At 34.2% G+C, this 72,089-nt stretch overlaps 1 protein-coding gene, 2 long non-coding RNA genes, 1 other non-coding gene and 6 pseudogenes across 6 annotated transcripts; 7 read left to right on the forward strand and 3 right to left on the reverse strand.

The window, feature by feature from the left end:
* Positions 1-3,919: 3,919 nt before the first annotated feature.
* LOC145624040 (uncharacterized) lies at positions 3,920-23,089 on the reverse strand. 2 transcript variants are annotated; one of them, XR_014110366.1, is made up of 12 exons: positions 22,880-23,089; positions 19,718-19,802; positions 18,699-18,779; positions 18,378-18,578; positions 14,486-14,616; positions 13,667-13,812; positions 11,057-11,137; positions 9,830-10,072; positions 7,537-7,684; positions 5,411-5,458; positions 5,276-5,302; positions 3,920-5,195 (listed from the first exon to the last, which is right to left on the reverse strand). It is a non-coding gene; the product is annotated as an uncharacterized LOC145624040 (long non-coding RNA). The 2 variants fall into 2 exon arrangements; XR_014110365.1 differs by having other exon boundaries at positions 3,920-5,302; positions 18,378-18,582.
* LOC145614728 (monothiol glutaredoxin-S1 pseudogene) lies at positions 11,870-12,234 on the forward strand (annotated as a pseudogene).
* LOC145614737 (monothiol glutaredoxin-S1 pseudogene) lies at positions 15,747-16,432 on the forward strand (annotated as a pseudogene).
* Positions 20,561-21,219, forward strand: LOC145614747 (monothiol glutaredoxin-S1 pseudogene; annotated as a pseudogene).
* Positions 23,090-24,591: 1,502 nt separating the features above from the next.
* LOC145624042 (uncharacterized) lies at positions 24,592-31,535 on the reverse strand. The gene is made up of 5 exons (XR_014110368.1): positions 31,057-31,535; positions 30,363-30,523; positions 29,283-29,341; positions 27,435-27,511; positions 24,592-24,855 (listed from the first exon to the last, which is right to left on the reverse strand). It is a non-coding gene; the product is annotated as an uncharacterized LOC145624042 (long non-coding RNA).
* On the forward strand, positions 26,550-27,138 carry LOC145614759 (monothiol glutaredoxin-S1 pseudogene; annotated as a pseudogene).
* A 168-nt stretch (positions 31,536-31,703) lies between the features above and the next one.
* Positions 31,704-32,027, forward strand: LOC145625214 (monothiol glutaredoxin-S1 pseudogene; annotated as a pseudogene).
* Positions 32,028-32,264: 237 nt separating this feature from the next.
* Positions 32,265-37,537, reverse strand: LOC145624041 (pentatricopeptide repeat-containing protein At3g57430, chloroplastic pseudogene; annotated as a pseudogene). Its single transcript, XR_014110367.1, has 3 exons — positions 34,663-37,537; positions 34,268-34,406; positions 32,265-32,358 (listed from the first exon to the last, which is right to left on the reverse strand). The product of XR_014110367.1 is annotated as a pentatricopeptide repeat-containing protein At3g57430, chloroplastic pseudogene (transcript).
* A 7,521-nt stretch (positions 37,538-45,058) lies between these two features.
* Positions 45,059-46,889, forward strand: LOC145625215 (uncharacterized). Its single transcript, XM_081678288.1, has 2 exons — positions 45,059-46,667; positions 46,750-46,889. Exons 1-2 carry the CDS (start codon positions 45,059-45,061, stop codon positions 46,887-46,889), a joined length of 1,749 nt encoding a protein of 582 aa, XP_081534414.1.
* Positions 46,890-57,226: 10,337 nt separating this feature from the next.
* LOC145625766 (small nucleolar RNA R71) lies at positions 57,227-57,333 on the forward strand. Its single transcript, XR_014110670.1, has one exon. It is a non-coding gene; the product is annotated as a small nucleolar RNA R71 (small nucleolar RNA).
* Positions 57,334-72,089: the final 14,756 nt, after the last annotated feature.

Raw genomic sequence — 72,089 nt, forward strand, 5'->3', positions numbered from 1 at the left:
ACCAAGAGGGGGTCCTTATTAGAATAACATAATAGTTTGTCAAAAAAAAAAAAAAATGCAAGAGATAGAGTACATTTATAGGTAATTTATATTTTTTTTCTTTTAAGTAAAAATGCAAGAGATAGAGTACATTTATAGGTAATTATTAATATTATAATAGCTTAAAATTGTACTTGGATGCAATATTTACTTTTGAATTTAATGTGTTTTTTTCCTTTTCTTAACAAAAAAAAAAAAAAAAAAAATACAAAAAATATTACTATACATTAACATTTGATAAGTCAACCCATAGTTAAAGGTGAGTTAAGTGACCAAAAACCTTAAGTCGGGTCCTTAAAGGTGAAAAAAAGACATAAGGTTCTTAAAGGTGAAAAATGCAAAAGTTTAGGTCTTTTTTATTAGCTTAACTCTAAAATATTAATACCTTATGATAAAAATCCTACATCCGCCATTATTCTTGTGCTTAAGAGTTTCTACTTGCTAGTAGTGTAGAAAAGTATAAGAAGTGAAAATGGATCACATGTAGTCAAACTTTTTTTTGTTAAATTTAGAATGGCATACACAGTCAATTATGACATGAACTTTGAATACTCATATTATGAGGTATCAAAACCGAACCAAACTGAAAGAAACCATCCATTTTGAACAGTAACCGATCCGATTTAATCCGAGAACCTCAATACCCAAATCTAATTTGTAACAAAACTGATTTCAACCCGAATCCGAATTTGACTCGATTAGAAATTAACTTGGCATCGATTTGACCCAACTTGAACTCTACTCGAAACCGATTTGACCCGAATTGAACCCAAACAAAACCAATTTGACCCAACTTGAATTCAATCCGAACCGAAATTGTAATCCCCCGTATTTTTAAAAATGTTATAAAAGAAATTTAATTTTATTTATAATATTGTTTTGTATTTTTTCGTATTTTAATTTCAAAATATTCAAATTATTAATTTGGGTCAAAAATTATTTTGGTACAAGTTATTTTATGAACCTTCATTCTATAATTTATTTCAATACAACTAAAGCTTAGTCCATATCATTCATTTGACCCATTAATTTTATGAGTCCCAATCTTTCTATTTATCCTACAACGTTCTCTCCTATAAATACCTCATGAATCCCCAAAAATTTCCCACACAAAAAGGTTAGTCTTATTTTCTTCCTCCTTTGTTTCATTATTTTGCTTAATGTTAATTTAATTGTTTTGGGTTTTAATTTTAATTTAGTATAAAGATTATATTTTTACTATCAAATTATATTTTGATGGTATAAAGATTATAAATTTAAGATTATATTTATGTTATAAATTTTCATATTTTATGAATTATAAACCTAGGGTTTCAATTTATTGAAATTGGGATTTTAGGTTTTATGAACAATTGATTTAGGGCTTTTATAGTAATGATGTTTTGAAATTTTGGTGATTATAACTAATGATTAGTTTAACTTAATTCCAGATTATTTTGAACATGTAAATTCGTGTTTTAATTTTTAGATTTTTGTTTGTTAATATTAATCCCGGTCAAATTCTGAACTCATCAGATTTTGATAAAAAAGTAGTGTTTTCCATGTGGAAACAACGTTTTAAGAAGTTTTCGTGGCTAAATTCAGCCTCTAAATATGATTTTTGACAGTTTTTGATTTTTAACGAAGTTTTTTATACTTAAAATATTATCCTTGAGTTTGATTAATAAAATTAATTATGTTTAAAGTTAATTAAGCATAAATATATGTTTTTATTGAAGTTTTAAGTGCTGGAAATAGTTTCTAAGTACTACTTTTGATGTTTTATTAAGAGGGTTTAATCACCCATTAAAAAGGGAGATTATTAGGGGTTTTTAAATAATTTTCAGATTTTTATTAAACTTTAAACTTGCTGTAATTTCATGTATAAAAGTGTATTTTAAGGTTTTTATGAAGAAAATTTAAAGAACTATATATAAGCCTTTAATTTTAACTAAAGGGAAGATTTTAAAGAGTTGTTTGATTTGGATTTTGAAGGTTTAAAAGTAAGTTAGTATTGCTGTAAATTTGATTGATTGAGTATTGATTGAGATGTTATTGTTTGGTTTAGGAGAGGAGTTTATTGAAGGTGATTTCTAGATAGTAAAGTGGCATACCAATTCGTTTATTCAAGGTACGTATAAGTTACGAAACCTTGCTTGTAGGTGCATGTTTAAAAACGGATCGAGAACTTAGTATCATGTATAGGGATAACTGGGTTAAATTGTTTGGCTATACATTGTGAATTTTTGTATGACGTGCACTATTCTATATTGCAAGTATTGTTTGTGCTCTAATTATGCAAGGTGCTTAGAGGCAAAGGTATGTGATTGGTGTAATGATTAATTTATTACTCATTCATGATTATGTAAACAGAATGAGTAAAGGAAGAATTTAAGTCTTATAAGACGAGGTTAAGGTTTTGGGGTGCCTTATGCACTCAAGGTGTTTATACACCGAGGTAGTTAAAGGAATAAATAATGAATGTTGCTTGTCACTAATAAATTAAGAATTGAAATTGGAAAGTTGTTTTACTTGATTGAATTGATATTGGATTGATTGTATTGTTTGTATATGAGTCATCACCAAGTCTAAACCTGTAAATCACGTAAAGTGCAAGATGGATGAGCAATAAAACTTTGGATTGGTGCACATCTGGAGTAATGATAATCAGGGGTTGGGGTACACGGGGTATTAGCCGTGCACTTTTCTCGAGGCCATCTGATCTACGAGTCTCCTATTTCAAATATTTTTTCTAAAACTAGGAGTTAGGTGAGATCTCATACTAACTACGGTCACGGAATCGCGCCCGTAGTCGTTGGATGTTTATTGATGTTTCCGAAAGGATGCATGGGGTTTTTCTTTTATTGATGTTCCAAATGGAGCATGGGTTGGACAACCTTGTCTATTGCATAATCCAATGAATAAAAATAATGATTTACCTATTAATTAATGGAGTCTTAGTAATATAAATAGTTGAGTCATGTGTCGAGTCTATAAACTAATGATGCGTGATGATTGATTATTAGTAGCATGTTAGGGATTTCTTTTATGTTTCGCAGCTTGTATGTACTCAGCTTTGCTGATTGCGTGCTTTGTGTGTCTTTCTCTGGTCATGGCCTTCGCCTTCCAATGACCCTGTTATGATCCAATCTTTACACTTGTAATATTGGGGAGCAGACTCATCACAGGTGTTTACATATTTTGGACTTGCATCAAGGTGGTGGAATTTTGAGTGGAGAATTGGTTATTGTTCGCAGTTTATTTCTTTTCATAAGTTTGAATTTATTTACACTCTGGTTTTATTTATTTACTACTTTTGTTGGGTTTTGAATAAGACCTTAATGGTTCCACCTTGAATCATTTAATTTGGTTTTGGTTATTGGTTTTGAAACTTATTTATAACTGAGTTAGTTTTTCCGCTGCTATTTTCTGATAAAGCCTTAACGTTTGAACACGTGGCGGTAGCACGCCAGTAATTCTCTTGAATTTTGTTCAGGGTATTTACAGGTTTTAAGAGAGAATTATTGGGGTGTTACAGAAATTGACCCGACAAACACCTGATCATCTGATCCGTTTTTTTATCCGAACTGATATTAATCTGACCTGATTTTAACCAGACCTGATTTTGATTTTACACAATTTCAAACTAACCATAATTTTAAACCTAATTTATTATTTACCTTATTTTACACTTAAACATATATTAATGACACGATATGAAAAAATGATACATGAATAACTTGATATCAACTCAATAAAAAGATTAAAAAAACTCAATAATTACTCTAATTAAAAAAATGTACTTATTTAGTTATTTGAATATTAAATTTGGTAAACCAAATCAAAATTCAGTCAAACACGAAAAGTACCTAAATTTGAATTAACCGAATATTTAGGGCATGTTTTGATTTACTGAAATGGGCTAATTGGAGCTGAACTGAACTGAACTGAATTTAACTGAACATAATATTTTATGAGAGAAGGAAATTAAGAACTAAAATGAACTGAACTAATTAGAGCCGAGCTGAACTGAACTGAAAATAAGTCGAAGAGAACAAACCCTTAATCAACTTTAGTAATCAAACCAAACTTAACAGAACCGAAATCAATCGAATCAAAACCAACCCGATCCAAAGTCATCCGACCCGAGATTAACCCAGTCAAACCCGTTTTGAACCCGATCCGATTGTATCCGAACAAGTTGACCCGACCTAAACCCAATCTGGACTTGACATATCTTGACCCAAATTTAACTCGACCCAAAAGTGATCCGATCCGACCCGAAGCGGGTTAAAAGGGTAATTTTGAACCAAATATATCCGACGCGAAACAACCCCGACCCGAATAGACCCGAGTCAAACTCCATCCGATTATCCGAATTGACACCTCTACTCATAATATGATTAATAACATATTCTTGCGTTACAATGGTTTTTCCCTACAAGAGACTTACAAATCTCCGACTCTCCGAGACTTGTGTATCACCGGGAATGAAATAGAATCATGGCCAAGATTCCGAATTCGATAGAGTTTTGTGAAGCTACAGCAAGGGCAACATCCTGCATGATTTTAGGAGCCAAGCTTGCTCAATTTTCCAGCCCCAATTGCTAAAGTAGTTGCCATTCCATTTTGTACAATGTACAACTATCTCAAGAGTCAAGTCACCGTTTTGTTGATTTCGTTTGTGGTGTATGTCTATCATCCTACTTCGTAATAAGTTATAGTAATCCCGTCTCATATAGTCTTAATAAGACATTGCAGGAACATGGACTATGTAGTAACAGAAGAGTCAAGATATCGAATTTTCGCAGTGTGTGGAAAAAGCTACAGGCTGAATGATTCCAACAGGCCAGCTTGAAAGCCTTCAGAATCTAGACTAATCTTGAATTTGGTATAGTTGACATTCCATTCCGTACTGACAATGTACAACTATATTATCAAGTCAGCATTTATTCCTCGGTATGTTAGGTCATCTTCTTGTCAATTCCCATTTTCGACAAAAGCAGTAAGAAAAAAGGGTTCATAATATGTATCACCATCTCTGATCAGCAGTCGAGTTACCCTTCGAATTAAGTGGCCCTTCAATAAACATAGAGCTACTTGCATTGTATTTATTCTGCCTCAAATTCCTTCATGTGCTTGCAGCATGGCCTTGATTCCTCTTTTGCTTTATTCACCTGTTATACTTTTAGATGTGATCACTGGTCAACCTCAAACGTATTCAGCTTTATCTTTAGATGAATGCACCTTATGTTACCTGGGTTTTCCATTTCACTTCAAGTGCCTACGTCGGATTTCATTTCAGATTAAGTTTACCTTAATCACATTAGAAGGGTGCATTGTACCAAACCCAAATCTTGTAGATTTGTAGATAATGAAAAGTTATAAGTACCTTAGCATCGCCCTAGTATTCAGTCTCAGTACATCCTGCTGCTGATTTCTGAAAAAACATAATAGGCCTTATCAGTACACATAATACTCATTAAAGGGCAAAAACTAGAATCTGATTCTAAAGTTCACTTCTAACAGACTACTAAATATGTTCATCTTCTTTAGCTGATTTTATTTATAAAAAGATTTACTAGAGCTCCCATCCTGAAGTATGACATATGTTTCGGTATTTTCAGGAAGATAAAGATAGCATTGACATTCGCATAAATGAGCATTACCTTTTTTCCGAATGAAGGTAAAGATGTATGCTAAACATTGTACAAAAAGCGCGCTATTCTGTGCTACTAGATATATATGCTAAAATTCTTTGCATTAGTAGCAAAACCTTGGCCACTTTTGTAGATTTTTTTCTAGATTGGGTGAAATATGGAATATTACTGACTTTGTAGTTTGTATAGTCTCGGTCCAACTTCCAACATTACTACCAAAATCTCAGGGTAACTGCTTAACTTGCCAACAGAATTCATCAGCTAATTTTTGAACTTGAACCGTAAAACTTCTTATTAACATCCTAGCTATATTAGGTAGAAAATTTCTCATTAAATCTCATTTCATCCTGTAGAAAATTTTGTTAAACTAACTTTATAGTTTAACTTTTGCAAATAATCACCTTACTTTAAACTTTGTAAAGGACTATCGTACTTTGATTCTCCTTATAAAAAAAAAAAAAAAAAAAAAAAAAAAAAAACTTACTTTGATTTGTTTTAATATCACTACCTTTTAACGGATTCCAACATTGGGGTCCACATCCAACAATTTTAAAGCTATTTAACCCTAATTACGCCCATTTTTACCCCATTAAAACTCATTTTAAATACTTCAATCCAAACTTTTGTTAATCAAAACCCCAATTAAAGAGATTTTTTTTAATTTACTACGTACCTAAAATTTAAACTTGTATGCTTTATCCCCAATCCAAAACCTTAACGTTGATTTCTAATATGTCAATAGTGATACATGCATATATGAAACAATATATCTTTAGTTTTAACGATTCATACTATGTAGGAAAATATGTCACAAATCACCTTATAAAACACAAATTTTGTCACAAACCACCTCATAATTTTTATTTTTTGTTAAAAGATCCTGATTTTCTTAAAAAAATTGTCAACAACCATCTTTATCCGTTTGACAACCTCACCACCACTACCCTCCCAAAGTCTTGTTTTGATGGGATTAGGGTAGGTTCTATTCACCTTATATGAACTTATCTTATCTGTAACTATAACTTATCAAAACTTGTTACTTTATCAGAGCTTATTTTAATTGTATATTGAACATGCAGAACTTATTTATCTCGACTTTAAACTTGTTTTTCCTAAGATAAGTGAAAATAAGGTGAATTTGAGTTGTGGAAATTTTTCTTTGAAGATTTCCTAGCTAGTGGTTTCTCGGAGCCGAAGGAAAGGCATTAAACAGAAGTACATGGTAAAACAACAGATGTACCATTACTACAAATAAAAGTAATCTATTCTTGTATGGCTCAGAGACACACACAAATCTGTGTTTCAGTCACCACTCACCAGTCATCCTACACTGTCTGTAGGCTATTCGGTGAAAACAGAAGTACGGAAGTCGACCCAAATATTTCTATAGTGAAAGATTAAGTGACGATCAATTTTTTTTGTATACTTGACAGTTGCTCCCAGTTTCAAAGGCACTGATGCAATGTACAAGTAAACAAACTGTGTCATAGGAAGTTCTTCTAGACATGTAACGCGTTTACTGATGAATTCACAGATTCATCAAAGTTTCTAGTCATGAGCTCTAGTTTGTCCATGAAGAAAAATTTTTCCATCAACAAATCGTATATTTTTTCTCCTTGATATGACCAAACTTGCAATGCTCATACATCTCCCATAGTCCACATAGTGACATACGAAATAAAATTACTAAGACAGGTTGACCTCCACAAATTACTTTCACATACATATAAGGGAAATCTTTTATAGAATGGAAAATCTTGTATAGAATTAGATTCACTTTAAATCAAGTTTTTTTGACATGGTACATTCTTAAAAAAGGTAGCAGGATAAAGCAATCTGGAATATAAATCCGACTAACCTGTATAAATAGGCTGTTGCTGCAGCTCAAATTTGTCATTGCAAACATAGCAAGTCTTTTTAACAAGTCTTAACAGTTTTATACGAACTTCTCTTTTCATAATCTTCTTCACTTTACATCCATAAAGATAGCAAACCGCAGCAAAAACCTACAGTAAAGAAATTATTATCCTAACTCTTTAAAAAATGGAAACAGTGAAGCTTTTAGTAGATGGAAAGCCAGTGGTAATATTCAGCAAGAGTACCTGTTGCATGAGCCACTCAGTGAAGCAGCTAATAAGCAGCTATGGAGCAAATGCAACAGTTTATGAGCTTGATGAATTACCAAATAGAAATGAAATTGATAAAGCACTGCAAAAACTCGGGCTTAAGCCTAGCGTGCCAGCTGTTTTCATAAACCAAAGGTTCATTGGGGGAGCTAAGGAAATCATCAGCCTGCAAGTCCAAGGCAGGTTGGTTCCAATGCTTATGGAGGCCGGGGCTATTTGGGTTTGGAACAAAACTCGCTAGTTCTTTTACCTCCCTTTTAATGTTGATGTATAAAGCTTTCTTTTTTCCTTAACCAAAAAAGAAGAGGACAGTAGTATACAGGAATAGGAGGCTCCTTCCGTGTTGATTCTGCAATGTTTGCAGAATTCAAGGATTTTGAAAAGACAATGCATCATATGTCAATGTATAAATGGTCCTTATGTATCCTGTAATTATATTTAGTTAATATATGAATAAATTCCACAAAAGTTAATTTTTGAGACTCAGCATTATCCTTTGACGGGATTGTCAATCATCAATTCAACATTAACTTGTCAAAACTGAGTTTTTTTTTTTTTTTTTTTTGAATAGTATTCAAAACTGAGCTTAATTATCATAAATAGAGAAAAAAAATTTTTTTTGATAAGCTGCAAGATGGGAAGGATGGAAAAGGATTAATCAAAGGGAAATGCAAATGTTAAATTAGTAGAAATACTAGACAAGGAAAGTGAGAAATTGTGTATTCTGAGTACAATTATTCTAACTCTAGTCTGTTCCTTCTGAATCTCATAATTGATGTATGTATGACATTGGAAAAAGTAAATTGGCTAGCTTATTCTGAATAATGAAAGAGAGAGGAAGAGAGATCTTTAATTCCTTCTAATTTCCCAGTAATTGTGTTCGGTTACTAGTGAGGAACAAATTTTATGATACAAGATCCTTTGAAAGAATGATGAAAAATGGTTGCAATGCAATTTGAAAAATTGAGTTAGAATGGGACATTTTCCATACAAAATCCAGTAGACAAAATGAAATGGGGGATCTTTGGTAAGAATTTTGGATACTTTTGTGGAAATAGCCCTTCATAAATTTCATTGACTTCAAATTACTCGATGATGGATGATGGATTATACTTCTACAGTAAATTTTAAATTGTTGTGATGAGCACCAAATTTTACAATTCGGAGTGCTTTAAGGTCACATATAGAGAGCAAGGAAAGAAAAACAACACTTGCTATATATTTATCATAAGAAAATGAATTTATAACTAGATAAAATTAAATGAAGCATATCTGAAATACATACTTTGTATTATCAGTTAAATACTGCTCTGGTTGTGTAAGTAGTATTCCTAAAGTCTTTTTGAATGAAATTGAAAACAACTTACACTCCAGCAGCTTGCATTGTCCACGGTATCAGGTCAAGGAGGATTAGGACAACTTGTGATTAAAAAAAAAGTTGTAGCCAATGTAATATAAATATTCTTCTAGTAGTAGCATGAGGACATCAAAGAAAATATTTTGAGCAATGGTGCTGCACCTACATTTTTCCGTTCTTTGTTTGCTAAAATTCAGTGCGCAATTGTGCATTAGTACTAGTAAGTAGTAACCACTCACAAAAATTAGCTAATTTCTACAGAGCATGCAAGTATATCAGTGTTTTCAGCATCCTATCAATCAAAAAGATCCTATGTTTTATGAAGAGAAGAACTGAATAGTAAAAAATTAAAGCCTTTTCTCATTACCAAAGATTAATTACAGTAATTTTTACAGGGTATATTTTTAAATATCTAAATGTAGTTCATGCTTCACTTTTACTGTACTAAAGAATCAGGCTATCCTCTAAAAAGGCACTAAATACGGTAAGTGATGACAAACCAGGAATATTGACAATTGAGGGATGTCAAGGGGACAATAGTAGTTTTTTCAAGTTGCCTCATTCACTGTACGAAACTGATCTAGATAATATAGAAATCATCAAAAATTTCTCGATATGAAAACACAGAAAGAAAAGAAGAATAAAGGTGGAATCTCAAGGTACGTAACTGATTTTAGATGTCAGAGCCAGGATCTTCTTTCCCACGTAATTTACCACAAAGGGTGCCTCAAAGATGATATTCCGGCTGTACTTTAATTACAGTTGAGTTTATTCCTCTGACACAGGCATGTCCTTATCTCCTCAATCCTGTAGATTGCCTTAGATCCGTATAGGAAGGTTGCCAATAGAGTTGGCCATTGGCTTCTCGTAGGGCTGCCTTTGAAATCAGCGGCTATCTTGTTTCTGGAGTTCTGCTTATCAAAAGACAAAGTGTTAGAAAACCAAAATGGAACCTTTCTATTAAGATAAAGTTTACAAGAATCAATAAAGATGCTAATATTCATATCACAATGCTAAGGTCACAAAAAGCAAAAGAAGAGCCTTACAAAATACATATGTACATGCTGTCGTAACAAAATAGACATATAAGCAAGAGCAAATGTTTCACTATACTTTGAAATGAGTTTATCATTTTAGATAAGCTTTATTTTGAATTTCTGATTATAACAAAAATAGTCATGCTATCCCTTAACCCTTTGTATACAGGCTCACCATTATGGATGCTGATAGATACTGAAGCATGTTGATTGCTAGTTTTACAAATACGATCATGGAACTGATTAATCAAGATGTAATCAGGACTTCAAATAAAAAAATGGTTGCAGCCCATTCATCTGTTGACAATTTTAATTCAGTTATTTTTAATCACAGTAATATCAGGAGGTTTTAATTTTGTAAGGCTAATTCAATCACTCAATTATGCTACATACCAAAGTACATTTTAAACTTGTACCACCTATACTGCAATTTCTGCGCATAAGCAGCGCCATATCATATACTCTGTATTAAATATAAGAGGAAGAAGAAAAATAATGTCATATCAAGAGAACCTAATCTGAAGCATATTTGTGCTAGGAAGAATCATCCTTGCATCTCCTTTTTCATTCCCCACCCCACCTCATGCACTATTGTGCACTCTCCAAAATGACCCAAGTTGAGATTCTATTCCCACTGCATACTCAATTAATCCGTGTACTAAAAATGTTCTTAATTTGCATATGATGATCTATTGACATGTTTTCAACATTTAACAAAAAAAAAGATAATGTCATTTACCTGACCTATATATGACAGCAACCCTTATGTGACATCTAATTAGCATATGTAACAAAAATGTAAGCACTTCACATTTAAAACATAAGAGACGAAACAAAATATTTGGATGAAGAACTTACGCAGTGCTTTCATTATGCATTGTTAACACTTCCTTTCCAAGAAAATTTACTGCCATGAATTACTGTTACAAGTTTGTTATCCTGAAAATACACGAACAGAAGATTAAAAATTAACTCATGAAAGATGGATTAATTCATTAGTTCCTACTTCAAATACATGCAGGAATTACTTGATTCCCATTAGAATTTATCATTCATCCTTTACCAAGCATCATATGAACCCAACATAGTTCAATTCGACAAGTATCCCAATATCACTATGCTATGTTTCTATACTTTTGGCAGATAGGTGAAAAATGGTACAATTATATCCCATCAGGTCATTCTGCAGCCAACCAGCTTTCTGATCAGGAAATCATACCAAAGATTTAGACACATAACCTCATTTATTCTAAGGACATCAAGATGTTTCAATAATCAGCATCTCCTTTTTTCAGTAGAAAAATATAAACACTGATAGTCCGATAACAAAATAAAGATTCCTACTTTAAAATGTCAATGTATCTATTTGCTTCTGTAGAACTCTAGAAAAATAGGTGTTTAGTAAAACCATGGTCATTGTCAACACTGAGAACAGAGATTTCTAGAATAAAAGGATTCCCATAGTCTCATTTCTTCCATGACTTATGAGAATATTATCAGGAAAAAGTTCTCATGCACTGACCATGTTGGACTATAAATAGATGGCATGATAATTCTAATTTACTCACAGCATAAGCGAGAAATCCATTCTTTGAATCTGAACACAATACCACATTCATTCCTCACCTGCCTCAGTCTTTTTTGTGTTTTGTATTCTGAATACAGCTTTTCCATCCTCTCAAAATCTAGAACTGAAAAAATTCTCTAATTTACGAGCAATGGATGTTGTAAACCGATTGGTGGGACAGAAGCCTTTGGTAATCTTTACCAAAAGCTCTTGTTGCATAAGCCACTCAGTGATGCAGCTCATTAGTAGTTATGGAGCAAATGCAGAAGTCTATGAACTGGATAACATGTCCAATGGACAAGAAGTAGATAAAGCACTTCAAAGACTAGGGCTTCGGCCAAGTGTTCCTGCTGTTTTCATAGGCCAAAAGTTAGTTGGTGGAGCTAATGAGATTATTAGCCTGCAGGTTCAAGGAAGACTTGTGCCAATGCTCAAGGAGGCAGGAGCTTTATGGGTTTAGAATAACATTGCTTACAATATTTCACAATATTCTTAATTTGTCTTTTAGATACTACAATATTATCAAACTTGTAATTAAGAAGGAACTAGCTTCTTTTTAATTCCTTCATCCATGTTTTTCATTATTGGATGAAAAGGTGTTTACATGTAGCATATATATTGTACAATGTTTTTGAAGCTCAACTAATGAAGTATGTATTCCACTAAATTACTATAAAGCCTTCAATTTTGATTTATTATTAGTGTTCTCTTAGTTCATTATAAACTTCAGCATCATACACATTCAGCTAGCTGAGTTGCCATGATATATTAGCAGTTGTAGAGTAGTGAAAAGTAGACCATAGTTGGGAGCCAAAAATTACTAGAAGATGGGACCAAAACATGGTCTAGATAACATTATGCAAACAGACATTAAAACTTGAGGCACCCGCAGTACAAGAGATAAAGAAAAGGAAACAAGCCTGCAACATTAGAAATATTTCTAATAAAATTACATAGGTTCTAAAGCACCAACATTTACTATACATAAGCCAAAACATGTCATTCTGTATCAAAGCCAGTGAAGTAAGATGGCCTCTAAAAGGATAAATCTGGAACCAATTGAACTATGATAAGTTTTCTAATACATTTGATATTTCACAAACCACATTGATCAAGAGAATTAAGTAAAAATACAATCAATAAATTTGATGCTTATGACTTGATAGTACTTGATACCTTGCCCTTGAAGAATCAAACACGAAAGGAGAGCAACAAATCATAAGCTTCAATTATCTTAGAATATAGGATAACCCATTTTGATAATTGTGATAAACAATACTACCAAGTCATTTATGAATATGTGCATGGTAATTTCCACCCTTTATATTGTGAATATAAATGGGGAACCTAGGAAGAGCAACGTATTGTGACCCTTTATATATGGATTCATATGAGTTATTTTATATGTTATGAGAGCAGGATGTCAGTAGTTCAATGCAATCCATGTTTCACTTGTATTATACTCGATAATATTTATTAGAAATTGTACAATCAAGCAAGTTTACTTAGAGGGCGGTATGTAATCTGCAAGTCCAGTAGAAACACCTTGATCATATTTTAAAAACTTAGGTTTCAAAAAACGAAAAAAAAAATAATTAAAAACTTACAAAAATATTCCTATAATATGGACTTTATAATCCTGCAAACTAGGCACAAGTACTATCATATAACTAAATGATGAAAAACTAGGAATATTAACTATTAAGGCATGTCAACAAAACACGAGTAGTTATGTCAAGTGACCTAAGTCAATACATAAATCTGATAATAATAACACAAACAGCACCACACTTTTTTTTCTTCTGAAAAACTGAAAAGAAAAGAAAAGGTAGATGCTCAGTGTACGTAACTGATTTTAGACATCAGACTCAAATTAGATATTCCAGCTGTACTTGAGGTACCTCTGATTATTCCTCTGACATAGGCATGTCCTTTCCCCCCCAGTTCCTTGATCAGGGAAGATTTCCCTAGATCCTTCAAGAAAGGTTGTCCGTTGGCTTCTCGTAGGGCTACCTTTTGAAATCAGAGGTCATCTTCTTCCAGAATTCTGCTTAACAATAGAATATGGTATTGTGAAACCAGAATGGAACCTTTCTATTAAGATAAAGCTGAGGAAATCAAATAAGAAGCCAGTATGCACACCCTAATGCTAAGGCTATGAATTTTCCACATCTCAACCACCAAAAGAATAGTTGCATGAATATCACATGTATGTGGCTCACAAAAGAGAACATAAATATACTATGTCATGAGCCAATCAATTTGAATTTAACATTTAAACAGTCATGCAAACCCTTTAATCCTCAAGACATATTTCAAAAAAAAAAAAAAAAAAAAAAAAAAAAAAAAACCTAAAAAATTTACATTGGTTTTTTACTATGATGATCTGACACCATTATGGATGGCATAAATATGATAATGGAAAATCAGAAAAAGTGAAGATATTATCAGATCTTCAGATAAATTAAAGATTGCAGTCCCATAATCCTATGACAGAATAGATAAATTCCAAAGTGTGAGCAATTGATAGTTTATAATCCCACTTACACTCACATCAAAAGAGATGTCAAGATATACGAAGCTATGTCAATCACTCGTTAATAATAAGTACCCAAGTACAATTCAACTTGTCCTGCTGATACCATTTCTGCCAAAAGCAGCACTGCATTATTTATTGTACAAACGATAAGAGGATGCCAAGAGAACCTAACCTTGCATACCTTTTTTTCTTTCTGCACCGTGCCTCATACTCTTTTGTGAACTGTCCAGCATGATCTAGAATAACCCATGGTGACATTCCTTTCACACTACATCCTCAATTTATCCATATTTTAATAAAACTGTTTCTACCCTGCATATGACAAAAGCTAACATTTTCTTTAACATTACAAAAAAAAAAAAAAAAAAAAAAAAAAAAAAAACAAAAACAAAACAAAAGGAAGAATGTTGTTTAGCATTACCACACATAAAGAATGTCATTCATGTTAAGAAGATTGGTTGAGCTTTCTTGCATTCTCAAAAGAATCAAGTTCACACTTCCTTGACAAGACCTATCGACTGTTGCACTTAAGACTGTTTTGAATTTTATTGTTTTAACATGAAAATAGAATAACATTTACAACTAGTTTAAATACTCAATTTGACACTAAATTATAGGAGTTTTAGTTGTTTTTGTTTTAAATTATCATTTCTCCTTCACTAACCACCCTACGAATCCAAAAGAGATGCAATCAGGAAAGTATGCAACTTTATTTCATGCTAACTGCACTTTTGGCAATCGATTGAAATTTGTGCAGACTATCACAAGAGGTCACTGATCTGCAGCCAGGAAGCATGCAGGTAAGAAACTTCATGTAAAAGACACGGATAAATTTTTGAGCCATTCCCTCTACATTTCCATTTTGCAAGTTAAATACGGTTTTCCATCCCATTTCATTAAAACTGTTCGACTCACTAGAAGGCTGATACATTTATTTATTTATTTTATGAGAGAATGCATATTAACAAATCAGCAAGGCCTATAATTGCAATTGAATAGGCCCTCTAATAATAAAGAGAAAAAGGCAAATATTCAATTCATTGAGTTCAAAATCCCTGATTCAAAGCTCGTAGGTGTAGTGCAGATAGTAAAAGTCCATAAAAATTTTGCAGTGTACAGTTAATTACCATAGTGATTTATGAAAGGAAATTAAAACCCTCATTATATTATATGTGATCCCTTTAGCATCAAGTAGTTTCTACCATCATCAGATCAAGTTCTTCAATAGAAAAAAGTAAGCACTGTTAGTTCGGTAACAAAAAGAAGATTCCTTCTCAAAGAAATAGAAGACCATGGTCATTGTCAACATTGAGAAAGGAGATATTTAAGAATAAAAAGACTACTACTGAGTACGATTTCATCCACAACTTTTGAGTATGTAATCAGAGAAAAAGTAACATCCACTATAACCAAATTAGCCTATAAATAGATGGTCTGGTAGCTCATTTTTAATCACAGCAGAAGCAAGAATTCTAGTCCTAAAACTTGAGCACAACATCACATTTAATCTTTAGAGCCTGCTTCTTTTTTTTATCAAGAAGCTTCACAAAGAAAGAAAAAAAGTCCTTCACACTTCCCAAAAGCTAAAATTACAAGTACTCTACCTAACAAGCAATGGATGCTGTGAACAAATTAGTAGAACAGAAGCCTTTGGTAATCTTCACAAAGAGTTCTTGCTGCATAAGCCACTCAGTAATGCAGCTCATAAGCGGTTATGGAGCAAACGCAACAATCTATGAGATAGATAACATGTCCAATGGGCAAGAAGTTGATAAAGCCCTGCAAAGACTAGGGCTAAGGCCAAGTGTTCCAGCTATTTTCATAGGCCAGAAGTTAGTTGGTGGAGCTAATGAGATTATAAGCCTGCAAATTCAAGGAAGACTTGTGCCAATGCTGAAGGAGGCAGGAGCTTTATGGGTTTAGAATAAACTAGTTTATATGTAGCAAGAAAACTATAATTACAAAATTTTCAGATTTTTAACTTAGAAGGATCTAGATTCTTCATTTTGATTCCCTTACATCTACATTTTTCTGAATAGGAGGGAAGGGTGATTTACTTTTCATACATAACTACTAGTATAAGCAGCAGCCTACATTTTGTTGCGTAAATTAACTTCGAGTAAATTGAAGTATCGATTCCAATAAACACTTGTATAACCCCCAGACTTATCTGTTATCTAGTGTGTTTTTAGTTAATTATAAATTCATCATCAAATATGATCAAATTTCAGTTGTCATACAAAATTACAGACCAGTAGAGAAGTAATTCACTGATCACAGTTTGGAGCAAAAGTCTACACAAGGACATAACTGTATAAACGTAAAGTACCAAGAACTCGAATAGCCTATATAGAAATAAAAGCAAAAAATAAAAACTAAAGCAAAGCTTCACTCTAATATAAATCAAATATCAAAGCTACGGATATGAGAAGGTTAGTTTACGGAGATATTGAGAAATTTAAGATCAAAGATGTTAACATCAAAACTTTCACAATCTGCGTTAAGGCGTATTCTCAGCACCTTATTTAAATAATATTCGCTAAAACTAATTTAAAAATCAATAAATATAATTTCATATCTTTTTCAAAAAAAAAAAAAAATACAATTTCATTTCATTTCAAAAAAAAAAAGTTAGTTTAGTTTAGTTTAAATACATTAATTAGTAAATATTAGTAACTTGTAAGGATAAATATAATAGATAATCAGTTAAAATATGTTTTAAGCAGTAAAGTAAAAATAAAAAGTTAGCAAAATAATTCAATTTCAATAAAAATAATTTCTAAAATAATTAAGTTCAACAAAAATAAGGTGAAGAGAACATAATTTAAACACAAACTACCTCAATTTCACAATAGATGCACGTTTTGACTTTTCTACTTTGTCAAACCACAAATTTGACGAATAATTTTTGTATATATCCATGCTAAAAAATTATAGAAAAATTATATTTTGAAAAAATACATTGAAATCAATCTGACAAAATTTTACATGTTGGTATTTAATTTTTAAATTTTAGTGAAAAATGTGGTCAAAGTCAATAACTAAATAGTGTAGAAAGTCAAACATTGCATGCATTGTGAAACGAAGGTAGTATAATATAAACAATATGCTTGGGACATGAGACTTGAGACAATGCAGTGATGAAATTAAATAAGGAAAGACTTGAGAGTGACTGAGTGAAATACTGTAAATTTCCATGGTTTATTCATTGTGCTCATTATATTGAGAAAAAAACTAATACAGAACACTACAGTATGAATTATACAGAGAAAATATTACTCTGTTATATAAGTCTTATGTCCACCAGAAAATAGGTTTTGGGAGGTTATGAGAATTAGTATACTGTGGCACGAGCACACATTCCTCATTTGCACCCAAAGAGAAAATGTGCGTATGTAAAAGAATGTGTCATTGTGATAAAAGAACAGCATATATATATATATATATATATATATATATATATATATATATATAAATCCTATTTTGTGTTCATATATCATGTGTCAATATGTCATGTTCTTTTATGTAAGTTTTTGTGTCCTTTGGGTGCATAGTGCTCACTGTGCATCTTGGTCCACCATCTAAATTGCGGAGGTAAGTTAAAACAAAATATGTAAGTGTAATCCACGATTCACTTGTAATGTACTCAAGAATCAATTTATCTTGTACATTCAAGCATATTTAATTATATAGAGGTACGTAATCAGTACAGTCCAGTAGCAATACCTTCTAAATTTATAAATCAACCAAATCAAAATAATATTCCAAGGAAGTGGAACTATATAATCCTCCAAACCAGACACCAAGAAAGGTCAGAAGATCAAGTTGTGAAAAACCAGGAATATTGACTATTGGAATTTGAGGCATGTCAAGGAAACACGACTATTGGAATTTGAGGCATGTCAAGGAAACACGACTAGCTATATCAAGTTGCCTCATGCACTGTATAAAGTTATCTAGATAACATAAAAAAAATAACATTTTTCTCATTCAGAAAATAAAGTGAAAGAAAGGAAAAGGTGGAATCTCAGGGTACGTAACTGATTTTAGATAGCAGAGCAGCAATCTCTTACCTGCATTGTAGTTTACAACAAATAAGGGAGGGAAGTGACCCAAAGCTGATATTCCAGATGTACTTGAAGTACAGCTGATTTTATTCCGCTGACACAAGCATGTATTTATCCCTTCAGGCCTCAGTTCGTTGATAAGGGTAGATTGCCCTAGATCCTTATAGAAAGGTTGCCAACTGAATTGGCCATTGGCTTCTCGTAGGGCTGTCTTTTGAAACTAGAGGTTATATTGTTTCTGAAATTCTGCTTATCAAAAGAATATGAATGGAACCTTTTTTTTAATGAAAAGCTGTCAGGAATCAATTAAGATGCTAGAATTCATACCTCAATGCTAATGTTATGAATTTTCCACCCCGTTTCCACCTAAAGCAAAAGAATAGCTGCTTGAATCCTTCATACTCTTGGCTGTCGTGGCATAATAGACAATCAATGAACAGAAAACTTTTCACTATACTACGTAATGAGCCAATATATTTAGATAAGTTTAAATTCTCTTTCCATTTTCACATTTGTTTTTAGTTTCTCATAACCATCAACAATCCTATCCTTTAACCCTTAGCATAGTAACATAGATCCTTTTATATAATGACACCATTATGAATGCAAATTGATATTGAAGAATATTAATTGCTAAGTATATAGAATATTATCATGGAAAATCAGGATAATTATGACTGATCAGAATTTCAGATAAACCAAAGGTTGCAGCCCCTTCTTCCTGTGAAAATTTCACTCAATAATGAGTGACTGCAAAGAATTTTTCTTTTTGTGTTAGAAAGTGATAGTATCCAATCCCAATTACATAAACAGAGGGTTCTAGGTTAACAAGGTTATCACAATCACTCCTTTATGCTATGTACCCTAGTACAATTCCACTTGTACAGCTGCAATTTATGTGCATATAGAGCTCCACGTTATCTATTGCAAAGAAGAGCAGAAATCGACAAATATAAAGGCAAGAGAACCTTATTCAACACATTTATGTACTGTGAATAATTAACATTTAGCTTGATCCCTTATTACTTCCCCCAGTGCACCTCATACACTTTCGCACCCTGTCCTACATGATCCAGAATAAACTATGTTGACAGTCAGTTCACACTATAGACTCGTAATATCATTGTGTAATAAAAGTTTCTGCGTTGCATTACATGTTTTTCAGCATTAAGAGACTGTTTTATAATGACAATAGGTTTTTTTTTTTAATGCAAAATGTAATAATCTTCAATAATAAATTTTAAATGCAGTGTGTCATGGAAGTAAAATAAACAAACACTTCAAGTTGAAAACAGACTGTACAGTAATTAGATTTCTGAAGGACTAGTGAAGTTCTTTCAGCTCACATTTTTTATTAACCACAGTTTCTCTTCCAACAGACATTGACCGCTGCCCTTGAGTGTTCAAAGAAAATAAAATCCTGTGGATACACTGAATTTTATAACTACATTAGTCCCGAATTATGTCAACTAATGAACACAAAGTAATGATATTCTGTATCCAAATGATACTATGGATTATATTTCAGCAGGAGAAAGTGCTTTTTAACAAACCATGACAATGTTTGCAATTCAACATGCCCACTTATATCTAAGAAAACAATCCACAGTTAAAACTCATTACTAGTCCTTGACGCCTAATCCAATAATAGCAGCTCTTGCTATTGGAGAATCTTTTGTAGAAGCTCTTAAGTGTCTTGCGATGTAAAAAAGTTCATAATACTTTGAATCCGGACATAGTTCTACATCATGTATGGTCAATCAACATATTGAATATTTCCAAAGATATCTTTACTGAAAAAAAAAAAAAAACAAATAAATAAATAAAAATAGAACCCTCTTATATTCTATTTGACACCTTTGAGCATCACTTTGTTTCTACTATCAGCAGCTCCAAACTGAAGATTCCCTCTTAGGAACGTCGGCATATCTCATTTTCTACAGAAGTCCAGAAATAACTAGGTACTCAGCAGAAATGAGATTAGATTTTGGAATAAAAGGAATCTCATCGAGCACCATTTCTTCCACAACTTTTAAGCACTTTATCAAATAAATTTTAAAAAGGGTATAATGCAGTGACCTAGTTGGACTATAAATAGATAGCATGATAGCTCTTACTTACAACAAAAGCAAGACATCCAACTGTGAATCCTTCTCACAATACTACATTCAGTCTTCATCTACCAGCTTCTTTTTAAATTCCAGACACAAAGAAAAATAAAAAAACACAACAACAAAAGAGCCATTTTCACCTCCCAAAACCTGAGTTTACAAAATTCTTGGTAATTTACAAGCAATGGATGTTGTGAATAGATTGGTTGAAGAGAAGCCTTTGGTAATCTTTACAAAGAGTTCTTGTTGCATAAGCCACTCAGTGATGCAACTCATAAGCAGCTATGGAGCAAATGCAACAATCTATGAACTGGATAACATGTCCAATGGACAAGAAATAGATAAAGCTCTCCAAAGACTAGGGGTTAAGCCAAGTGTGCCTGCTGTCTTTATAGGACAAAAACTAGTTGGAGGAGCTAAAGAAATTATTAGTCTGCAGGTTCAAGGAAGACTTGTGCCAATGCTCAAGGAGGCAGGAGCTTTATGGGTTTAGAAAAAAAAAAAAAAAAAAAAAAAGAACTTACAACTAGCAAGAAAACTATAAATCCATAATTTTAAGTTTTTTTTATTTGGTTGTTGCTTTAATTTTATATTGTAACTAGAAGGATGTATATTCTTCGTTTTGATCCCCTTCTATCTATCTTTTTAATGATTAGATGGAAGGGTATATACATTAGCCTCTAGTGTAAGAAGCTGGCTACGTTCCGTGGTGTAATCATATATTTAAGTAATGAGTATCTATTTCACAAAAACTTCTTTAAGCCTTCCACATTAATTAAATATTTCACATTGCCTCAGTTGATCATAAAAATCCAGCATCATGTGTCAAACTTTTGAGTTGTACAAAATATTATAGTGGAGCAATCCCAGTTTGGAGACAAATATACATAAAAATGACACTAGAGAATAGTCTTGCAAATATACTAAACATGGATGAAGCAATAACTAACTTGGAGCACCAAGAGTCGAAAAATCAATATTTGAAGTTATGTTTTAAGTGTAAATGATGATTATTCATACTCTAAGCGCTTGTACGAAATATTTGAAGTTATATCTTTCTTTTTTACTAGGATTGTTACTCTTCTATGACAGCATTTTGGTTCTGCCTCTTTATCTAATAATATATTAACTGTAGAAATACAAATGTTATGCTATCCTGACTCGACTGCTTAGAGATAACTTAGTATGTATTTAGTCAATCAAATAGGAACCTCATCTTTGGAACAGAATATTTTCAGGTGAAGTGATGTAGAAAGTATGATGGAGTTGCGTTAATTTAAAATTAGACTAATGTTCAGCCGAAACCAGGCTTTTTTGTACATTACTAAGACACTAGTATTCCATGTTAATCAAAAATGGTTTTCAGAGGGTTAATCTTGGGGAGGGGAAGAGGGGGGGGGGGGGGGGGTGGATATTGTTTTATTTAATGCATTTCTATGTTTGTCTTTCAGTGGTTTTGATGAAAGGACCTACCTACAACATTAAAAACGAAAACTTCTCTACAATTCAAATGTAACATTGTTTTTCTTGTTATTTCTGACTTTTCTGAGTATCAAAATTCTAGTCATAAATCTTTTTGAAGAGCTAGTCACTCCAGAGCAGTTAAAAGTTTTCGTATATGTTAAAAATAAAAAATAAAAAAAAATAAAAAAGCTTCTACTTTTTGGTAATTGATTTTCTAAAATTCCTGTTTATTAATAAAACTTTAATTATAAATTCTATTGATACACTGTGTAAACAAACATATACTTTGCATAAGACAATGACATTACAATTAATGACGCAACATTCCAGTTGCAACCTAAAACATGTGTATTCTCAAGAGCACCTACGTAAGTCTTAGACATGTATCCTGAATTCCTGATCCTAATTAATGTAGGCAGAATGTAAATAATCTGTAGATGAGTATGAAAAGCCATAGTGAGGTTATGACCATAAAAGACAAGCTAGCTAAAATCCAAAGCGTTCGACAAAATCTAATAAACTTTGGTAAAGATTGAGGATCAAATGAATGACGAACCTCAGATTGAAAAAAGGAAAAGAAACCACCAACAAAGATGCAAAACGGAATGATTTCCTTCACAATACATCAAGTTGCCACATCAGACTTAAGAATATAATTTGCAGAAAGTCACAGTTTTGTGGCATGCAGTTGCACACTTGCACATAGAATATTTAAGAGGAAAATATCAATATGCCATCATGTTAACATTGAGATAATATTATTTTCTCAGGTTTTTATTAATCTACAGGAACTTTCTCCTTTGGGCATCAGGAAAGTTAGCTAAAGCACACTGCACACATAATCCAACATCATCAATTATAGCAAGTTGCAAACATTAATAGATATCTTATAAGAGAGCATAAAATAAAATCTATGTGATGCCAAGAACTGACCTTGCATCCTCGCTTCATGGATGAGAAAAGATTAGAATCTGTTGCATGATGGACTGTTACTTTCCGTCCGTATAAATGTACCATCAAATAAATCAATCTGAAGAAGCATATTCCCTTCCTGCAAAATATTTACTTCTTAAGAGGGTAGTTGTCCCTAGACTAATATGGCCCTTAGCATCCTGGAAAGCTGATTGTGTTAATACAATCATGAATCAACAAGGTATTCAAAATCTAATTTTTATTTTTAGATTTGCAATCAACTCAGGGATTTTTTTTTTCCCCCTCCTTTTCTTGCTCTTTTTTCCCTTGTCTTTTTTTTTAGTTCCAACCCTTGTAAAAGGTGCATTATAGTCAATATTCATAGTCAATATTTGCATAATGAGGAGACTATACTACCAAACATTTTAATTGTATAGTGTTGAAAATTATAGCTCTTCAAAATGTTGAGAGTCCCAAATTCCATAGCCTCAAGCATGGAGAAACACAAATAGCATTAAACTGAATTATTTACATCATGTAACGTACATCCGTACATGACAAGGGACATTGAGAAAAATCTTCCAAAATCAGATTCCTGAAGTGACTAAGCATGATTATTCTATGGATTATGTTCCTATTCCAACCTTTTCCTAATGTCAACAATTATTGAATCTCTCTTAAAGAATAATACAACTTAAGGTCGGTAGGTTAAATGCAGTAGTCATTTCAGGTTTTATTAAGCCATATGCATTTTCGATAAAGATTTCTTTTGGTGCCATGACAAGGGAATAAACCATTCCACTTGTTGGGATTGTCCTCATCTTACTTCCTAGGACTATTCAATTTACTTGTCCTTATCCTTAAGAAACGCAAGCTTAAGCTTCAACATTGCAGATGGACCCATCCAATAACGTTTTACAAATCTCTAGTTTTTTTTAACAAGATTTGCAGTAAGGTTATAAGGTGGGGTCTACATTCAAATCAACAAGAAACTATAGAATCAACAAAAATCAAATCACCACTAAGGAAAACCTACCAAACATAAGGTCAAAATAAAAAACAAGGAAGCTAAACTGAATAACAAAAGAAAATACATATTGAAATTTTGTGGACCTTACTTTATTTCATTTTAATATTCACTTGTTTTCCATGCACTTTCAGACCATGCATTTCAAAGCATCTACAACATAAAATGTGAAGGAACTTTAAAGTAGCATATGAAGTGGAGTAAACTCCCTTCACTTTCTAGATAAAGTATACTTGGGTAACTGGGTAAGGGTTTGTAATTCACTATATTTTCCATGACCACAAGCAAGAATTATATTCATTAACATGACATATGTTTTTTTTAATTAAATATTTAAAAGGATAGCATCTAAATGTGTGAAAAGTTATCAGCTTAGAGATGCCATAATTGGAAAGAAATTTTTTATTAAAGCAGTACTTATGACTTTTATGACAGAAAAGTTATTTTTTCATGCTATGGGAATAATGTATAGTATTTTGGCGCTTCTATCTTATCAAAAGTATCAATTTTTAAGTATAGGGTGGAGATGGGAATAACATAACGTATACCAACTTACCAAGTATATGAACTTAAAATGTGTATATATAAGTTTGCGAAAGGTTAACACAAAATTCCTTTATTATTAGAATATGTTTCAAGGACATTATACCTCGCACCCTAGTCCAATATGTACATAATAGACACTTGTATATGCTTAATATAACATAATAGACACTTGTATATGCTTAATACATTACATAATAGACACTTGTATATGTACTCATACAGTCATACTCGACACTTGTATCCACATCAAGGTATCATAGGGGACTGGAAAAAATTTATCATCAAATAAATGGCTTTTATAAAGGCATAAATAAACACCCTGTAGAACCTCATACTCATACCGTTTATAAACATACCTGGCTCCTCCATAGCCAAAGGTGGTGGAAAAGTTGCAGACAAAAAGAGAAAAAAACATATTGTAATCCTGCCATACATGAGAGAATAACAAATAAGGCAATTACTCCCGAATTTGTACAATGCTAATTACATACCAAATGCCTTTTGGACCACATGAATTTCCACTTTTAGTACGGCCACCTTTAGATCTTTTGGTCTCTTGTGAAGCAATAAAAATAGTCCTTTAGATTCTTGGTCACTTTTTGAAGCAAACATTGCAACAATTTGAACTATTTTGAGGATGAATAGAAATGAAGTATTGGTTCATATTTTATCCCCTGATTATATACTAACTTATTATGCAAATATAAAAATTCACAGATAAAATACAGATTAGCCATACAGAACCAATAACCAGAAAGGAACAGTAAATGTCTACATATATCAGATTGCATTATAATATGTGAGGAGCAATCAGCTACTTGACTAAACATTGGTTTAGTGGCAGAAAGAAAAATACTGATGTAATAATATGAAGTTGATCAAATGTTAATTTTTGAAAGACTAGGGTGGCAAACGCGCGCCATAATTAGCCGAATTTAGAGAGCTCTTTTAATTGTTGCAAACATAATAGAGAATATATGTAAACAAATATATTTTTAGTGATATAAATATCCGCACACAATTATAAAGTGTCTTTTTGTTTTTTGTTTTTTTTTTTTTTTTTTACTTTAATGAAGGCAAATAAGTATATAAACATTTTAGAGGGTATAATTGTCCAAACACTATACATACGTAGTAAGAATTAAATCATTCAATCACTAAAGGAAAAGCTTAAACACAATTAACATCATAACAATAGATGCATAGGTAACAAACATTTTAAAGATATAATTGTCCTCACACTATTTATAATTGTGTTCTCATGCTTTTTAAAAGGTAGGGAAACATATGACTTAAATATCATTAACTCCGTTTTAATTATACAGCGTGGCAGCAAAGAACAGCATACATGTAAGATTTGTGGCTGTTAAATAAGCCCAGATATAATCAAACAATGAAAACAGCAAAACTTCAAAAATAAATGAATTAATCTAAAAACTCTTGATTATAGCCTGTAACTGAATATGTAAAAACTATAACTCCCTCAAGTGTAGATTTCATAGTTACATATGAAATTTGAGACGATAAAAAACAATTGTTACATTTGCTCAATAAAGATTGATTACTCACAGATTTTCAAACATAACCCCACTTAAATGGAATGCCAGATATGTGATGAAAAAAAAGCAGCTATCAAAAAAGGCATTTTAGTGTACTTGCAGTGAAAGGTGAAACCTTATATATGAGAAATTAGGACAGTAAGACTGTTAATTCTAGATAAAGAGAGTACATAGTTTTAAATGAAATTAAACTATTATCTAAAAAATGAAATCCATTCATTTTTCTATATGTTCTATCAACTTGACCAAATCATTAAAAAATGATGAGTTTAATAATTCTTAAGCTGTCTTGTAGTTAGTCACTTTCTCAATGAATAAAATCACCCATATCTTTATTTCTTCCTCTCATTTTCATAGGATTGTACTTAGATTATATGTAGCTTGTTATAAAGAGATATGGAAGAGATTTGAGAAGGTACTTGAGTCCGAAGCAAAACTTTTGGGTTTCTACAGTAAGATACTTCTGAGATATATGACTTTGCCAAAAAAAAAAAAAAAAAACGTGCTTAAAAAATGTTGAGCATAGTCTCCCATTGTGATCTTGAGGCATCAACATTGAGAAATAGTCAAATAGGAAAGATTATTTCAGGATAATTCCTTATTATCCTTTTAGTCAAAGGTAGCTACGTAAGGAATTTTACTAGTCACCTGAGCAGTATAAATACAAGGGTGTAGCAACTCAGAAATCTCAGCACAAAACCAATAGCCTTTTCACAAGTTTCAAAAGATATAACATCATCTCAGGCTTCTCATCATAACTCTTCCACCAAATCAAAACAAGAAACCCAATATTGTTTAAGTCTCTAAATATGGAAGTAGTTCAGCACTTAGTAGAGGGAAAGCCAGTGGTGATATTCAGCAGGACTTCCTGTTGTATGTCCCACTCAATGAAACAGCTTATCAGCAGCTATGGAGCAAATGCAACAGTTTATGAACTTGATGAAACTCCACAGGGACATGAAATTGATACTGCATTGCAAAAACTTGGGCAAGCACCTAGTGTGCCTGCGGTCTTTATCGGGCAGAAGTATGTTGGTGGAGCTAAAGAAGTCATCAGCCTTCAAGTTCAAGGAAGACTGGTGCCAATGCTAATGGAAGCCAAGGCCATTTGGGTTTGATGATGCATCAGATTTGAAACCTGTTCTTTCTTCCCCTCCCCCCCCCCCCCCCCCCCCACACACTCTCTACATTATAAAGAGACTCTTAATCCTGTATCTAAATCAGCCCTCAAATCAGGTCTGAACTAGTTTTGTACATCATGATTATAATTTATTATGTAATATATGATATCAACACTTCCAAAGCTTTAGAAGTCATTTGTACATGTACAATTCCTTTGTTTTGAATCCTCCTTTTTCATAATGCTCAATGAGCCAACTTTTATAACATTTTAAACTAATTTCCAGCTATAAGTCTAATATAAACCATTAACCAACATATTTACCTTCATCCCTCTTATGTAATATGGTACCGCAAAGATGGATGTTCACTTCCTTAAAGGATCTTGATATGATGTTTTACCTGGACAAGGAAAAAAAAAAAAATCCATTTATTACACAATTACATGTTTTTGCTGAAAGCTACTTGCCTACTTGTAAAGGATCATAATTTGGAGAAAAAGAATTTCCCAGGCCACCAAAACAGGACTTGTTTTGAGCAATTCATAATGGCAAAGCCAGTAGACGAAAGAAACAGCAAAAAAGGCTGCAATGATATATAGAACTTACAATCATCACTCAAAATAAAAGGCGAAAAAAATTACACAGAATATACTTACACAATCAATATTAAGTATCCATTATCCAGGTCTGTTCCAAATATTCTATTTTAATTAGTTAAGTCCTTATTATCCAGTGATTGCTACTCCATGGCTGTGAAGTGTGAACTGTGATGGTCATCCAAAATATTCATTTCATGATTCATAGCCTCACAATTTGATCATATATCAATGAGCAAAGGCTTGAGTCCGATGTATAGAATAATGGATAGTAGAAGCATATGCTAAAAATTAAGTGTTCAGTAAGTAGTTCATATCTTGTGTCATATCGTTTTGAAACATGTTGGAAGCACTTAGATAACTATGATTTTAGTGAAATATTTCCAATTTGTTAATCCAAGCTAAAATGGCATGCATTGTAATAACAACAAGATACAGGATTTGCAGCTCTTTCTATTTGTTGCACCTTATATGCTTATAATTGCAGTATTTGACTAAATATAGACTAGTTATTACTAAATAGGGCAGCAACAATATTGATAATTGCATAGAGTAGAGTTCTAGGGGAGAGAGATGCAAACATGGAAGCTACTAGCTAAGTTATTCTTTCTCTTGTTCTGTTAAGGTAGAAATCTTAGAAGAGAATGGACAAGGAAAAGAATGATGCATTGTGATCTATTCAAGTGAAGGTACAGGGTCAGGACTGTTATATTATTGACTTGTAACGAATCAATTAGACTAATACAAATCAAAAAAAGATCTGTACAGCCAATATGTTGGAAAATTGTGTACATCAAGAGGAATCCTTTACACCATCAAGTATGCTTTAGTGATGCATAGACATTACCACAATGGGTGGAATCACAACCTCCATGATCGCAATCTAACCTACATTATTACCAAGATTATTACTTTGATACATATAATAAGTAGTTCAACATTGTTACACACTTGATAATTTCTAAGTGCAACTAGCATATGGTGTAGTAAATGACATTTGATACAAAGCTAGTTCGGCAATGAAATGCTATGAATACAAGGTTGGATAAAAAATACAGCCAACGGCTACCACATTTTAAGGACATTACGGTGATGACGAGAAGTTTGTGTATTCATGAAAATAAAGATCTGTTCTAATGTCTACGCCTCTACAGTAATGCAACTCGACCCCCAAATGTTTTTCATCATGATTTTGATTATTACTCATTTTCATGTAGAGGTGGTATTGACTTATTGAGTAATTATGAAGTCCTAGGAAAAATACATAATTAGGGTAGTGTTATGTATTAGGATTATCCAACGCAAAATTACAAGTGATCCCATTAACAATTACACAATTTTTTGCCGCCTACCAAAAGGGCAGTTAAGTTACTTTCCTACAATGCAAATTCAAGTTTGTTTACAACTCTGAATTGTAAAGTTTCGTATAAACAATAGAAACTAAGATAAAGGTGAAGTGAAATCAAGATAAAATCTGCATGCTACAGATTTTGAGAAAATTTAATTATTCCATCCAGAAAGCAACCAAAAAAAATCTTTAAAATATGGACTAATAAAAAGAAGGGCAAACCTCACCAATGTGAAGAAGCCACGTCGAGCAGGGATCTTCAGCTAAGAGTACAAAAGGTTTTGTCCTGCATACATTGATCTGATGTCAAAAGTGAAGATGATTTTTGAAGCAGAATTGATAAGAATACTTTGAGAAAAAAGTAAACTTTTTCAATTATGATATTACGTATGCCACATTAAGAATGAGTATTTATCTTCAGGATCAAGAATAAGAATCCCTTTTGTTGTAGCATCCTATTCATTAGAGCATCAATAAAGTTATTACATTTCACCAATAAGCTCTCTAGAAAGCTAGAAAGAGATGTTTGGATTGCAAAATTTGGCAACTTGCATATCGTCATGTTTATGTGATGCGAGGAGTCGCTCTTGTATCCCTCTGTCTCTCTTTATTTTTTAATAAATTAAATATATAATCAGATAAGATGACTTTAACTACAATAACAGAAACCCTTCCGTACTTGGCCATTATCTGTAACCAGATTCTTTTTATAAGTCAAAATAAAAATAACTTTGCAGTCATCATTTTTTATGTACAAATATAAATTGAACTGTTAAAAAGTCAAGTTTATTCACAATATATGCATTATATTGACTTTTTACACTATTCTCAAATTAACTTTGACCATGTTTATCATTATTTTATTACTCTACTTTTTAATGATTTTGTTGAAATGTAATTAAAGATATTTAAGGTCAAAGTAATGCATTGGCAAAAGTGGACAGTTAAAATGATGCAATTATTGTAAATCAAAGAAAGTACTAATTAATAAGATAAGGCAACTTTAAAGCCATGACGATAAAAGTGATAAACAACAAATTAATAATTGTGATCAAGATTAAAGTTTTTCAGCCTGTAAATTGCAAATGAACAAACGACAGTAGACATGACAAATTTGTTTCTCTAATAATCTCTACTTTACAGTCCAGATGCAAGAGACTTTTTTGTTGAGCAAAAATTGAATGCAGATAAATGTTATAGCCAAATTGTTTTCTTATTCATTTATCCAAAAAGTGAAAGAAAAAATGAATAAATAAATAAATAAAAGTTTAAAGGAAGCGCAGGGAATCTCAGAAATAGAAGGATACCTATCTCTTATAAATGGAGAGGTCAGTTGCCCCTAGCTTGCCACAGAAAGTGGGGAAATTTTTTTGACCCTTGGGCATACATTGAGCTGATTACACAGGTATTAGACAGCAGAATGTTGAGCAAGGGATTTTTTTCACGAACTCTCTAGTATGAGGCACATCTGTAACAAAAAAAAAAAAAAAGTGATGGAATCTCGGTAATATCTGCATTAATTTGAAGCTATCAACACAGATCATGAATTCTAAATCTAAAACCATAAAAACCAATTTAGTAAATTATTACATGCAAGTATCTGCCACATCTAGTTCAGTTTTAGTTTTATCAGCAAAATCTGGTGTGCATAATCTATTTTGTCTTCTACGCAGATGTATTGCTTAAACTGACTGCTAATAAGTTCAAAAAATAAAAAAATAAAAAATAAACAAAAACTTCACTACCCTCAAAGTGTGCAAATTTTATTTCGACAACAACATAGCTTTCTTTATGATTTACTTGAAGCTCTTAATTATTGGCTTAATAGTAAAATTTTAGACGCAACATGGAGTCTATAAAGACCTTAACAGGCATAAGGCAGACTAGTTGAACAATAAAAATGCTTAAAAGGGTACTCAGAAGAATATTTACAAGATTTTAAGACAAACTAATTTAAATTATCACAAGATTTATTAATCCAAAGCATTAAGGGAAGATTACTGTGGTAAGACTGGTAACACCTAATCCTTGACCTGCATTACATTCCTAGTTTGTCCCATTCCTTGACTAATTATTTCCTTTCTGCTGCAGAGGGAAAAAAGAACAATGACATACAAATGAACAATGATAAGCTTTCCAAGTAGAAAATTAGTGATAAATAAAAGAAATGATAAAATAGTTCTGAAGTTAAATTTAATGGAGGTTAGGTGTTTGTCATTGCCTATAAACTGTCACTCCAATTAGTGGTTGCTGCTGATGATAAGAAAATGGCATTTAGTAGACTAACCAAGACCGTCATGTGTCCTTGTGCGACAGGGCATACTACTTAAATAAAATGCCCTAATATACAAGTTGCTATACAATGCAAGGTAGGGTTAAAACACTTAAAAAGGAGAAAAATGTCATCATCCACCAGTGATGTATTAACCAAGAATAGAAAGGAACTACTTTGCTCCGCACCATATTCTTACTCAGACAACTCTTAGGAATGCTAGACTAGCACTCTATAAATAGAGGCCTTTACTTCAATAGTTTGATATACATGCAAAGAACCATTCGTCTTTCAAACAGAGAAAACAAAAGACCAATATTTTGAATCACTATTCTTGCCAAAACCTCTCCTTCTAATCAAATCATAGCACTGCATCATGGATACAGTTAACCGTTTAGTGGAAGACAAACCAGTGGTCATCTTCAGCAAGAGCTCATGCTGCATGAGTCATTCCATGAAACAACTGATAAGCAGCTACGGAGCAAACCCAACAGTATATGAGCTGGATGAACATCCAAATGGAAGGGAAATAGATCGAGCATTACAAAAGCTAGGGTGTAAGCCAGGAGTACCAGCTGTGTTCATAGGCCAAAAGCTCATAGGAGGGGCTAATGACGTCATAAGCCTCCAAGTCCAAGGCAAACTCGTACCAATGTTGATGGATGCTGGTGCTATATGGATTTGGAACAGAACCAATTAATAATTATAGAAATTGATTAGGATTAAGAGAGGATAAGTTATTTTTTGATTTCCTTTCTTAAACCTGTTTTTTTGACTTTTTTTTAAATCTTACCAAGCATATAGATTTAAAAAAAGGATAAGGAAAAGGAAAGCGAGTAATAGTAACAATTAGCATGATGAGCTAAGGTGACCATTGAACCACCAGACAACAGCTTATTCATAGACAGTTATAATGAAGTTTAGATTATTTTGTCCTGTTTGAAATGGCAAATGCTGAATTGCTGAAATACTGTGCTTAATTTTACTATTGGCTCCCACCCCTGCCCTTTCTTCTGCCAGGTTGCCACATCCTAAAAATGAACAAAGATATCACTTTTATCACACTATAGAATATTAACAAACAAATCTGAACAACAAAAACAGGGCAAGGAGAAGAATCCCCCAGCCAGAGCAGTAAAAGAACAGAAAGGCCCATAAAACAATGATTAAAGGTACAAGAAATTAGTCTTGTTTTTCCAAAATATGTTCAAAGGCAAAATATAGAATAAGAGACTGACTGGCACAGAGGAATTTTAGCTCCAATCAATGAAAGAAACAAAATTTTCCATTATCTCTTTCATGTAAAACTCTATTGTTACTTTGGAATTTCCCTTCTCTTTATTTGTATTTCCTACCCTTCTTTGTTCTCTAATTTGTCCAGGTGCAGTTTTGTTTGGGTTCTTTGAAATAATTAAAGCTACCACTAAGAACTAGATAGAGTAGTGATCTTCTTTCTCTTACAGAAGTTTATGAAACATAGACCACTCAAAGCTGATGTTCCATCTGTACTTGCAGTACACTAATTTTATTCAACTTATACAGGCATGTCCGATCAAAATTGTCAACGCTTTTGATAAGGAGTTGATTCCCTAGATCCTCAGATAAATGTCAAAAAATTGTAGCAACCCCAACAGTTTATGAGCTTAAAAAGTCACAAAACGGAAGGAGATAGTAGAGTAATGAACATCCTAGGGAGCAAACCAAGCATAAGACATGCACAAACATTTAATGTAGAAGAAGAAAGTAATAGTTAATAATGTACCACCTCTGTTTCATATTAATTGCAACGATTAGACATTTTTTCTCTCTACTTTATGTCAAATCGTTGCAAATAATATGAAACGGAGGTAGTATATTATAATTGGAATATTTGTGACATAGAATGCATGACATATAATATGATTTTTACAATGACCTGAAGCTCAGTGAAGATTTGCTGTGATGCTAGAACACTACAGATCTCAAAACAAGCTAGCAAGATAATGTTGCTTCTTTCACATCATAACACGATATACTTCACACAGAATAATTACATTATATTTGATGCAATTCCATCTTAAGAAACTCAGCATTTAGGCAGACATTTAAACAGCACTAAAATTAAGTTTGAGAATTCTACAAATCACTCTGTATACAGTAAGGGGAGAAGGAAGTAAAGAGGAGCCCTACTTCATAGAAGTTGGCAAAACAGTTTATCACAAAAAAAAAAAAAAAAATTAAACTTATTTACCCTCCAACTGGACGGATAAACAAACTGACTGATAATAGCGCTTCATAATAAACAGACATAAAGATTAACAAGTTTTCCTCTAATCGGAGGTAGCCAGATGTTTATACCACCGAGAATTGATAAATCTCGTCTGCTAGGTCGAGGAAAGTTTGCACTAAAACATAAAATTTATTGCATTATGAAATTTAGCGAAGATTTAGGCCCTATTTTCTTCACCTTAAGAAATATAATAGTATTCAGTAAAAATAAGTTTGAATAAATTAGTACAAAAATCAAATTCGTTAAATAAAGTTCAATTTGAACGCAATAACTTTTATATACAATATACACTAGAATCATCAAATTCAAAAATCAGTATTAATCAATAAAATTCAAAAACCAGTATTAAACAATAAAATTCAGTTTTCATCACTAAAAACCAGCTGCAATCAGTAATAATCAGTTGCAATCAATAATAAAATCAGATTAATCGGTAAAAATCATGTCAGATCAATACTCATAAATCAGGTGAAGAGAACAGAGCTATACACTGCTTCATTGTCCATTCATAAGCATACCATAAGTGATTATCTGGGCCATTAAACAAATCAAAGAGGAAGAGGGCTGCAATCCGAAGTTCATATGAACTATAGATAAAGCCACAACTATTAGACATACAATTCCTTTAGCAATAGTGCAAGGAATTAAATAATAGTAATTATTATTTATACCTGCTCTTGGATCAAGACACTGAGTTTCGATGCTTTAAAGTATTACTGTAGCAGACCCTCGGGGCAGCAACACTGTTGCATTGTACCTTTAAAGGAGACCTTTAAACATGCATTAGTTTCAATATCTTGTCCAAGACATCTACACAACAAGAAATGATGAAATCCATTATTACCATACAAGTCTTGTGAGCTAACACAATCATATATAACTTCACAGTCATATGTACAGAGAATAAAGTCCATCTTTCAAACTTTCTTTTCATATATTTTGCAGTTCTATTCGAACAAGAGGTTACAAAATTTTGATCCTGAATACATTAACAGAACACAATTTCATTTTAGAAGCATGGTCATGACAAAAGATACCATAAATGAGAAAATTGTATTGCACCAACATTTTTGACAGCATTCTGTACGTCCAGTTTTCCAAACCAGTCTTCAGTCTTCACAACTGGAAATTGTACATTTATACAGCTTGTACAGCAAAGTATAATGTGAAAGATACATTTTGTGTAGGATGAGGATCTCGTATACTGAGGATATGGAAGGGAAAGAGATGAAGTACTGTTCACCAGTAATCCCCACAAGAACAGACTCCATCCTTAAAATGATGGAACCTCCTCACATCACGAAGAATAATCTCTCTCTTTTCAATCTTAGAAATAAACTTCGTAGCTGTATGGCAATCATTGCAAACTCTTAGGTTCTTAGAAACACGAATTGTACATCCAGGAGGTGTATTTAGGATGCCAAATGCTATTGCCAATCTCTCACTATGCCCACATAATAGACTCTCCTTTTCCTCTTCGTCAAGATTGTGAAGAACACAGGAAGTGTCAGGAACATAACCCTCCTTTTTCATCCTTTCTGACAAGTCCTCTATGAAACCATGCAGCTGATCACTTTGTGGGTGCAATGCATCACCTGCAAGGAACTTATGAACCTTATCACCGAACTCAATCCAACTGCATCCAGGTTCTTTTTTCACTCCCATCTCCTTCATATTTTTCCTGACTTCTGTTGCCTTCTCCCAAAGCCCAGCTGACGAATAAATATTGGAAAGTAAAACATAATGGCTATCTACGTGTGGTTGCAATTGAATAAGATTCCTTGCTGCAACCTCTCCCAGTTTTACATTCTTGTGCACCTGACAAGCACCCAACAAACTGCTCCAAGCACCTGTTTTATCATATTGAGTAGGCATGCTACAGATGAGCTCATATGCCGCATCCAGTTTCCCTGCTCGGCCAAGCAAGTCCACTACGCAAGCATAGTGATTAGCTGTAGGATTTATCCCATATTTATCGCTCATGCTGTAAAAAAGATCTAGTCCTTCATTAACCAAGCCAGAATGGCTACAAGCTGCAAACACAGCGATAATTGTAACTTCATTGGGCTTCGTGTCACTGCCCAGCAAAGCCTCAGCAGCCATTTCCCGAAACAGACTAAGTGCTTCCTCTCCTAGCCCATGCATACCATAAGCCATGATAAGCACATTCCATGTTATCACATTCTTCTTCGGCATAAAATCAAACACTCTTTTTGATACATTCAAACATCCACATTTTGCATACATGTCAACTAATGCACTTCCAACAGTGACATCCGATGCCATATTATTTTTAATGGCATAGGCGTGTATCTCTTTCCCTTTAGCCAGTGCTGATAAGGAAGCACAACCGGGAAGAACAGCCATCAGAGTAATTGAATTTGCCCTATGAAAAGTTCTTATATCATACTCATGTTCATCCTCACTACCATTAAGTCGTTGCATCTCATGAAGCAATAGAAGAGCCTTGCTGTGCTGTCCACAGACAACACAGCCAGTTATCATTGTGTTCCAGGAGACAATATCCTTATGTTCCATGCTATCAAATATGTTTTTGGAAATTTCAATCTTTCCCATCCTAGAGTACATATCCATTAGAGCATTTTGTACGTAATTGTTCCTCCCGAAGCCCAATTTGATAACAAAACCATGAATACCTTCTTTATCTAAGAATTCTTGACTGTGAACACAGGATGGTAAAACACTTGCCATAGTTGTGGGATTAGGGGAAACCCCTGCAACTTCAAGCATTTCAATGAAAAGCTTCAACGCATCCTCAAATCGTCCATTAAGTGCATAACCAGCTAGCATAGCATTCCAAATAGCTATATTTCTCACTTGGGTGCTATCGAAAACTAAGCGACCACTAGTTACCTTTTTGCAATTGCTATACATGTCAACCAAAGCACTAGTCACAAAAGTATTATCAGTCAAAACTTCATTTCTAATCACATAAGCATGAATTTCTTCTCCTAAATCCAACAACTCCAAATGAGAGCAAGCAGGCAAAACACTTGCAACTGTTACTCCGTCCGGCCTAACCCCTTTCTGAACCATAAACTTTAAAAACTCTAATGCTTCTATGAAACGATCATTCTGTGAGAATGAGCTTATCATAGTATTCCAAGTGACCAAATCTCGATCCTCAAACGTGTAAAGCAACGATTTTGCATAATCAACATTTCCCAATTTCGCATACATAGCCATCAATGAATTAATTATAAAAGTTCTCACATCTCCCTTCCTTAAACTATAACCATGAACTTGCTTCCCAAGCCTCAACCCATCAACAGCCCCTAAATTCCCACAAACCGACACGATACTCACCAACGTAAACGAACTAGGCTCAACATTCTCCTCTTGCATCACCCAAAACGCCTCCAGAGCATCCGCCCACTCCTCATGCCTACACAAAGCCGAAATAATCGAGTTCCACGAAACCTGATCTCTGTCAGACATTTTATCAAACACCTTACGTGCATCCCTAATATCTCCACATTTCCCATACATATTGACAAGGGTATTATCCACAGTAGTTGAATTCGACCCATACCCAAGTTTAAACACCTGGGTATGAATCTGTTTCCCAAAATTCAAATCATAAAGGTCCGCTGCAACCTTCAATATGGCCGGAAATACAAAATTGTCCGCAACAACACCCGCCATTAACATGGAAATGTAGGTGGAAATGGCTTCCATGAGAAGCCCAGAACGTGCTTGGGAACGAAGGGTTTCGACCCATGAATGCTTAGAAAGGATTTCTGGAGTGGGGTTTTGAAATGAAGCAGAGGAAAGTAGAGTTGCAGAAGGTTTTTGCAGCAATGGTGAACAGTTTTGATAGGTTGGAAGAGAAGAAAGAGTAGAGGAAGAAGATGAAAGAGGGAGTAAAGTAGGAGAGAGAAAATGAGTGAAAGAGGAAGACATTGGTGAGGATTATTTTAAACGTAAGGGCTCAAATTTTGGGAATATTTTGGTAGTTATGGTAGTTGATGAAAGTTTATCCTTTCCTGGTAATAGAGGTGTATTTGGTAATTCGGGTTTTTGGGTTGGGTTGGGTTTGGTAAGATTTGGATTGGATCAGTTTTAATTTCAAACTTAGTCATGCTGAATTATTTAATTCATACGAGTCAAAGTTTGAATCAAAAATATTTTGGGCCGGGTCGATCAAAAGTTGACACCTCAAATGGAAACTATGGAACGTTACAATAAAAAATAAAGAGATGAAATATATGTTAGAATAAGTCTTGTGTACAAGTACAACGGCTATTCATTAATTTTATTGTAAAACGGTCGGTTTGAGCGTGACGACTTTAACTATTTTAATAGTAACTTTAACCACTTAAATGGTAACTATAACACCCCGTATTTTCGAATAACTTTTTTATGTGCATTTTAACCTATTAAACCTAATTTCTAATTTTAATCTCAATTTCTAAATTGAAATGTTAATAATTATTAAAATCGTTATTTTGATTTAAGGGTTATCATAAGCTTTTGAACCTTAATTATAATAATTTGACAAAACGATTGAAAGTTATTATTTAAAAGGTTTTATATTTGAGTTTTAATCATTTCAATTATATCGAATTGATGTTGGCCTTAAAGGATGATTCCTTAAGTTTAAGCATCAATTCAGTAAGTGTTTCTAAATTATATGTAATTTTTGTTGGGGTTTGGTAAGTCCAACTTACCGCGGAAACAACCCCGACCCAAAGAACCACTCGCAATTAATAAAACCATAAAGCATAACAAATAAACATAAAAGGATAAAATCGGAATTTACCTTTGACGCGTGCTTCGCCCTCAAAGTCGGGCTCTTACTTGAAAGCTTTAGCTTCGAAAATACCGAGCCTCCAACGGTATCCACCCACAAAGGACGAACACCGACTTTTTAGGTCCGCTACCTTGGAGTTAGCAAGGTCCGACCAAAACCCAAGTGTAATCCCCCGTATTTTTAAATATTTTATAAATGAAATTTTATTTTATTTATAATATTTATTTGTACTTTTCCAGAATTTAATTACAAAAGTTTCAAATTATTAATATTGGTCAAAAATTATTTTAGCACAAACTATTTTATGAACCTATGTTCTACAATTCATGATCATACAAACAAAGCCTAGTCCATTTCATTTACCTAATTGGCCCAATAATTTTATGAGGCCCAATCTTCTTACTTACCCTACAACATTCTCTCCTATAAATACCCCATTAATCCCAAAAATTTCCCACACCAAAAGGTTAGTCTTATTTTCTCTCTCCTTTGTTTTATTAATTTGTATAATTATAATTATTGATTTATGGATTTTGATTTTATTGTTTGAAAGTAATTTAATTAGTATCAAGTTGTATTTTGATGACTAAACTTTATAATTTCAGATTTTATAAGTATCATAATTTTCAGATTTTGTAAATTTTATAACCTAGGGTTTTTAATTATTGAAAATCATGATTTTAGGGTTTTTATGAACAATTGATTTAGGGCTTTTATAGTAATGATGTTTTGAAATTTTGGTGATTATAACTAATGATTAGTTTAACTTAATTCCAGATTATTTTGAACATGTAAATTCGTGTTTTAGTTTTTAGATTTTCGTTCGTTAATATTAATCCCGATCAGATTCTGAACTCATCCGATTTTGATGAAAAAATAGTGTTTTCCATGTGGAAACAACGTTTTAAGAAAGTTTCTAAGTGTTGGAAATAGTTTCTAAGTACTACTTTTAATGTTTTATAAAGAGGGTTTAATCACCCATTAAAAAGGGAGATTTTTAGGGGTTTTTATATAATTTTCAGATTTTTATTAGACTTTGAACTTGCTGTAATTTCACGTATAAGAGTGTATTTTAAGGTTTTTATGAAGAAAATTTAAAGAACTATATATAAGCCTTTAATTTTAACTAAAGGGAAGGTTTTAAAGTGTTGTTTGATTTGGATTTTGAAGGTTTTAAAGTAAGTTAGTATTGCTGTAAATTTGATTGATTGGGTATTGATTGAGATGTTATTATTTGGCTTAGGAGAGGAGTTTATTGAAGGTGATTTCTAGTTAGTAAAGTGGCATACCAATTCGTTTGCTCAAGGTACGTACAAGTTACGAAACCTTTCTTTTAGGTGCATGTTTAAGGACGACGGATCGAGAACTTAGTATCATGTATAGGGATGACTGAGTTAAATTGTTTGGTTATACATTGTGAATTTCGTATAACGTGCACTATTTTATATTGCAAGTATTATTTGTGCTCTAATTATGCAAGGTGCGCTTAATTAGAGGCAAAGGTATATTATTGGTGTAATGATTAAATTATTACTCATTCATGATTATGCAAGCAGGATGAGTAAAGGAAGAATTTAAGTCTTCTAAGACGAGGTTAAGGTTTTGGGGTGCCTTATGCACTCAAGGTGTTTATACACCGAGGTAGTAAAGGAATAAATAATAAATGTTGCTTGCCACTAATAAATCAAGAATTGAAATTGAAAAGTTGTTTTACTTGATTGAATTGATATTGGATTGATTGTATTGTTATGCATATGAGTCATCACCAAGTCTAAACCTGTAAATCACGTAAAGTGCAAGATGGATGAGCAATAAAACTCTGGATTGGTGCACTTCTGGAGTAATGACAATCAGGGGTTGGGGTACATGGGGTATTAGCCGTGTACTTTTCTCGAGGCCGTCTGATCTACGAGTCTCTTATTTCAAATATTTTTCAAAACTAGGAGTTAGGTGAGATCTCATACTAACTACGGTCACGGAGTCGCGCCCGTGGTCGTTGGATGTTTATTGATGTTTCCGAAAGGAGGCATGGGGTTTTTCTTTTATTGATGTTCCAAATGGAGCATGGGTTGGACAACCTTGTCTATTGCGTAATCCAATGAATAAAAATAATGATTTACCTATTATTAATTAATGGAGTCTTAGTAATATAAATAGTTGAGTCGTGTGTTGAGTCTATAATTTAATGATGCATGATGATTGATTATTAGTAGCATGTTATGGATTTCTTAATTTAATTTGCAGCTTGTATGTACTCAGCTTTGCTGATTGCGTGCTTTGTGTGTCTTTCTTTGGTCATGGCCTTCGCCTTTCAATGACCCTGTGACGATCCAATTTTTACACTTGTAATATTGGGGAGCAGAATTACCACAGGTTCTTACACATGCAGCATTCATCAGGGTTGTGGGATCTTGAGTAGAGAGTTGATTGTTTGCATTTTATTTCTTTTGCAAGTTTGAATTTATTTTAATTTGATTTTATTTGACACTAATTCTTTTGGGTTTGAATTTATTCGAACACTGGAATTAATCACTTACTACTTTTATTGGGTTTTGAATAAGGGCCTTAATGGTTCCAAGTTGTATGACTTAATTTGGTTTCATTCGTTGGTTTTGAAACTTATTTATAACTGATTTAGTTTTTCCGCTGCTATTTTCTGATAAAGCCTTAACGTTTGAACACGTGGCGGTAGCACGCCAGTAATTCTCTTGAATGTTGTTCAGGGTCCTCACAAGTTTAAAGAGAGAATTATTGGGGTGTTACACCAAGTGTTAATGGAGTTTAAGAGTTTTTGCCAAAATGCAATGCTCTTTCTAACTCCCACTCAAACACTTTTCTCCAAATCCCAACATGGGTATTTCTCCAACCCTTAAAAGTGGGAAGTTGAGAGAGATTAAGAGTTTTGGCAAAAAATTAAGAGTTTTGGCAAAACTTTGAAAGTGAATAGTAACTTGAAAAGGAATAGTGGTGTACCGAAATTGCCCCCCCCCCTTTTTTTTTTACAGATTTTCGAAAATGCCCTTGCAACAAGTCTTTCTTTTAGTCTTTTTCTTGCTCCAACGTTCACTTTATCAGCTTTTCTTTCTCTTTCATCTGAATATTATTTCTCACTTCCTCTTTTCTTGCTCCAGCTTTCATTCTTATAATTTTTCACTTCCTTTTTTCTTGTTCCAGCTTTCATTTTTGGTCCAGCTTTCATTCTTGTTTTTTTTTTTCATCTGAATTTAATTCTGCGGTTCGTGAATTTGCTGTTCACGCATTAATGTGAAGTATTTTCGGTAAGTATTTATTCTCGGTTTTAAAATAGTGTTCAATTAGTTGTTTAATTTGCATGCAAGTTTTGTAATTATGGGTTTGATTGATTTATAATTTGAATTTTGATAATTTGTTTTTGTTTTTTTTTTGTGAATTTTCTATTTGCTGAAAATCGAAATTATGTCGAATTTGGAGTATTCTACTTGCGCCCAAATCACGTATTTTCGTGAGATTAATTGATGGGATCTCTGAGTTTTTAATTTTGGTTCTTAAATTCTGTTTTTGCCAATTGGGTTTTTGGTTTTTGCTTTCAACGACTTCGATTTTTCTATTTGCTGAAATTCGAGATTATTTCGAATTTGGAGTATTATGCTTTTTCCAAAATCATATATTTTCATGAAATTAGTTTATCGGATCTCTGGGTTTTTTATTTTGGTTGTTAAATTCTGATTCTGACAACTGTGTTTCCGTTTTTTGCTGTCAATAACAATTTAATTAGTTGTTTAACTTGCATGCAAGCTCTGCGATTACTTGGATTTTATTATCGTTGTTGAATTGGTATTCTGCTTTCACCCAATTCGCAATTTTTCATGATATAAGTTGATGGGATTTAGATGGTTTGTTAATTACTAATAGTTATGAATTGATGGGATTTTTGGGTTTATTTAATTGGTTCTGAAATTCTGAATTTTGGATTATTTTTAGGATGGTTTTGTTAATTACTAATAGTTATGAATTGGGTTATTTTTTTCTTGCATATGATATCCATTGTTGGACTTTGATAATTCGTTATTTGGGTGTATCTTTGACTTAATTTTCTATTTGCTACTATTTGATATTATTTTGAATTTGAAGTATTATACATTCAACCGAATCAGGGATTATTTATTAGTTTAAATGATGGAAACTCTGGTTTTTGTATTTTATAATTGGTTTTTTGCTTTTTTTTTTTTTTTTCTAAATACGCTCTAATTAGTCGTTTAATTTGCATGCAAGCTTTGCAGTTACTTAAAATTCAAGCGTGATTGTAGAGCAAATGTAAGTAATTTACTTTCACTCAATTCACAATTTATCATGATATCAGATGATGGGAGTTATGGTTTTTAAAATTTAGGTTATGAAATTTTGAATTTAGGAGAATTACAAGCATTCAATATTTTATGAAGTTGGTTAATGGATTTATTTTTTGAAAATTATGTTATTTATACAATTTAAGTTTGAGGGTTTACTTGGACATGTTATTTATTCATTTGATTTTTTTTCTTTTGTAGTTATGTTTACAATTTTAGTGTGTGGGTTTACTTGGATATGTTATGATGCTATTTCATTTGAGACATCAAGTGCTTCATTGAATTTTTTCATGCAAGCATATTTATGGGCGAAATTATTACTAATTATGTTTGTTTGTTTGAATTTGGTGTTTATAAATGATTTTATTTTATATAGGCAGATTTTGGATAAATTTAGTGTGTGAGTTTACTTGGACATGTTATGAAGTTATTTCATTTGAGATACCAAGTGTTTACCTGATTTTTTCATGCAAGCATATTTATGGGTGAAATTTTTACTAATTATGTTATTTATTTGATTTTAGTGTGTGAGTCTACTTGCATATGTTGTTTGTTTATTTGGTTTCGATGTTTTAGGATGGTTTAGTTATGAATTGAGTTATTTGTTACTTGTATATGTGATTCATTGTTGATCTTTGAGGATTCATTATTTGGGTGTATCTTTGACTTAATTTTCTATTTGCAGTTAGTTTAGATAATTTTGAATTTCAAGTATTTTACTTTCACACGAGACACAATTTTTCATGAGATTGGTTGATTGGAACTCTAGATTTTGAAATCTCGGATGTAAAACTCTGTATTTGGGATAGTTATTATGTTGTGTTTGCTGACAACTGTGATTCTTTTGAAATTGGAGTATTTTGCTTTTGTTCAAAACATAAATTTTCATGGAATTAGTCGATATCCTTGGGTTTTTTATTTTGGTTTTGAAATTCTGAATTTGGGATATTTTTGAAGTGGAGTTTTGTTAATTGTCATTAGTTATAAATTGGATTAGTTTTTACTTGCATGTGTTATTCCCTGTCTTATGTTTGATGTTCAAAATATAATAAGAGAGTTTGATGAAAAAAATGGGATAAAGGACTTTGATTTAAGGTTCGATCTTTATCTTTTACTATTAAAATTGATTGATCGACTGTTGACCTCGATTAGTTTTGGTGATGACAAGCAAACTCGATTTGATAAAAGTGTATTAAGTGTGCAGGTTATTTAGGCAGGTTCTTATTAAGAACAAAGTTCCGGGGTTGGAACTAAGAGAAGTCCTTAATCTACATATGGCATACACAACAATTTGAAGTGAAGAAGGCAAAGAAGGTTTTATGCTTGGATGTTCTATTTGACAAGATAGAGTTATCAAAGGTCCAATTGGAATATCATAAAAGCAACGAGTATTACATGAAGACTAAAAAGTATGAGTTATTATTTTTAGGCTTTATGTAAATGTTTGCTATTTTATGATTGGTTGGAACACAAGGAATACGAGAGTTAATTGGAATTAAAAGTGAAACGATCAATTAGTTTTATAAAATTGGTTTTTATCTTATTTTTGGTTTTTGTTAAAATTATAAAAAGATATTTCTTTGTTATATTTTTTACAAAACAAATATCTTCTGTAAAAAGATTTTAACTGATTCCTTAAATTACTCTCCAAGGAAAGGATTTATTCAAACCTCATCCCACGTTCTATATTGAACGACTTTCCTGACTTCTCTACATTGCTTGAGTTAGTTCCTAAAGTTTAGGAACACCACCTCAAGCAGTGGAGAATGTGGGGAAGGTGGTTGGGTTGATGAAACAGTATAAAAAAGGAGTTGAGTTTCAGTTTTAAAGGCATCCTGACAATCGTACAACATTTGAGTAAAAAAAATATATTTGTCAGTGATAGTATTCCTATGTTCCAACTATTGTAAGATATCTAAATACGTAGAGTTCAAATTACTGAGTTGTAATTTGGAAAAGGGTTGAGTGATCCTTGTAAAGACTTAGAGTTAAGTCTTGAGTGTAGGCTTCGGAGTAGAAGCTAGAGTGAGCATTTGGGGTTGGCTTAGGTTCTAATTGGAACTTAAGTTTTGTCGAGTTCCTTATAGGTTGTAACGGAGTAGTTGCCCTATTTAGTGAAGTCGTGTTCGAAAATCCCAAGTGGTCGTGGTTTTCTCCTTGTTGGGCACAAGAAGTTTCCACGTAAAAATCTCTTTGCATCTCTTTATTTCGTTCTACGTTTTTAATTTCCGCAAAATTTGGGAACACTAGTTCCTACACAATTCACCCCCCTATTGTGTGTTCCATCTAAGTAAACAAGTGGTATCAGAGCAGGTTACTCAAAGAAAGCAGGCAACCCTGTTGAGTTGTGTGATCCAAACAAAATGAACACACACGAGAAACTTGAAGAAGGTTACTCTACTCAGAGACCTCCAATGTTCAACGGCAAATTCTTTTCCTATTGGAAGAACCGCATGGAAATCTTCATCAAAGCAGAAAACTATCAAGTGTGGCGAGTTATTGAAGTGGGCGACTTTGAGGTAACAACTACCAATGACAAAAACGAGGTAATCCCTAAACCAATGTCCGAGTATGATAAAGATGATTTTGATACAATGGAGGTTAATGCTAGAGCTGTAAAATTGCTCCACTGTGGTCTTGGACCTCATGAACATAATAGAGTCATGGGGTGCAAGAACGCAAAGCAAATTTGGGATTTGTTACAAGTCACACACGAAGGAACAAACGAAGTTAAGCGTTCTAAAATAGATCTTTTGATGTCTAAATATGAACGATTTGAAATGAATCCAAAAGAATCTATTCAAGAAATGTTTACTCGTTTTACTAACATAACTAATGAGTTAGTCTCTCTTGGAAGAACTATACCAATTGATGAACAGGTACGAAAGATCTTAAGGAGCCTTCCACAAGATGAGAGATGGAGAGCCAAGGTTACTGCGTTGCAAGAAACAAAGGATTTCACAAAATTCAATATTGAGCAACTGGCTGGATCTCTCATGACTCATGAGCTGCACCTTGGAGCAAGTAACATAGAGAGTTCCAAAAACCGTGGACTTGTGCTTAGGGTTGAGGAACAAGAAGATTCAGAACCTGATGAAGAAGAAGTTGCCATGATGGTTAGAAAGTTTAGGAGATTCTATAAAAATCTTAAAACTGGAAACCAAAAGGGTAAAAATCCAAGCAAGAGAATATCCAATTCTAAACCTGATTCTGGATGCTTCAAGTGTGGAAGTTCGGAACACCTCATTCGTGAGTGTCCTCTCTGGGAAACTGATCAAGGAAAAGCCAAGGGAAAGGAGCAGACAAAAGAAAGATACAAACCAACCTTTGGAAAACCTGACTATCGCAAGGCAATGATTGCAGCTTGGGGTAGTGACTCAGAATCAGAAGATGATGAGGAGCCACAAAATGAAGAGATGGCCAATCTGTGTCTAATGGCCAAAATCAAAGAAAAGAAAGATGTTCCATCAAATGAGGTATGTTCCAAAACCCTTTGTGTTTTATCTAAGGAAAAATTAATTGAATTGATGTTAGAAACATTGAATGATTTTAAAAAGCTTAGCATAGTAAAGGAACAAAGTGATAAAGCTCTCAAAATTAGTAAAGACCACATCACCTATCTGAACAGTACTAGATCAGACGTTCAAAGTAAGTTCTTTGATCTTTTGGATCAGAACACTGTGCTAAAAGAGTCTTTTGAACGTACTAAGCATGATAATATTACTCTTAAGGTAGAGCTTGCTCAATATAAACTGTTTAATGTTAGTCTAGATTCTGCTAGCTCTATTGAGACACATATGCGTATTTTCAATGTTGATTTTGAGAAACTGAACAATGATCTTGTTACCGTTAAGGAACAAAAGGAAAAACTTGAAAAGGAACTTGCTTTAGCTAATGCTAGCAAAAAGGAAGTTCCTAAGATTACTCCTAAATATATTCTTGATGCCCAAGTTCGAAAAAGAGAAGGATTAGGTTTTCCCAAGCAGAGCCCTAAGAAGAATAAATATGTAGATTTTGCCTAGTAACAAGCTCTGCTCCTTTTGTGGTAATTCAGGACATTTGAAAGAAGCTTGTTCCAAAAGGAATAAGAAAATTCTCAAAAATGAAAATACTGTTAAATTGATGTGGGTTAAGAAAACTAGTGGTGATGAAAAGGAACTCGAGGAAACCCGAGTTCCTGAAACTAACAATTAGTTTTCTTACAGGTCGCAGTGAGGGGGAACAACACTTGGTACCTCGACAGTGGGTGTTCCAAACACATGACAGGAGACAAATCTAAATTTCTCTCACTAGAGACCTATAATGGAGGAACGGTGACTTTTGGAGACAACAAGAAAGGCGAGATAATCGCAATTGGTAAAGTAGGAAAGTCAAGTTCCCATGCAATTGACAATGTATTTTTAGTCGAGGGCCTCAAGCACAACTTATTAAGCATCTCACAATTTTGTGATAAAGGCAACTCTGTAAGTTTCACTTCTAACTCCTGTAGAATTTTTAACAATGACAGTGAGGAGGTTATCTTGGAAGGAATTCGTAAAGGGAACACATACATTGTGGATCTCAACACGGTTCCTAGGAACAACCTAACTTGTCTCAGTGTCATTGAAGATGACTCACTTCTATGGCATAGACGCCTTGGACATGCTAGTATTCCTCTCATCGACAAGCTTAGGATACAAGAGCTTGTTGCGGGGCTTCCCTCGATAAAGTTTCTAAGTGGAAAAGTTTGCAATGCATGTGTGAGAGGGAAACAAGTAAGATCCTCATTTAAAAGTAAGAAAATGGTAAGTTCCACTAAACCATTGGAACTCATTCACATGGAATTATGTGGTCCAATGAGGGTACAGAGTAGAAGTGGTAAAAGATATGTTCTAGTAATAGTTGATGACTTTTCTCGTTTTACATGGGTAATATTTCTTTCTAGCAAAGATGAGACTTTTGATGAATTTACTGCTTTTGCTACAAGAATTCAAAAGACAAGTGGTTATCAACTAATAAGTATGCGTTCTGACCATGGCACTGAGTTTGAAAACTCAAGATTTGATGAGTTTTGCAGGGAACACGGAATGGATCATAATTTCTCGGCTCCAAGAACTCCACAGCAAAATGGAGTAGTAGAAAGGAAAAATAGATCCTTGGAAGATATGGCTAGAACCATGCTTATTGCTAGCAATCTTCCTAGGAACTTTTGGGCCGAGGCAGTAAATACTGCATGTTATATCATCAATAGAGTCATGATCCGACCAATAACTAACAGGACACCCTATGAGTTATTCAAGGGTAGAAAACCAAATATATCTCATTTAAGATCTTTTGGCTGCAAGTGTTTTGTGCACAACAATGGTAAGAGAAACATAGGGAAATTCGATGAAAGGAGTGATGAAGCTGTACTCCTTGGCTATGCAAGGAATAGCAAAGTTTACAGAGTCTATAATAAAAGGACAATGTGTGTTGAGGAGTCTGTACATATTATTTTTGATGAAACTGACTATTTATCTAGTGTACAGGAACATGAGCTTGAATAGGAACAAGGAGACTTCGAAATTGGTCTGATCCGTTCCACTGACCAGGATGAAGAAGCCCCTTTACAAATAAAGCGGCAGGTCAAAATTGTAGCAGAACTGCAACATGAGCTAGAAAAAACACCTGTTCCAGAAGACAATGGAACACATGATGAAGATTTGGAACAGGTTGTGGATGAAGTAGCAACAGAAGCTGTAGAAACAAATGTTGAAGGATCCAATCGAGTAACTTTGCAAAATTTCCAACCTAAACCTTGGAAACACCAAAAATCACATCCAATTGATAAAATCATAAGTGACCTTGGAAAAGGAACCCAAACAAGATCCCAACTCCGAAATTTTTGTGCCTTTTATGCCTACTTATCTACTATAGAACCAAAAAAATCATACCGAAGCCTTAGGTGATGCAGATTGGATCAACGCCATGCAAGAAGAGCTAAATGAATTTGAAAGGAACAAGGTATGGCACCTTGAACCTAAACCGAAGAACCATAAGGTCATTGGACTAAAGTGGGTATTTCGAAACAAATTAGATTAATACTTTAAAATAAATATTTCCTATTTACTATTACAAAGTAACCAGCATGGGTGAAATATTTGACAGCCAACTCAGTATCATGTGTTTCTTGCACTTTGTCCAACACTCTTTTTTCAGCTCTTTTCCCCACAACAAAGTGACCATCTTTATATATGAGATTAATTTATAGGTGTTAACAATACTTTACATTTTGAAGTGATTTCTGAGTAGATAAATCTTTTGACATTAGGTTTCATTGCCATGGCTAGCCATATGAACACATGCTTTCCTATGTAATGGCTTATTTGATATTAGATTGTATTATTGATAGATGAGACTTTTTGTTGCGGATTGGGTGTGAAGTTGAAATGTGCATCCACATTAGTTATGTTCATTTTGAAGTGATTACTTAGTTGCTAGAACTTTTGACCTCAAGTTCCGCTGCCACGTCTAGCTATATGAACACATCTGTTCTTATACAATGGTTTATTTGATATTGGATTCAACTATTGTTAGTTGAGGTTTTTGGTCCAGCTCTTTTCCCCTCAGCAGAGTGACCATCTTTATATATGAGTGACAGGGTAAAGTCGTATCCCCTAATCAAAAATAATTACCTAAATCACTAACTAAGGTAGATAGGGAAGTAGGGTCGATCTCCACAGGGAAACAAGTCTTTTTACTCCTAATTAAATATTATAATCTAAATTATTTAAGTAACCAATATTTATGAATGAATAAGAAACTAAACTAAAAAGAGTAGGAATAGGGAGAAAATAATATATAAAAGGATCTAGGGCATAGGTTCACCAATAAATAATACTCCGGGGTAAAATAGGGTAATCAATCATTGACATTGCATAAATAACATGATTAACAGGCTCTCGCAATTTATTAATCAACATAGATCTAACAGGCTCTCGCAATTTACTAGATCTAAGTTCTTATTGAAAATAGCCTTTAATATCAAATTAACATCTGCTCGATTCATCAATTTAATATTGCCATACTTTTACAAGCCGCAATTGTAAAACATTAAAACAATCCAATAAGAAATCATCATGCAATACCAACAATCAATAATAGTCAATCATCAATGCATCAATTAACCAGATTGTAAAGGGCTCACGCTACTTATTACAATCATACAATTAATTTATCGGTATTAAATCTCATCTCTCGATTCTTGACTTAACCATTTATAAATTAACTTGCCTATTGAAACTAGACCCAAACGTTAATTCTCATCTCTCGATTCTTGAATCAATATTGTCAAACTCATGCATAAAAGATAGGCCTAATCTAGTCACAGAGCATTAAATCAATCAAAAGGAAATTAATCTAGCATTGATAATCAACAACAATAATTTACCCCTTCATATTATTTATGGATCCCCACAAACCCTAGAAATTGAACTACTCACACATATTAAAAACTAAACTAAACAAAATAATATAATAAATCATGATGAAAGGAATAGAATAAATAACTAAGATTAAGGGAAGAGGAATCGTTACCAAAAAAAAAATCTGGAATTAATTAAAGAGTTAATAACAAAGGTTTAGAGATAGAGTTTAGAGAGAGAAGTCTAAGTAGAGAGAGAAAACTAAGAGAAAGGATTAAGAGAAGAAGAAGAGGTAGAAGATAGCCCCCTAAAAATCCGTACAAAAATGTATTTAAACAAAACTAAGAACAACTCCTAATTAGAAACTAATTGCTCGTCCAAAAACACCTCTCCAGAAACACGCGCCCGATCGGGCTAGAGGCCGCCCGATCGGGCGTTCCTTTTTGCCAGTGCTCCTTCTAAGTTGCCGCGCCCGATCGAGCTAGCAGCTCACCCGATCGGGCGCGCCTTCCCTTGATGGCACTCCCACACATCCGCCCGATCGGGCGATTGCTTGCCCGATCGGGCCCGATCTTTATCTTCAAGGCTTTGGACTTCGATTGGGCTAGATTTCTCGGCCCAATCCATATTTCCTCTCGGGTCTCGAATACATGGTCCAATTGCCTCGCGATCCAAATAACCGAGCCCTTAATCACCGACTCGATGGCTCTAACCGGCCTTGGGCTCCATAAGTGGTCGTGTTCTTCCAATGCTCGTAGTCGCTTCATAAAAATCCCGGGAAAATGCTCCAAAGGTGCAATTCCCTGCAAAACTCAACCAAAACTACGAAAACACTAGAAAACACACATTAGTAATAAAAGTGGCCCTAAAGGGCCAAAAACACTACTAATTATGACCAAGGGACGGGGGTAAAACACTATATAAAATAGACATATCAAACTCCCCCAAGCCAAACCTTTGCTTGTCCCTAAGCAAAGCAAAAAGCTCATCAATGAACATATAAAACATACTTCACCCCAATCAAAAAATCAAAAGCCAACGATTCAAGGTAAGATTAAACAAACATGCTTCAACGTCAATCAATCTTATTCATCTAATCACCCTTCCTCCCCAACCATTGTCAAGTAGAGCAAACCACAAGAGCATATAGAATTCAAGACTAGTGCTCACACACTCGACTCTCGTTTATGTGGCGAGTAAAGAATGTACTCGATCGCTCTCCACCCAACCCCTTTAATGTGAACAATGCCCTCCCAACTCACACTCTCGTGTGTATAAAACAATGAACGCTCATTCCTACTAGTCGACTCGAAATATGCCAAGTCATAACTTGCATTGAAAAACAACACTTTCACATTTACACAAATTCCATGCACAAGGTCGGAAGGTCTTTTAAGCTTGTAATGTAAGGTTAGGGTAAAGGGTACGATAAATTTGGGATCATGTGAGAGAAAAGCTATACATTAAGGGAGCCAAATCCTAATAAAACCCATGATCAAAAATAACGATCATACACACCTCCAACATAACCAACTCCAACATCAACCAAATATACTCCAAACAATAAAACAATCCCAACACTCACAAATTCACTCATAAAAATATGATAATATAGAACAAGAGTGAATAACAAACTTTGAACTCATAACTTGAAATATTTACATTGAAACTCAACCCTTTTTTTTCTTTTCTTTTGACTAACCTTCACTTAGAACATTTGAACATCAAATATTTTTTTTCTTCTCTTTTTTTTTTAGAAGTTCACTTTCTTTTTTTTTTTTTCATATTTCTCACTTTTTTTAACTTCTTTTTTTCCATCACACTTTTATTTTTCAAATATATACAACTTTCAAACTCATAAAAACAAAAATATGATCAAGAACAAATTACTTCTCAAAACCCACCCAAATTGTGCAAATAAAGTGCACACTACAAACTCCCTCACCTCACTCACTAATAGCTCCCCCAAGCCAAGCTTGGGACTAGTAACCAATGGGGAAATTTAGGCTTGTAATGCGGCTATGAACAATAAAAGGGCACAAGCAACAACATGGGTGACAAGAAGGGAACAAATGTATCTAAATATTTCTGAACGCTACCTAAGGAACGAACGCCTTCGTCCTCCTCATGTGCATATTATAAAGTCATGAAACACTACTCATAGTTGCAAATCAATACTCAAATTCATTGACATACCAGGAATTATGGAACTATCACACATTTCCTAACCAAATCAACTAGTCAAGCACTATATTCACAAGTAGTTGGACAAAATTGACGCATATTAAGGGTTCAAGGCAATCAAACATCAAATCATGATCAACAAATCCACAATATTCATCATCAAATACCAAGAATCAAAACAATTTTCTCAAGTATGGGGCACAGGGAAGCATGATTTACAATTCATTGGAACGTATTTTTGAATTTTTATTTTTTGAATTTTTTTGTATTTTTATATATAAAGAAAGCAATAAAAACTACACTAGGAAAGCAAATAAAAACTATGCTAGAAAGCAAATAGAAATAAAGAAGGAAGAGAATTTCCAAGTGAAAGAACACCCCCCAAGCCAAATCAAGCAATGCCCTCATTGACTTGGGATAGTAGCCTACTCCTCATCCTCATCCATCCTAGAGTACCCCCCACCGCGGCTAGAGCCAGCTCCTCCATGGCTAGAGCCACCACCACCATACCCCGAACCACCAGCATAGTAGTTAGGGTCTACAGTCCCCCCAAACCCACCATAAGGAGCATCGGCCCCATATCCATGGACCGATGAATAGTCCACATAAGTACCAAAGGCACTTGGGTCCGTGTAACCTCCTTGGGGGTATTGGAACCAATCAGGGGCAAGTGAATCGGGGGGAATAGCCCCCCGACGGGCATAATCATCATACATGGGGTATAAACCCCGCCCTAGGTTCCTCTCCACAACCCCAACCCTAGCATCTAGGGCTCCTACCCTAGAGTCCAAATTCCTAACCATACCCTCCATCCTCCCTTGCCCACTCTCTATCCGATCCAATTGGCTTCTAAAAGCCGAAAAGTCATATGGAGCGTTAGGGTCGATGTTGTAGTTGGTTGAGGAAGTGGGGATGTTATGTGTGTAGTGCTGGGGTGATGGTTGGTGGAAATGTTGTTGTGGTGAGGGAGGTGCTTGGTGGTGTGCTTGGGCCTCCCCTTGGTCTCCTAAATCAAAGGTATAGGAGGGAAGACCCTTCTCGAATTTGGTCAAGGCCGGGTTAGGCAAGGTGAAAGCGTTGTCTTTCCTACCCGACTCCCTATGAATTACCCACCAAGTCTCACCCCCTATCACATTGATCCAGTTAAGGCCTCCTAAGTAGGGTGCGTCCATTAGGGTTGGTCCGGCTACCTTACCATCATCATTAGGGGTCCAACTAAGGTATTTGACCGCAATGTGGGTTACTAACCCACCAAAGTAAATTGGGACCCTAGACCTACCCGATTCGGCTGCATTGGCCACCCTCTGAAAGTGTTGGGCCATCCTATGAACTATGTTAAGCTTGTCACTCTTAGGAATCATGTATGATCCTAATAATTCTAGTTCATCTCTCCTCACATTAGCTGGTTCGTGCCTCCCAAAGATGGTGAGGCCAACAAACCGTTGCCAAAGTTTTGGCACGGGATGTTGAATCCAAGTGCCCTTGGCATGTTGGAGATTTAAGTTGGGATTCCCTGTTAAAGCACGGTAGACAAAAGTAATGTTGTCTTGGGGTGGTTCAATTGGTCTATAGGCTTTCAATTCAAACAATTTACCAAAATCCTTCAAAGACAATCTAATATCTTTATTAAACAAACGAAATTGAACATGAGAGATTAGAGCATTTGATTTTATGACGTTAAAACTAGAAATGAATTCTAAAGTCAAATAATCATATGTATCATAATGTAATTGGAACAACCCACTCATGCCAATTCCCTTGAATAATTTTTCAACATATTTATCAATTCCTAGTCTAGAAAGCGTAGGATGATGAATAAAACGGGTAGGAATTACCTGCCGCGTGACGAGGTTGAGCATTCTTTGCCTTTGCTCTTGGGTGGTGATGACCACCCTCTCCCACCCCGGAATTTGCAGCTCCGGGTCAATGGTAGGTGCTTGTTGCCTCGATCCTTCACCCCGAACAGTCCTAGACCTTTTGAAAGCCATTTTTGAGTGAAAATATTAGGAATTGAAGCTTTCTCTCTCTTAGGGTTTGAGAAGAATTTGAGAGAAAGTGTTGAAAATTTAGTGTAGATTGTAGAGGAAGATGAGAGGAGTTGGAAAATATAAGAATTTTTAAGTTTGGATGGAAGAATTGGAAGAGATCTTGGATTGAAATGTGAGTTGAAGGTATGAGAATGGAGGTTTTAGAGAGAGAAAGTGAATGAAGAAGATGAAATAAGGAGAAAATGAGAAAAGAAAGAAGAGAAAAGAAAATAAAAGGGGGAACGGCCTGAAGGCGCGCCCGATCGGGCGCGAACTCGAACGTAATTTTCACCCTTTGCTCGCCTGATCGGGCGAGCTTCGCCCGACATTTCTTTTCTTCTTACTCGATGAGCGCCCGATCGGGCGACCTCGCCCGATCTGGCGAAAATAGACCTTGTTTCCAGGTCTCTTCTCGCGCCCGATCGGGCAAATAAAAAGCTGAAATCTGGGTTGCTTGCGCACCCGATCGGGCATATTCGCCCGATCGGGCGAATTTTGCTCCGATTTTTGCCTCACTTGCGCGCCCGATCAGGCGAACCTAGCCCGATCGGGTCTGTACCAAGCACTGGAGTTTCTCCGATTTTTTTCTTCTTCAAAATTTTTCTAAGTCTTTATACCTGTCAAATTCATACCTGTACAACGACACTTAAAACTGGTGAAATATCACTCTCCTCACCTCTCTAAAATAAAAATAAAAAAATGAGAGAAAAGAAGAACTAATCTAGAAAGCATAAAATACGGGTTGCCTCCCGCAAAGCGCTGGTTTATATAGGTCCCGCACGACCTTCTTACCAAGTACAATTCCTAGGACCCTTTGCCTAACGCTTGATCGGGTGGTTTCCCACCCGGTCTAGTGATGTTTAGGCTACGATGCGGCTTCCTGACATAACCTGTGGGACGCCAAGTTGCCTTATCTGGTGGATCCTCCTTGACTTGGGATGGGGGATCTTCAATGCTACGCACTAAAAACCCTTCTTCGATCGAATGTTGCTTCAACTTGTCATTGCGTTCAACACTTGCAACTCATTCTGGCGGAACACTTATCGTAGGCTCGATTCGCACAACTAGCTCGATCGGTTCCACTTGTTCATCCTCGAAACCAAGACCAACATTGTAGAGTGCTCCTTCTATTGCATCGACTTCCTTCTGCCATTTGTCTATCTCATCTGAAAAGGATGCAACACAAGATACCGCCTCCAAGGGATCTTTTTCAAGAGCTTGGGGCTTGTTAGAATAATTGACAACCGCGTTAACACTGAAACATTTCTCCTCAGTCATGGAGCTTTTGGGGGTATTATTCAGATTAAAAACCACTTTATCGTCCCCTACTGATAGCGTTAACTTACCACTTCTAACATCTATGATTGCTCCTGCAGTGTTAAGGAATGGTCTACCCAGAATACTTGGGGTTTGCATATCCTCAGCCATATCAAGAACAACAAAATCTACAGGTATATAAAATTTACCTACTCTAACGGGGACATCCTCTAAAACACCTAGGGGGTATTTGAAGGAACGGTCGGCCATTTGTAGAGTTATATTGGTAGCTTTTAATTTACCCATATTCAACTTAGAACACACAGATAATGGCATGACGCTAACACTAGCACCCAAATCACATAATGCATTATCAATCAGAAGATTACCAATATGACAAGGGATAGAAAAACTACCCGGATCTTTTAACTTAGGTGGAGACTTATTTTGAAGTACGGCACTACACTCTGCAGTGAAAGCTACTGTCTCTACGTCACTAATAGACCTTTTTCTCGTCAATATTTCCTTCATAAATTTTGCATATGAGGGGATTTGTGTGATCAATTCAGTGAAAGGAACTGTTACCTTCAAATCTTTTACCACCTCCAGAAACTTACCAAACTGCTTATCCAAGTTTGTCTTCAATTGACGATTGGGGAAAGGAAGTTTGATAATTGGCTTTTGAGCATTCTTATCTTTGTCTGGAGTAGCCACCTTCTCTGGAGTTTTACCCTGAAATGTAGAATTAGATGTGTTAGTATTATCCCCTAGCCCTGCAGGGCTAGCAACTACATTGTTTGGTTTAATGGAATCAAGATTAGCATTATTTAATAAAATAGGTTCATCAACTCTGGGCATAGAGGGCCCTTCATAGTTTGAACCACTCCTTAGAGTAATTGCAAATGCTTGATCCGTAGGCCTAGTCGCCTGTGCCGGCAGGGCTCCCTGCTGGCGTGCTTGTAGAGTAGCGGAGAGTTGCGCAATTTGATTATCTACAATTTTATTATGCGCTAAAATTTGATCAATTGTCGCATCTCTGCTCTCCATGTGCTTTTGCATATTGACCAACATTGCTCTAATTTCCCCCAAAGAAGGGTCTGAAGATGAGGGGGGTTGTTGTGGTTGATTCTTCTGGCTAGCATTGGGATGATAGTATTTCTGCTGCTGTTGTTGTGGCACCTGTGGTTCTCGTGGTGGTGGATTTTGAACATTAGTGCTCCGGTAGGAAAGGTATGGATGATTCCGATACCCAGGATTGTAAGTGTTGGAGTATGGGTTATTCTGCCTATAAGCTTGAAAGGCATTAACTTGCTCCACGGAACTCCTGCAATCCTGCTCCCAATGACCTACAATACCACAATTTTCACAGAAAGCCTCATTAGAATTATTATTAATTGCAGAAACATTAGCTACGCTAGCAGTGCTCAGATTATCTAATTTTTGACAAATAGAGGTCAGTTGAGCTTGCAAAAAGGATACAGAGTCGACACTATGTTTCCCCTTGTTAGCAAATCCTCTAGGATTCCCATATTGGGAATTGTGTATCGCCATATCTTCAATAACCTGACCTGCATCATCAACATTAAGATTCATAAATCTCCCACTAGCTGCAGAGTCTAAAATTATTCTAGAAGAATTTCCAATTCCGTTATAAAAGGCTTGGATTAACTGCCATTGTGCTAAATTATGGTGAGGGCATTCTCTTTGTAAGTCCTTGAACCTTTCCCAAGCCTCATATAAAGACTCATCGGCTTCCTGGGCAAAGTTCTGAATCGCACTTCGTAGTACTGCTGTTCTCTCTGCAGGATAATACTTGTTATAAAAATTCAAAACAAGGGTTTCCCAGTCAGTAATACCAAGTGTAGTTCTATTTAAGCCATTAAACCACAGTTTAGCTTTTCCAGTTAAAGAAAAGGGAAAGAGAATCTCCCTGATTTGGTCTTGAGTGACCCCGGCTTGCCTTATGGTGTTGCAATATTGACAATAGTCGGCAATGTGAAGATTCGGGTCTTCACCCTTGGCTTCACTGAATTGCTTCCTCTCTATCATCGTTATAAATTGGGGTTTGATTTCGAATTGAACCCCATCAAGAGCCGGAGTAGGGGTGAGATGTGGAAAATCCGTGAGCTTTGGTTGTGAATAATCACTACGCTTCTTTGGAACCGCCATCTCTGATTCTGTGTCTGATGATACCTCTAAATCGCTAGAATCAGTTGGAGGATCGCGGTGATTATTGTTAGTATCACCAGAATTCGCCCGAATTTGCTTGTAGAAGTTTTTCTGTCTATGGAAGGAACGTTCGATCTCAGGATCGAATGGGATATAACCTGATCTGGAACACCTGGGCATAAACAAAAACTAGAAGCAAATATGAGATTTGTCTCAGAGAACTAACGCTCTCTGAGACAAAAAGGGAAATAATCTAGACTACAAAAACAATCAGAAATAAAAATAAAACCGTCTCCCCGGCAACGGCGCCAAATTTTGACAAGGTAAAGTCGTATCCCCTAATCAAAAATAATTACCTAAATCACTAACTAAGGTAGATAGGGAAGTAGGGTCGATCTCCACAGGGAAACAAGTCTTTTTACTCCTAATTAAATATTATAATCTAAATTATTTAAGTAACCAATATTTATGAATGAATAAGAAACTAAACTAAAAAGAGTAGGAATAGGGAGAAAATAATATATAAAAGGATCTAGGGCATAGGTTCACCAATAAATAATACTCCGGGGTAAAATAGGGTAATCAATCATTGACATTGCATAAATAACATGATTAACAGGCTCTCGCAATTTATTAATCAACATAGATCTAACAGGCTCTCGCAATTTACTAGATCTAAGTTCTTATTGAAAATAGCCTTTAATATCAAATTAACATCTGCTCGATTCATCAATTTAATATTGCCATACTTTTACAAGCCGCAATTGTAAAACATTAAAACAATCCAATAAGAAATCATCATGAAATACCAACAATCAATAATAGTCAATCATCAATGCATCAATTAACCAGATTGTAAAGGGCTCACGCTACTTATTACAATCATACAATTAATTTATCGGTATTAAATCTCATCTCTCGATTCTTGACTTAACCATTTATAAATTAACTTGCCTATTGAAACTAGACCCAAACGTTAATTCTCATCTCTCGATTCTTGAATCAATATTGTCAAACTCATGCATAAAAGATAGGCCTAATCTAGTCACAGAGCATTAAATCAATCAAAAGGAAATTAATCTAGCATTGATAATCAACAACAATAATTTACCCCTTCATATTATTTATGGATCCCCACAAACCCTAGAAATTGAACTACTCACACATATATTAAAAACTAAACTAAACAAAATAATATAATAAATCATGATGAAAGGAATAGAATAAATAACTAAGATTAAGGGAAGAGGAATCGTTACCAAAAAAAAAATCTGGAATTAATTAAAGAGTTAATAACAAAGGTTTAGAGATAGAGTTTAGAGAGAGAAGTCTAAGTAGAGAGAGAAAACTAAGAGAAAGGATTAAGAGAAGAAGAAGAGGTAGAAAATAGCCCCCTAAAAATCCGTACAAAAACGTATTTAAACAAAACTAAGAACAACTCCTAATTAGAAACTAATTGCTCGTCCAAAAACACCTCTCCAGAAACACGCGCCCGATCGGGCTAGAGGCCGCCCGATCGGGCGTTCCTTTTTGCCAGTGCTCCTTCTAAGTTGCCGCGCCCGATCGAGCTAGCAGCTCACCCGATCGGGCGCGCCTTCCCTTGATGGCACTCCCACACATCCGCCCGATCGGGCGATTGCTTGCCCGATCGGGCCCGATCTTTATCTTCAAGGCTTTGGACTTCGATTGGGCTAGATTTCTCGGCCCAATCCATATTTCCTCTCGGGTCTCGAATACATGGTCCAATTTCCTCGCGATCCAAATAACCGAGCCCTTAATCACCGACTCGATGGCTCTAACCGGCCTTGGGCTCCATAAGTGGTCGTGTTCTTCCAATGCTCGTAGTCGCTTCATAAAAATCCCGGGAAAATGCTCCAAAGGTGCAATTCCCTGCAAAACTCAACCAAAACTACGAAAAAACTAGAAAACACACATTAGTAATAAAAATGGCCCTAAAGGGCCAAAAACACTACTAATTATGACCAAGGGACGGGGGTAAAACACTATATAAAATAGACATATCAATGAGATTAATATGTAAAATTAATTTATAAGTGTTAGCAATACTATAAATGAAATATCTCTTTTTCTATTAGTAAAGAGGAGATACACACATACACCATAGTGAAAGAAATGGTCATCCACATTAGTTATTGTAGACACCTAAAAATGTCTCCCCAAAACCAAACCCGATGATGAACAACCTTTTACCGCCATTATTGGTCGGGTTGAGTATTTAATCTTGGAGTTTTTAAATCCATATTTCCATTTCATAAACCAACCCAACTTCTAGCCAATTTCCCCAAACCTTCACTTTTTTTCCACTTTTCGTGTCCTTTAAAATCATTCATTTCGTGTCCTTTTTATGAAAACGTTTAATCCAGTTTATTTTGGTCTATAATATAGGTCCAATGATTTAATAATTGGATGGGGCTTGAAAAGAGTTTTCCAACGATATATTATAAGCCCAAATCCGAGTTATAACGAATAAGTTATGGCCTAAATATTAAGCCGAGCCTAAACCGAACCTAAGCCCACCTTACCTACGACCCAATGACCATGTGGAGGGTCCAAATTATTTGATACCATTCCTAAACCAATTAGAATTAATTGGAAACTTATATAAGTTACTAAAAGATCCTAATTATCCTTTTTGAAAAGATAAGATTAAAGAGTTTGAAATTGAATAAAACTCCTTTTTTTTAAAGTCCTAATTTTATCCGAATGGAAAGACGTTCAAAGATAGTCAGATATTATTTTCGTGCATCATAGTTTTTATCCCAATTTTATATGGTTGTATATCCATTGAAATTATATTTCCAATGATATATTATAATATCAATTCCGAGATATAACCGAAAAGATATGAATTAAATATCAAACTCTATCCAAAACTAACACCGTCTCACTATTTCGGCCATATCTTTTATTCTAAAAAATATTTTTATCTGATTCAAATTGGGTTAGAAATTAGACTTCAATTTCTTTCCAACGATATCTTATTTATCCTATTCCAACATCTGGATCAAAAGATATGATAAAAATAAAAACCGCAAAAACTGCAGTCTATCGAGTTTTATTCCGATTTAATTCGGATCTTATCTTAATTCTCCGACCCTTCTTTTTTTCTCTATAAATAGAGTTCATATCACCCCTTTTCCAATAATCAAAAAGGTTGATCACAAAATAATTCTCTTCTCCCTCTTTAGCCTAAACACTAGGCTCCCCATTCTTTCACTATTCCTTCTTTTAAGCACTCCAAGGAGGCCATACAATACCTAAAGTTCTATACTTTAATCAAGGCGTGATAGGTATAATTAACTGAGGGTTTGGACCAAATCAACTCTACATTTATTTAATTTAATTGTTTCAATTTGTTTTATATTTTTTATTGAAGTTACTAACAGTTTATTTATGATGTAGCAATTTAAAGGAACTCGCAGAATGTGAGTAATTAATTAATTTAATTACTCTTATTTTATTTTAATATTGCTAGTATCATGATTAGGTCATTTTATATTTGATTTGACTAAAAATTTATTGTTGAATTGCTTCCAATATTAATGTTTATTCTATTATTTTTATGATCACCATATTGCATGTTTAAAAGGAATATGTAATTGAAAATCACGCCTAATAAGATAATTTGGACAATCGGTTTAGGTTCCTTTTTAATCTTGTTGTTAATTCAAGTGATCACAATATTTTAGAGTTATGTGTTGCATTAATATTTAACCAATTTAGCCTAATAATAGTTTGGAGCAAATTGAATCTCTGTTTTTATGCCTTTGAGATCGTAGGAATCACTTTTTACAATAAGAATCGAGTAGAGGCCAATACGGGCGAATGTGACTCCATGACTCACTTCGTACCATCATCCCCGATCCTCCTTTTGTGGTTCCGAACCATATGGAGTTAGTAATCTCATGGATTATGAATGGGTGTAACCTTTACAAGGCAATCGTTGTTGCCTATCGTTGTCCCTTAACCGTGGTTGCCTTTTATGATCCGTGAACGGTTTACAAGTTCCTTAAAAACTTGTTGGCGGCTCCCTACTTTCCTTGTCCCTAATTGTATTATGTCAATTCACACTTCTAATGAGTGCCAAGCATATTCACCACATGATTTAGCGTAGGCGCACTTTGAGCGATGCCTACAATTTGGCGACTCCTCTGGGGAGGATTTTTGGTTATTTATCGATTTGAGTGATCGGTATTTAATTGAGATGAGTGGATGAGACTTGAAAGATTATTGAATTGTATTCCTGCAATACAATTGGCATCGTCACATATGCATATGCTTTTTAGGTTACCTATTTTGCCACAATAGTACGTGTTCTACGTATGTGGCTAGCCCGGGGGATTTAAGCTCTATCAACCCGAAAACGCTCATGGCAATAAGGGTTCATCCGAGTTTTTAAATCCACCCAAACCATGGAGTCGAGTTCAATTTCATCACGAACTCGCGGAGCCACCCGTTGGCATACACCCTCAAGGGAGGCTACCTTGCTAACACGTCCAAACTCTTAACCATGGTACCCTTTGACACCCAAAAGCTTGAACATAGTCGAACATAGAAATTTGACTTTAGGTTGCGAACTTCATTGCACCATGCGTGACAATATGCTTATATGTGCATTTTTTTTATTGATTTTTTTTAATTATTTTTTTTTCTCTTATCAAACAATTTTTTTTTAGAGTCGAGTCATAGATTTTTTTTTTTAAAATTGAGTTAACCCGAATTTTTATTCTCGTATCCTGCACAAGAGTCAACTTGTTTTGGTCATATCTAGAGTTCTAGAAAGAGTTATGTGTCGTGCCACTTATGGAACCGTAGCCCCAAGTTTTAGATTTGATTTAGAGTTGGTTTCGTCCCAATCAGACTGACAGATCAAAAGTTATAACTTATATACTACATCCTGTCCAGTTTAGTTGTCTTTTTAGCTTCAACTTTCTTTCTTTTAATATTTTTTTTTATATCTTTTAGTGTCATGCTAGTCTTAGCCAAGTCCTTTAATCCGTTTCAACTCGTATAACATAGGATTATAGATTTTTTTATTTATTTATTTTAATTTTTTTTTATATCCATGAATCCTAACTCTTCTAGAGTTCTAGTCCTCTTCCCAGTTTCTTGTGATTTTTTGTGCTAACCTTAACATGTGTTCTTTGTCTTTGATTGTGGTTGATCTTATTTATGACTAATGATTTCCAATGGATCGTTTTCACCTAGTAAATAGCATAAACATTAAAATTGGACAAAATTAATCAAGTTAGTTTGTCTTTTAGTCTTCTGTGCTATTTGGTCATTGGGTCCTTTGTTTTTTACAACGTCCTCATGTCTAGCCATGCGATCATACCATGAGTCTTAATAAACTCACCTAATCACACATGTTGAGTCATTGCACACACTTTGTCTTCGAGTAATGCACTATATTGTTTATGATCGTATAATGGGACCATGCATGCATCGTTTTCCATCGTAATAGGAATGAGTAGAGTATTTCCCATCAGTTTTCAAAATTGTTTCATACGCTCTTCCTTTTCAATTTGAGTATTGAGTGAATGCATTAAGTGAGTTCTTCCTTACACAATACTTGAGTCTAAAATAACTAGGCAATAGTTGGATGAATAAGGGGAACGTCACTTCTTCCTTCTTTCCTTCCAATCAAAGCATCAACAACAAGAAACTATTTTCCTCAGCAGGTAGCTAGAAATAATTCATAAGCAACCATGAAAACGAAGCACAAGACAAGTCTCTATACAAGATTTCATTTTTTTCTCTCTCTCTTCTTTCGTTTTATCCCTTTCCCCTAATAAGTCTAGCATAGGTTCTCCTTATCCTTATGTCTATATGCTATGTTCCATCAACGACTATTTCTTTCCTTTGCATTCGATCATGTCATGCGCAACAAAAAAAAAAAAAAAACAATTGCCGAATTGAACACAAGGTATACCAATGATTTGAGGAACCTTTGCAACCCATTCATTCTCCATTAACCATTCAATCACATATTCATTTCTTCATCAATCATTTTGAGCCTCGTCTAACGTTTGGCCTTCATTTCTTCAACCCACATTCACTAAACCCTGGGATGGGAAGGTGTGCAATTTGTAAGCAAGTTCACAAAAAACAAAAAAAAAAAAAAGTCTAAAGGCAAGTGTTCCAATGTCTTCGATATGAACACGTCTCATATTGCGTCTCTCATCGAGTGCTTGGTACCGTGCCTGAGAAACATGAATGCTAAGTGAGTGATAGACCGCATGATCTGAGATTGCCTACATTGATTCAAAAGAATAAAAAAAAGAAAAGAAATTCAAAACAAAAAAATATATGAAAAATAAAACTTGCAAAGTCCAATACATAATTGCATATCTTGGGGGGCTTCTCTCGGGTCTTGAGCCTTTCACCCCTTTCTTCCTTAAACCATCTACTGAACCACATTACAACCCTTGAAAGACCACTTTGAGGTGTACACACACTTGTGCAAAGTTTGGCTAGAGCTACGTTGACCTGATTCCTAACGGATATGTAGGCAACCTCACATCGAGGTGCAGCCACATTCATATGCATGATCGAGTAAAAGAATATCCAATGATTATCCCTATGACCCTATCCATCTAGAGCTAGACTTGGGGGCTTGAAACCACATCATTTAGCCTACCTAGCCTAAAGAGTCATCATCTTTGACTCTTCTCACATATATTTCCATCACCATAGCCATTGCAGCCTCACCTAGTATCACTTTCACACACGTCTTTCACACATACATATTCATATCAACTATCCCTTAGGAACCTTTTATCATGAAATCTTGTTTCCCCACTATACATGCTTCATCATCTTTCAAGACAACATTCATTAAAAGAAACATTGTATACTTGCTTAGCTTCCTAACCTGAGTAATGTTCATTGTTTCATGCATCGCATAATGTGCTTAGCAACATTTATATATCAATGATTTGTAATCATACAAAACATATTGTTCTTAGCTCCTTGACCTAAGCAACGTTCGTTATGCAATAATCACTTCATCTATATACGTGCTTAGCTTCAAGACCTAAGTGACGTTCAAGATTGTTTCTTTACACCATATATGATGCATAGCTCCATGACTTAAGTTCATTCATCTATCGTGTCACATAATGTAATTGTCCTTAGCCTCCTGGCCTAAGAAAATGCATCATGCCTAAATTATTTTCAAGACAAGCAATTCAATCCATACAATTCATTTCGTCTTGCTCAAGGAGGAAGTTCAAAACTTCTTCCCTTTTTCATTATTTTATTTTGGTAAAGTTAAAAAACTTATTCAAAATTTTTATCGAGGGAAGTTCGAAAATAAAATTTCATTTTTCACGTCTTTTTTTTTCGGGAGAAAGTCGGTACCCTCCACTCGTCTCATGACAAAAATGACGGAAAAATTTTTGCTTTTGCATTTTCGGTTGCTTGTGTCTACACACACTCACACCATACATATACACACACAATCACAAGTCATACACATGTCATGTCATGTCAAGTCAAACTTGGTCAAGTCAATCACAGTATATACGAATCCCTTGGCAAATTTTATTTTGCAGGTCTCATCTACAACCCACGTCCGGGGACAAGCGGACCATTTACAGCCCACGTCCGGGGACAAGCGGACCATCTATAGCCCACGTCCGGGGACAAGAGAACCATCTACAACCCACGTTCGGGGACAAGTGGACCATCTACATCCCACGTCCGGGGACAAGCGGATCAACTACAGCCCACGTTCGGGGACAAGCGAACCAACTACAGCCCATGTTCGGGAACAATCGAACCACCATCATTTCACGACGCAAGGTTCTCAATACACAAAGACTTGAAATCTCATCATTTGTCGACTTTCCTCAAGCATGGAAAGTATTATCCGATGGATTTCTTCAAGCATAGAAAACCGCCAAATTCCTTTGTCGGCTTTCCTCAAGCATGGAAAGCATTATCGGTGGATTTCTTCAAGAATAGAAAAATGCCAAATTCATATGTCGACTTTCCTCAAGCATGGAAAGTGTCATCCGGTAGGTTTCTTCAGGCTAGAAAGCTACCAAACTCATCTGTCGGCTTTCCTCAAGCATGGAAAGCATTTCAACAAACGTCATTCGGTGGATTCCTTCAAGCATAGGAAAATACCAAACTCATTTGTCACAAATACACTAGTGTCAGATAAGCGTTCTATACCTTTACTCTTTTATCTGCGGATTTAACATTTTTTGCAAGTATCGGCGCATACAGAGTGATTTAGGATATCTTAAATCATTCTCCGTCCCTATCGACTACTTTGACTATCGTTTTTAAAACTGACGTTTCTACAAAGTAAGTCAAAGTGGGGGCTTTTGTAGACACCTAAAAATGTCTCCCCAAAACCAAACCCGATGATGAACAACCTTTTACCGCCATTATTGGTCAGGTTTAGTATTTAATCTTGGAGTGATTAAATCCATATTTCCATTTCATAAACCAACCCAACTTCTAGCCCATTTCCCCAAACATTCACTTTTTTTCCTCTTTTCGTGTCCTTTAAAATCATTCATTTCGTGTCCTTTTTATAAAAACATTTAATCCAGTTTATTTTGGTCCATAATCTGGGTCCAATGATTTAATAATTGGATGGGGCTTGAAAAGAGTTTTCCAACGATATATTATAAGCCCAAATCTGAGTTATAACGAATAAGTTATGGCCAAAATATTAAGCCGAGCCTAAACCGAACCTAAGCCCACCTTACCTACGACCCAATGACCATGTGGAGGGTCCAATTATTTGATCCCATTCCTAAACCAATTAGGATTAATTGGAAACTTCTATAAGTTTCTAAAAGATCCTAATTATCCTTTTTGAAAAGATAAGATTAAAGAGTTTGAAATTGAATAAAACTCCTTTTTTTGAAAGTCCTAATTTTATCCGAATGGAAAGACGTTCAAAGATAGTCATTTATTATTTTTGTGCATCATAGTTTTAATCCAAATTTTATATGGTTGGATATCCCTTGAAATTATCTTTCCAATGATATATTATAATATCAATTCCGAGCTATAACGGAAAAGATATGAATAAAATATCAAACTCTATCCAAAAATGACACCGTCTCACTATTTCGACCATATCTTTTATTCTACAAAATATTTTTTTTATCTAATTCAAATTGGGTTAGAAAGTAGACTTCAAGTTCTTTCCAACGATATCTTATTTATCCTATTCCAACATCTGGATCAAAAGATATGATAAAAACAAAAACCACAAAAAACTGCAGTCTATCGAAGTTTATTCCGATTTAATTCGGATCTTATCTTAATTCTTCGACCCTTCTTTTTTTCTCTATAAATAGAGGTCATATCACCCATTTTCCAATCATCAACAAGGTTGATCAAAAAATAATTCTCTTCTCCCTCTTTAGCCTAAACACTAGGCTCCCCATTCTTTCACTATTCCTTCTTTTAAGCACTCCAAGGAGTCCAGACGATACCTGAAGTTCTATACTTTAATCAAGGCGTGATAGGTATAATTAACTAAGAGTTTGGACCAAATCAAATCTTCATTTATTTAATTTAATTGTTTCAAATTGTTTTATATTTTTTATTGAAGTTACTAACAGTTTATTCATGATGTAGCAATTTAAAGGAACTCGCAGAATGTAAGTAATTAATTAATTTAATTACTCTTATTTTATTTTAATATTTCTAGTATCATGATTAGGTCATTTTATATTTGATTTGTCTAACAATTTATTTTTGAATTTCTTCCAATATTAATGTTTATTCTATTATTTTTATGATCACCATATTGCATGTTTAAAAGGAATATGTAATTGAAAATCACGCCTAATAAGATAATTTGGACAACCGGTTTAGGTTCCTTTTTTATCTTGTTGTTAATTCAAGTGATCACAATATTTTAGAGTTATGTGTTGCATTAATATTTAACCAATTTAGCCTAATAATAGTTTAGAGCAAATTGAATCTCTGTTTTTATGCCTTTGAGATCGTAGGAATCACTTTTTACAATAAGAATCGAGTAGAGGCCAATACGGGTGAATGTGACTCCATGACTCACTTCGTACCATCATCCCCGATCCTCCTTTCGTGGTTCCGAACCATATAGAGTTAGTAATCTCATGGATTATGAATGGGTGTAACCTTCACGGGTCAATGGTTGTTGCCTATCGTTGTCCCTTAATCGTAGTTGCCTTTTATGATCCGTGAACGGTTTACAAGTTCCTTAAAAACTTGTTGGCGGCTCCCTACTTTCCTTGTCCCTAATTGTATTATGTCAATTCCCACTTCCTATGAGTGCCAAGCATATTCACCACATGCTTTAGCGTAGGCGCACTTCGAGCTTCGAGCGACGCCTACAGTTATGTTCTTTTTGAAGTGATTACTGAGTAGCTGAATATTTAAGGAGGAGACACACGCATACACCATAGTGAAAGAAATGGTCATCCACATTAGTTATGTACATTTTGAAGTGATTACTGAGTAGCTTAATATTTTAACCTTAGGTTTCACTGCCACGTCTAGCCATATGAACACAATCCTTCTTATGTAATGGATTATTTGACAATAGATTGGATTATTGTTAAATGAGGCTTTTTGTTGCGGATTGAGTGTGAAGTTGAAATGTGCATTCACATCAGTTATGTTCATTTTGAAGTGATTATTTATTGCTAGAACTTTTGACCTTAAGTCCTGCTACCACGTTTAGCCACAGAGACACATCTGTTCTTATGGAATAGTTTATTCGATATTGGATTCATCTATTGTTAAATATTGGTGAGAGTGTCGAGGGAATAAGAAATGAGGTCTAGCTTAACTATTGTAGCGGAGTGGTAGAAGCTTTAATAATTTTAGACTATTTGAGCACTCTTAAGTACGATCCACCATTTAAAAGACCATTTAGCTTGTTTGTCCTATTTTGTGGCTCCAAATATACTTGATAACGCATTATTTTAATAATATATTGGTTCGATAACTCAAACTTGTATGTATTTCTCTTTTAGGAGGAGACACACGCATACACCATAGTGAAAGAAATGGTCATCCACATTAGTTATGTTCACTTTGAAGTGATTACTGAGTAGCTTAATCTTGTAACCTTAGGTTTCACTGCCACGTCTAGCCATATGAACACAATCCTTATTATGTAATGGCTTATTTGATAATAGATTGAATTATTGTTAGATGAGGCTTTTTGTTGCGGATTGAGTGTGAAGTTGATATGTGCATCCACATCAGTTATGTTCATTTTGAAGTGATTATTTAGTTGCTAGAACTTTTGACCTTAAGTCTTGCTGCCACGTTTAGCCACAGAGACACATATGTTCTTATGGAATGGTTTATTCGATATTAGATTCAACTATTGTTAGTTGAGGCTTTTTGTTGTGAATTAGGTGTGTAGTTCTTAGCATAATATTGTTGTGGACGTTATTTCATGGTTTGAGAGAAACATAATTTTATGTTTTATTTGTAAGAGTGATTTATTGCCAAAGGTTACCAAATTAATGTCAATAACATAGACACCTTTTATTTCAATAGTGAAATATTATTTATTGGTGTGGGTTGCGTTAATTACTATTAGTTAAAATGGACAAATCCGGAGGTTTCTTTTTTATTGATTGTATTTTTTGCGTTGGAATATAAATTTAACATGTCCTAATTGTTTCACACTATTTTTACTTCGTTGAAATATAATGGCTAATATTTGATTTCTTATTAAATTGGTCTATTGTTAGGTGAGTGTTTTGTTGTGGACTAGGTGTACGCTACTTAGCATGATATATTTTTCAAGTTGTTTTACACTATTTATATTGGTATCAAAATTTACTTTTTAGCATGTTAGTGTCTTCAATGTGAATTATATGGTTTGAAAAAAGGAAAGTTTTTTTAAAAGAATTGATCTTGAAATTGTTGAGTTGTGATGTGAATTAAGATTGACAATTTTTTTTTTGTTATTAGATCCTTTAATTTCAGATACATTGTATATGAAATTATATTAGGGTTTTTTTTTTTTTTTTTTTTTTTTTTTTTTTTTTTTTTGTAAAAATACTTTGTGACTAACAATTCATGTCCAAGTAATATATGTTATATGTTATATTGTATTTTAATATAGTTTTTTGTTGTTTTCTATGCAAAGATAATGGTTTTGGCGGCATAATGTAGCCCTTTATTTTCTCTCTCTTCTGCTAGCTTTTCATTTCTGTCTCCTTTGCACTTATCTCTCTCCTCTGTTTTCCTTTTAATTCTCTCTCTTCTTTACTTTAAGACTTTTAATTTCTGTTCAAAGAATCAAGGCTGCCTTTTTATTTCACTTTGTTTACAAAATTTTCTATTTAAGTCATCAATTTTCTTCCTAAGTTTTATGCTTTAAAGTTACAACTTTCATTTTTCATCAGATCCCTTTTAAGCGCTTCTGTTGCTTGATTATTATTTTTTCATTTACACTTTTTTTTGAGTAAATTTAAAATGAATGATAGGGGAGAATTGCGAGAGTTAGAAGCACAGCTTGATGCAGTTTGTGATGAGATGGAAGACATTCGAAGGCAAGATCAGGCTAATGTTGAAGATTTAGCTAACATCAGAGCTGAACATGCGATAAAATTACAAAAAGCTACGGCTTTATTATCGCGGCTACATCGGCTTCGGGAGCAGTGTGTTGCAGAGCTATATTGGCAATTAGGGAAGGATAGGAGAAGGGCTTGGATAACAGATGGCATAATTGGGCCGATTGTTGAAAATGTTCTACCTGCATAAATAATTATTCAAAATGACAGGGGAAGTGTTGTGAGTAGAACTGTTGGTGTTGCTCAGGACTTAGAAGAACGTAAGGATGACGATGGTGATAGAGGAAGTCTTGTGGAACATAATACTGTAGGTGGAAATGATGATATGGAGGAATTGGATGAAGATGGTGGTGATGGCAGTAATGTAGAAGAGGAAAATGGCGATGCTAATGAAGAAATAAAAGAAGGTGATGCTGATGATGAGGTTGGGGAATATGCTGTTGATGAGGGTGTAGAAGATGCTATAGAGGAATAAGATAATAATAATGTTGATGAAAAGAATGGAAGTTGGGACTTGAAGAAAAAAGAGAACAATGCAAAATCCTCTTGGAGACAACCAAAGAGTAATGCTGAGAGTGTCGATGATGAAAAAAATGGGAGTTGGGATTTTCTGAAAAAAGAGAACAATGCAAAATTCTCTTGGAGACAACCAAAGAGTAATGCTGAAAGTATTGGAGAAGACAATCTGAGTAACTGGGATTTTAAAAAAGGAGAAGGAAAGTCTCAATCTTCATGGGAATTTGATTAAGGTTTGAGTAACTGGGATTGTAAAAAAGGAGAGTGAAACTCTCAACTTTCAAAAAAAGGAGAACAATGCAAAATCCTCTTGGAGACAACCAAAGAGTAATGCTGAAAGAATTGGTGAAAACAGTCTGAGAAACTGGAATTATGATGGGATACGAAGATAACTTCGGGTCAATGGATTTATTGTTTAGTGAATTAGATTAGGAAACTGTTAAGATTTTTGTTTATTATGAGTATGTAGTAATCAATATGTTTTTTGTGCTTAGATATGAATGGCAATGTGTTGGTGATTTGCTTGCCTTTGTAAGAAGTTACTATTGTTATTTTTATGTGAACTTAATGAAATTTACATTTTGTGAATAAAATGATTGAAATTTAATTGGTATATGGATTTGTTTTGTTGGAATGAATAGACTCTAATTTATGAATGTTTTTATGTTTTATTGTTTGGATTATAGTTGTTCAAATACAAAATTCCTGATTATTTGATTTTCCTCACAGAATTTATGTGTGTAGCACTTGTGTAGAAAACATACAATTAGACATATGATTGCCAAATCAAATAGAATAATTGATGTTAAGTGTAAATTGTGATTGGGAAGAATAGGGTATGCCTAATACACTTTTTTGGAACATATATAAATGCCTAAATTTATAGGAACAGAAGGACGGATTTAATTGATTGTTCTATTTTGTCTTGGAAAGTTTTTGAATAAGGCAATGCAAGATATGTAATCACTTTGAAAGCTGTCTAGAAGAGTTTTTTGGGTTAAGGGAACTAGATTTAATGAGGAAGAAAGTCTCAATCTCTATGAGATTCTGTTAGGAAGTTTGAATATACATTGAGTTGAATTTATTAGTTAACTAGAATTAGAGAGGATAATGAGAAACAGAAATTTAGGGGGGGAATCAAATTCTTTAAAATAAGAAGAGTGAAAGAAATGTTAGTAACTGTAGTTCTAGAAATTAAAATTATAATAAAAGATCTTGTGAATGCAATAGTGGTAAAGCTAATGAAGTTGGATAATTCTCTTGGCTAAAACCAAAGAGTAATGC

This window comes from Chenopodium album, chromosome 3 (assembly GCF_948465745.1).
Source record: "Chenopodium album chromosome 3, dcCheAlbu1.1, whole genome shotgun sequence".
Lineage (NCBI taxonomy): Eukaryota > Viridiplantae > Streptophyta > Magnoliopsida > Caryophyllales > Amaranthaceae > Chenopodium > Chenopodium album.

What these genes read in the sequence shown, in the direction of transcription:
- LOC145625215 (XM_081678288.1), top strand. Translation starts at nt 45,059, where the DNA reads ATGAACACACACGAGAAACTTGAAGAAGGTTACTCTACTCAGAGACCT. An exon ending in TCGAAAAAGAGAAGGATTAG is followed by an intron (nt 46,668 to 46,749) that starts GTTTTCCCAAGC and finishes GTGGTAATTCAG; the next exon opens with GACATTTGAAAGAAGCTTGT.